At 40.3% G+C, this 69,278-nt stretch overlaps 7 protein-coding genes across 13 annotated transcripts in view; 3 read left to right on the top strand and 4 right to left on the bottom strand.

Annotated features, from left to right (window-relative positions):
* The window catches only part of lyrm4b (LYR motif containing 4), a 31,562-nt gene extending 24,573 nt beyond the window's left edge, over nt 1–6,989 (top strand). For both annotated transcript variants that reach the window (XR_014116812.1, XM_027013296.3), the window contains one exon: nt 6,550–6,989. Coding sequence is in view for 1 of the 2 variants with exons in the window: in XM_027013296.3 (XP_026869097.1) it covers nt 6,550–6,618 (69 nt within the window). In the remaining variant the exon portion in view is untranslated. The remainder of the gene's footprint in view (nt 1–6,549) is intronic.
* Nucleotides 6,990–8,882: 1,893 nt separating this feature from the next.
* On the bottom strand, nt 8,883–12,310 carry ppp1r3g (protein phosphatase 1 regulatory subunit 3G). Its single transcript, XM_081695721.1, has one exon. It carries the CDS (start codon nt 10,358–10,360, stop codon nt 9,578–9,580), a length of 783 nt encoding a protein of 260 aa, XP_081551847.1. The 5' UTR covers nt 10,361–12,310; the 3' UTR covers nt 8,883–9,577.
* A 492-nt stretch (nt 12,311–12,802) lies between these two features.
* On the bottom strand, nt 12,803–16,364 carry cyb5a (cytochrome b5 type A (microsomal)). 2 transcript variants are annotated; one of them, XM_027013308.3, is made up of 5 exons: nt 16,119–16,362; nt 14,915–15,043; nt 14,537–14,566; nt 14,371–14,405; nt 12,803–14,080 (listed from the first exon to the last, which is right to left on the bottom strand). In XM_027013308.3, exons 1-5 carry the CDS (start codon nt 16,251–16,253, stop codon nt 13,996–13,998), a joined length of 414 nt encoding a protein of 137 aa, XP_026869109.3. In that variant the 5' UTR covers nt 16,254–16,362; the 3' UTR covers nt 12,803–13,995. The 2 variants fall into 2 exon arrangements, with proteins under 2 accessions (XP_026869109.3, XP_081551848.1); XM_081695722.1 differs by lacking the exon at nt 14,537–14,566 and having other exon boundaries at nt 16,119–16,364.
* A 1,733-nt stretch (nt 16,365–18,097) lies between these two features.
* c14h18orf63 (chromosome 14 C18orf63 homolog) lies at nt 18,098–34,000 on the top strand. The gene is made up of 15 exons (XM_081695651.1): nt 18,098–18,261; nt 18,727–18,867; nt 19,099–19,177; nt 20,066–20,122; nt 20,797–20,908; nt 21,904–21,945; nt 22,486–22,562; nt 23,313–23,419; nt 23,621–23,717; nt 25,270–25,355; nt 25,993–26,176; nt 27,901–28,566; nt 28,850–28,933; nt 30,521–30,682; nt 32,110–34,000. The coding sequence occupies exons 2-14, from the start codon at nt 18,728–18,730 to the stop codon at nt 30,641–30,643; spliced, it is 1,854 nt and encodes a 617-aa protein (XP_081551777.1). The 5' UTR covers nt 18,098–18,261; nt 18,727; the 3' UTR covers nt 30,644–30,682; nt 32,110–34,000.
* Nucleotides 34,001–40,764: 6,764 nt separating this feature from the next.
* dipk1c (divergent protein kinase domain 1C) lies at nt 40,765–52,047 on the bottom strand. The gene is made up of 4 exons (XM_027013289.3): nt 51,321–52,047; nt 43,861–44,595; nt 42,306–42,470; nt 40,765–41,273 (listed from the first exon to the last, which is right to left on the bottom strand). Exons 1-4 carry the CDS (start codon nt 51,531–51,533, stop codon nt 41,010–41,012), a joined length of 1,377 nt encoding a protein of 458 aa, XP_026869090.2. The 5' UTR covers nt 51,534–52,047; the 3' UTR covers nt 40,765–41,009.
* A 3,377-nt stretch (nt 52,048–55,424) lies between these two features.
* Nucleotides 55,425–59,844, bottom strand: tubb6 (tubulin, beta 6 class V). Of its 2 annotated transcripts, none has more exons than XM_027013283.3 (4): nt 59,640–59,844; nt 59,127–59,235; nt 58,649–58,759; nt 55,425–56,657 (listed from the first exon to the last, which is right to left on the bottom strand). In XM_027013283.3, the coding sequence occupies exons 1-4, from the start codon at nt 59,694–59,696 to the stop codon at nt 55,594–55,596; spliced, it is 1,341 nt and encodes a 446-aa protein (XP_026869084.1). In that variant the 5' UTR covers nt 59,697–59,844; the 3' UTR covers nt 55,425–55,593. The 2 variants fall into 2 exon arrangements, with proteins under 2 accessions (XP_026869084.1, XP_081552708.1); XM_081696582.1 differs by having other exon boundaries at nt 59,578–59,836.
* Nucleotides 59,845–62,584: 2,740 nt separating this feature from the next.
* On the top strand, nt 62,585–67,976 carry eci2 (enoyl-CoA delta isomerase 2). Of its 4 annotated transcripts, none has more exons than XM_027013293.3 (10): nt 62,585–62,855; nt 64,581–64,743; nt 64,968–65,066; nt 65,288–65,470; nt 65,649–65,718; nt 65,812–65,914; nt 65,998–66,118; nt 66,456–66,545; nt 66,718–66,861; nt 67,489–67,976. In XM_027013293.3, exons 1-10 carry the CDS (start codon nt 62,809–62,811, stop codon nt 67,642–67,644), a joined length of 1,176 nt encoding a protein of 391 aa, XP_026869094.2. In that variant the 5' UTR covers nt 62,585–62,808; the 3' UTR covers nt 67,645–67,976. The 4 variants fall into 4 exon arrangements, with proteins under 4 accessions (XP_026869094.2, XP_026869093.2, XP_081552863.1 ...); XM_027013292.3 differs by having other exon boundaries at nt 62,590–62,864; XM_081696737.1 differs by lacking the exon at nt 62,585–62,855 and adding an exon at nt 62,886–63,956.
* Nucleotides 67,977–69,278: the final 1,302 nt, after the last annotated feature.

Below are 69,278 nucleotides of genomic sequence, written 5' to 3'. Positions count from 1 at the left end.
TCAAGTGGCCTGGTTTGTTTTATGTCTATTCTAAAGGAGTAGCGACTCCAGCTGAGCTGATTTCAGCAGACACCACTCTTCTGTCTGTCTGCTCCAACTCCGAAACGGTTCCAGTGTTCCGGCCCAGGAACGTGAAGGTACCCTCTCTTGGAAGAAAGGTACAGAACATCCAAAAAGAAACACAAATGTCTTTTGTTTTTCTCTCCTCTTCAAGCCCCGCCCACCCCAGCTACACCCACTCTCGGCTTCCGGCTTTTACAGTCTGTTTCAGGCCTCAGAAAATTTCAGCAGGGGGCAAAATGCTGATTTTAATTGCCTCGAGTACCTTGATTTCCTCGACGCCCGATGCCCTCCCCTCATCCTCTGCCATGTGGTAATTTTCTCTCCCTCATCATGCACGAGGCAGGGCTTTCATTAATTGCTAATGTTGCATAAGGCGCGTGCCAGCGAGTCACGGCTGACGGGGAAAGCCCCACAGCTCTGTGCGACACCTGGGATCTGCACGTTTTGCACGGTTTGTCCTGCCGTTATCCATGCCGTTATCGACCCGTCTGCGAGTCAGGAAACCACCCCTCTCACCTGGTGGTAAATGGTATTATCTGGTTTAAAATAGCAGCTCCTTGGAGAGATGGAGAACGCGGGCCGTCGTGGTGTATGCACGCTGGGCCCCACCCCCCTGCTTCGGGAAACCCAAGGAACCTGGTGCTTCCCGCTCCTTGGTGCTCTGGCTGAGGGCTGCGCACGGTAATTAGAAAACCCCAATACACGCGAGGCTCCCAGCCGCCCAGCTCCACGTGGCAAAGTGCCTTTCAATCTGCCGTTATTACTTAGTGTCAGGACGCATGCTCTCACCCCCCCCCCCCCTTTTCATCTCGGCACGCTGACTGCGATGCATATTAAAAGCCTATTCTGCCTCCCGGGAGAAAGAGGACACAAACCAAGAAGGTTTGCAAATGAGCGGTCGCTTCGGTTCCTGCCTGGCTCCCGAGCCTTTGCCGCGCGCCCTCCTCTGTGAGGCCTGGAGTTCGTTTGGCTTTCATGCCAGCTCTAAAGGGCACGCACAGTGTGTCTTAAGCTTTGCTGCAAAACGCTCCCCATCAGAAATCTTTTTTTTTTTTTTTTTCTTCCCTTCTGCTTCCGCCCCCCCAGAGGTGGAAGGCATAAGGTGAGCGCCGGGCCTGATTTTGTCTCCGGCGCTGTCTGGAGCCTGTTTTAGCCTTGTGCCTTCGCTGTGGGACTCTCCCCACCCCTCCATGTCTGTGCTCTCCTATCTTAGGTGTAAACATGGTATTCTAGTCACATTCACCCACAGTAGTCACCCACATGTCTGCGTCCTCTCTGCAGTGAGAAGTGTGTGTGTGTGTGTGTGTGTGTGTGTGTGTGGTTTGTATGTGTCATAACCAGCACATAAGGACAGGTTTTTCTGCAGTCTGCAGATGTCTCTGTAAAAAAGAGCTGTAACACTTTTGTGATCTTGATTTGTCTGAGCACAAACGTGTGTGGGTGTGTGGGAGTGTGGGTGTCAGGGGGATCTGCAGTGTGAGTCGAGGTGCCTGCTGCAACCGCAACAATTAACATGAGTGCACCTATTGCATACCGATTGGTTGAGAAAGGTGCCACCTCCCGTTTCTGCCCGCCTGCTGGGCCCCACCCCCTTCACCAGTGGAGCATGCTCATTAGCTGCACCCACCATCTCTAGCTCGCGAAATGTGTGTGTGGGACAGAATGAGAGACTGCTGCCCTCTAGTGAAGTCATAATACAAGCCAAGTCACAAACACAAACCCTTAGTTCAGTACCACCTTCTCTCTCCTCTCAGACCTGCGTCTTCATGCGGCGTCTCATCATACTTACTTATTTAGGCCTTGTTAACATGGTAACATGCACATTTCCAAATGAAAGTCAAATTTGTTTACATAGTGCTTTTATATACAGGAGCCGCTGTCGCTAAGCAGCTTTACGCGTGTCCGAGCCCTGAGGCGGTCTTTCTGAGGAGCGCAGGTCACGGTGGTAAGCGGGACAGAGAAACTGCTGCTTTACAGCAAAAATGAGAGACAGATGGAGAGGTAGAGGGTGGGACAGGGAGACGGGAGAGGGAGACGAGAGAGGAAGGCAAGACTGCAGGTGAGAACAGAGAAAGCGGACTTGGAGTGCTGAGAAGTGAGTCAGATCAGATCCACGCCTGTGTCGTGCCTCCTTCATTTGGAAAATTCCGGTCCTGGCTGCTGACACTGTGGCAATGCCGGCAAACCCCCACCCCTCGGTTCCGCCTCAGCCGGGTCAGACGTGGGCCCGGCTGCTGAGCTGGGCTTACCGCAGCCGCATAAACCTCCGTCCCCTGCGCCAGCCGCGAGCGTGAATACGTGTCCCGGCCTCTCTCCAGGGAGGCCATTGCCTCGCGTTTTAGCATTATGGGATGGTGTTTCAACAAGAGAGTTGGGAGCAGGCTGCTCCCTCTAGAAGTCGTTACAATGTTAGAGGGGATTACTAGGCTGTCTGCGCTTGCTTCAAGACTGAAAATGTATAGCCTTTGTTAACAAAGATAGGATAGTTAATTTATTATCTCTCATAGGTACATCCTTGTTTAGGTTCAGAAATTGAAAACTTCCTGAGGATTTAGTTCCGTCCACCTGGCTTTACCCAAAACCAGTAGGTAGAATTCATTAGTGAAATTGTCTAGGTGCCAGAAAAGCAGCATTCACTCAGTTACTGAACTGAGCTTTTCCACCTCTATTTAGTGCTCTGTAATCTCATGATTTATCCTTAATGGAGCCTACGGAGCTGGCACTTTTTTGTTTGTTTTTTCCTCTAGCTGGCTCATGATCGCCCTCTGCAGGGAGCTTACCGCCGGCGCCGTTTCAGGCAGAGGTGATCTGTAGGACTTGAAGCGCAGCGTTGACTGATCCCGGAGCAGGAGCCGGAAGTGGGCATAGTCCACTCCCTGGGGTGTCGTGTGACTGCTGATAGCAAGCAGAAAAAGGGCTACATTGGCACTGCCAATGGGTCAAAATGACATACCTTGTTCTTACTCTGGTGACACTGTGGCTGCTGTCGTGAGCAGCTGAAGCCCAGGCGAGGTGGAGGGTTTGGTGTAGGAGCAGTGCTGTGGAAATGCACCCTGTACGGCAGTGGAGCAGTTCGTGAGGCTCTCTGAGTCCTTCAATGGCAGGGGGCCACATTATGTGATTGCATAAGTCTACCCTGTCCAAAAAAAAAGATGCCTTTCTCCTTACTGCTTCAACTCTAGTTATCAGACCTCAGCCTTTTTAATAGGCCTGTCAAACCACACCGTGTGTGTGTGTGTGTGTGTGTGTGTGTGTGTGTGTGTGTGTGAGAGGGAGAGAAGGTCTTGGCTGTGAACAGAGCTAGGGGAGTGCAGGGTAAGCCGAGTCCTGTTTACTTGCCTCCAGGCTAATGGAGCGAGGTTAGGTTTTTAGTACAGTAAGGAGGGGGTGTTTTGTGTTTGAATGTGTGATGGTGAGAGAAATAGCAAGAGGGTTTCCTCTACATACTTGATGCAAGCAACACAGCAAAGTGACATCCTGCTGGTGAAGGAAAAGCTTTTTAGAAACTTGGATTATTTAGTAAGAACACAGCACCAGCTTTCTTGTGCATTGTTACTAACATCCAAATGCATTAGGCTTAATTTCATGACCATTAGCGTGAGTGTAAGCTTTGTGACCTCTCCTCTGGAGGAGATCTCCTGGATTTCCCGGAATCCTCCTGGCTGCGTCTCTCCTGCCCCTGGGTGTGTCTTTGCTGGCCTCCCCCGGCCCTCTGCATTGCGTGTCTGCACATGGCTTGCCCTCGCCCATGCCCCGCGCTGCGTAGCGGCCGACCCAGCCTAGCGCCTTTGTTCATGGAGGCAGGTGTCACTTTGAAAAATGAAAGGGCGCACCACCGTGGCCGACCTCGCGAGAACCAACTCAGGAAACACACCCCCCCCGACCCCCCCCCCCCCCCCCCCCCCGCGCGCGCTTCCTTTTACCACGCCTGACCCCATCCGCACACCCTCCTGGGGGCAGAAATTTGCTGCACGTTATGGAGCATCTTCATAACAGATGGGCTCCTTGACTCTTTCTGGGGCGTCTTTTAATAGAGTGGCCATGTGTTGTGTTTGGCCAGTGCATCAGTCAAGAACAAAATTGAGTTTTTCAAGTGCTGCAAATGCTCAAGTTGTGTTTATCCAGCAGATCAGGCAGAGTCGGGGGGCTCTGCTGTGCTTTCACCACACGGCTTATTCTGACTCAACAGGGTTTGCACAGAGAACAAGGAGGACAACCCCAGCAAATTGTGTGTGTGTGTGTGTGTGTGTGTGTGTGTGTGTGTGTGTGTGTGTGTGAGCGCGAGAGACCTGCACAGCTACTGCCGACAATTAAGCGGTTTAAATTTTACCTGCATCATTTTCAGTAACACCTATTTCAAGAGGTTTTTTTAATAGAATGCAGTACTTTTATAGTAGCAATTACACAGGCAGGAACAACAAATGTTTTAGCCCCACTACCAATTTAGTGAAGCACTGAGGTAAAGAATTGAGGGCATGTGGTTCATTTATTTGGGCATTTTATGCAATTATACAGACTGTAACTTGGTTTTTAATGTGTAACTATTTGAAATGTTCTCCTCATAACAGTGTTAACACACGTTATTGACAAGGTAGTGGGTGCTATGCTACTATGTGTCATATACACACTAACTTTCTTACATGCTCTAATTTTTATTCCTTACGTGTATGTTATCATTGCTGAGCTGAGAGGATTCCTGTGGTCAGAAACTGATGAGGATAGCCAACACACATTGTGTATGGCAACCAGCTATAATCTCTAACTGTACACTTAAAAGGGGTTTCTAATAAGACTATTGATTAATATATATTTGGATTAAAAAACTCTACCTTTTTAGCTCTCCATGTTTTAGCTTATTGTCCCATAAAATAGTTGTATGAGACAAAAATGCCAAGCCATTAGAATTAATACAGATATGCAATAATTAAGTAAATGACACAAGACACAATGTTGATTTGTGCCTTTGCTTCAGTGCAAGTATCTGTGTGCTTGAAGTGTACATTTTTGTTTACGCGTGTGTGTGTATACACGGGCATGTTTGCATGCCAGAATGTGTGTGTGTGTGTGTGTGTGTGTGTGTTCTGGAGTGTGCCTGTTTCTGTGTACTCTGCTATGTTTGTGTTGGTGTTCTTCCATCCCTGCTGTCAGCACAGTTTCAGACCTCAGTGTGTTCTAGTCTTACACTCCTTTGCACTGAGTCTTCAGCTGATTGTGTGTTTATTTGCCCATGTTTGTCCCTTTGCACAGACGTGTGGAACACAGCGTTGTCCTGCTGCTCTCCAGCATTTTTGTTCTGCACGTCACAGAGGCCTAACCTGTTTGGCCTGGACGCTGGTTTACTATGGATTTAGCCTGCTGCCTGCCTCTCGCAGAGCTTAACCTCAGAAGTTTAAACGCCTGAACCCTTATGAGCAAACAGATTACAACACATCCCTGGACTTGCTGCACCATGTTCCCTATAAGCGCAGATGTTCATAGTGCTCTGTGATCTGCAGGGAGGCACATGTATATGGTTCGTTTACTCAGACTCATAAAGACTTATGAAACTGGGGGAAAAGGCTTGGGAAAGCCGCAAGCTCAAATATTTACATGCTGCAAAGTAAAAGGATCATAAATAGGTTTAAAAGACAAGGTTTCAAAATTACTCCAAGGTCCATGTTGATTTAACCTTTATTGAATATCTATATAGAGTAGATGGCAAGAATATCATGTGTGATTCAAGCCACCATGGCTGGCTTTGGAGGATTTTTTGAGAATGTGGACAAGGAGTATTAAGGTTGGGTCCAAATGAGGCATCAGGTACAATAAATGTCCATTCAGCCTCAGTAAAATTATATCTATATATTCAGCATTCGCCCTCCTGCTGGTAGTCTTTTTCCTTCAAGCTTGGGTCTACCAGAGGCCTGGGAGCTTGAGGGTCCTGTGTAGTATCTTTGCTGTTCCCAGGACTGCACTCTTCTGGATGGAGATCTCGAATGTTGTTCCCAGGATCTGTGTGAGCCATTCTCCCCTTTGGGGCTCATAGCCCCTAGTGCTTCAATTACCATGGGAACCACTGTTGCCTTCACCTTCCAAATCCTTCCAATGGGTGGAAAGATGGCACAGAGGCACTAATCATGAGATCAGTAGAGGCTGGTTTCTACCACACCGGGCAGGACCCCAGATGCAGGTGGTGCTAAGTTGACCCTGAGACAATCCGAGTGATGGCAACATCAGGAAAAAGAGACACAAAAACCTTGAGTTAGTTATTTATTTATTTATTTATTACCAGCTAATAAAGTGTGGAGCATTTAGAGTTTTTTTGCAATGTGTTTCATTTTATCACTATTGTTACATTTCCTGAATAATGTGGTTTCTGGTTTTGTCGCTCCATATATGACTGTTTCCTTCTTTGCTGTGCTGTGTGATTATTTTAGCTTGTGTGTGTTTGCGAACACCAGCTGGAATGCACCACAGTGTTCACCTCATTCTCTCCCTCATCTGCAGGTGTCCATAGGAAAAATGTATGCGGCTCAGCGGACGGTCGTGGAGTCCACGCAGAAGAAGTTCGTCTGACAGGGTGTGGGGGACGCTCACAGAGCGACGTGTGGCGATGGTTCCACAGCTCGGGGGAGCCAGGGAGGAACCAGCTTGTCTGCATTTCCCCTGATTTTCACACTGCCTACACCAGGATGTAGGCTGGGTGACTGCGATGGGGTGTAGGTTTGGTGTCCTTGATGACTCATTGTCATGATTTGTAGACTTCCTGTCCCCAGATTACCCCTCACCTCTACAGCCTCCTAACGTTCACATTGTAATGTGCGGACATGCATCCCTTCACTGAACCGATTTATCCCACAGCCTACTTTTGTAACCCACTCTTACAAACCCGTTTAAAATTATTTTTGTGTGTGCTTGTGTGTTTCAATAAAGGTATGTGCACTTCAGCCACTGCATGCAAAACAATTCTTGATGGGGTACAATTAAACAGCTACTCATAATTCAGAAGCATGTAACAACTAATCTGTGCTGAAGGTCCAAATGGGTAAAGATATCCCACAAGGCTAGGGAGTTATAAATAGATTACTCTGTTAGTTTTTAAGTAGGGATGACCTAGTGAGTAGAAGGTGTAGGTATAAAGATCATATTACCCAATGTCTGAGGGGCTGCACACAGGTTCAGAGGAGAGGTAGCTTTGGTCATGTTCTAGTCCTGTCCCCTTCATTTGAGTGCACAACGTAAACCAATCTTAAAAAGCATGGAAATATTTTGATGTGACACTTCAGTTCGTTTGATCTTGACTCCGAAAAAGTATTTAAAAAGCAGGACAGAAAGGAGGGATGTACAACATCAGTGAGGTATTACTCTTAGAGTTGAGACTGAGACTGATGTCAAATGGCAGATGTAATACTGCCTGTGAAAAGCAAGATTCAGGTGTACACAATATTTTGAAAAGATGTCCTTCGTGGGTTTTTTTTTTTAACATTGACAAAGACTACACAAAGCTTCCAAATATTAAATGAGTCATAGTAATGTGAATGATGGCTTATGAGTCATAGCAATGTGAATGATTGATTGCTTATGAGTCATGGTAATCTAAATGATGTTTTATGAAAATCTATTCCTAATTCATGTCTTGTTTCGGTTAGAAACAGATTTTTGTCTGCCAACTTCCTACAGATAGAGAGAAGAAATAATGAGTCATATGGAAGGAAATCTGCACCCAGTAGTTCACTCATACCTTTTCAAATCACATTTTTAATTTTCAAAATTATATGGTGGTGAAACATCAAATGCATAAAATACAAGTGAAACAACTGAGAAAAGTGAAGCTTTTGAAACAGCTTATGAAATGAGGAGTTGAAACATTGTCTTCTATATAGTTCTACAACTCCTGAGCAATAAAGCAAAAAAAAATCAATTTTCTTAACTTTGAGTAAGCCCTAAAATACTTTTGTTTTGCCTTAAGGTTGAGATATTTTAGGCGCTTCTCATACACTATAGGTAACAGCCTTTTTTTAATCAGACTTGTTCATTTTCCGCATATATAAACATACCGTATCCGTGAAACCAACTTACTCTGGATGTGTTCACATGGGCTTTCCCCCAAAACATTTTTGTAGATATTGCACTGTGATGGAGACCTTCACTTAGCAAGGTTAACAGTGCTCTGGCTGCTATGCCGGGGAGCTGGCTCTTAGGTCTGGTGGTCAGAGCTCACGTTTACCTCCTGTCAGCCCTGGGTTTCAAGTCCCAGGTAGGGCGGCTACCTTCAGGCTTTGTTACATGCACCATAATTTGTTTCTCCTTTTTGGAATATGTGTCGTTGCACATTTGAGGGTAAAAAGGTCACTTTAAGTTGCATCGTATATGTTTTTATCTACCTGACATCAGAATGGTTGGGACTTTTGAACAGAGGTCCTGTTTATGACTAGCCCTTGGCATTGGTTCCAACTGCCAGGTGTGCTGCATAGCACTGAAAATCAGCGTTTAAGCAGGAAGTTTGTTCTGCTAATGGACTTTCATGCCTTAACACTTCCACATTATAGCTGTTTATTTTTGGCACCTTTTTTATGATGATAAGAAGAATTACATGGTCGTTACAAACCAGTGGGAAGTTACATTAGAATCACTGTTATTTTTTACTGTCTCACTGATGTGCCTCCAATGACAGATAAAGCACACAGCAAGCAACAAACAACCAGTAACATGACCAGAAATCTATAATACTTATGTGTTATTTGGAAAGCTTTCCTACCCTTTAAACCTTTAACAATTCTTAGAGAATTATCTAATTATACTTTGTCAGATGTGATAGTCATCCAAAATAAAACAAATTACTTTGTGGTTGTTAAACTGCTGTTTGGTCTCAGTGGTTCATAGTGTTATTCTTGAGACTGACCTTTGACAATCCATTTTGCTAAAAGAGTGTCAGGCTATGTATAATGGCACATATGACAATCCATGATTTAATCACTATTAAATGCTGACTTTGTGGAATGAAAATGTGTCATTGGCTTATGGTTTCACAGAGATGCTTGAGACAGGTAGGATAAATCCACTGTACTAGTCTGTCTGGGAAAAGAGCACCTAACGTGTATCAACAAGGTAGCGCATGTGTTTACATTACACAGAGGCACTGCTGTGATGTCTGTGGGCCAGAGTCCATAACGGTATGAACTCTACTATGTGCTTGACAGCAAGTGAAGACTGTGTACTTTGAGTTGTCAAGTGGTCATGTCATTTACAAACCTGTGGTTTGCGAAAGCATGAAACTGCAGTTGCGCTAATGTAGCATTTTTAACAGTTGTTCACTGCTAAGGCAAGCACCATTTGTTTAAGACGAAACAACCAGCAACATCCTGATCCTCACCAGCTGATGATATTATTATAATTATTCAAAATCTGATATAACAGTCAGTTCTAAAATGATTTCTGTCCCACAGGTTTACGAAGATCTTTGGTACACAACCGGAGGGAAAAGATCTGCGCGCATTCGTGTTCCATTTGCGTAAAAGCGCCCGTCAGGTTCCGTTCATGTCTTGTGGAAAGCTGGTGTCTCGTACGGAGGCACACAGCGATACAGCAGCGTGTAGTTTCGTCCGTCATTGTTATCCCAAGATTCGCCATGGTCGGCCCTTAGGTACACAGCAAAATGGACAGATGAACTCGGTTCTAGAAATGGAGGCGTGTACATTGTGAAGGAGAACCTCTCGCCAGCGATGTCCTCCGCTGACACCGGAATCGCTTGCGCATCTACAAAAGACAGCCAGTCGTTGAATGTGTATCTCACTCCTACTTCTTTCTTCCGACTGTCCGCAGACATCACGCGTATCAGTCCACGCACATCAAAATGAGTGACTGTAACTTTCTCCAAAGCAACCTGACAGCGTTTTACGCGCGCTTCGAAGTCGGCGGAATCCACGGGCGTCTTGAACGTGGGCACGAAGCGGTCCGTTGTCAGAGTGGATTTAAAGTTGACGCACAGCTCGCCGAAAAGTTCGCGGTCCGGTTGCGGTGGGAAGCTTTGTAGCCTGGTGAACACCTTCGAGGGAATCTCAGGATCTTCGTTGGTGCTGAAGTGCTTTACGCTCGCCAGGTTTAAGCCGAGTGCATCGGCAAACTTCACTCGTTTTCTGCAGCTCTGAGAGATCTCGTTTAACAGGCTCGCCTGCTCCGGGTAAGCTGGTAAAGATTTAGCCCTTCGCCTGTCTCGCAGATAAACATCCTCGGGGGCGAAGTCGTAATCTTTGGGGTCCACGCCGTTTTCCTGAGCGTCTGACACTGGTTGTGGATCACGCAAAACAGATAACGACATATTGGTTGGTTTACGCCGTCGCCTCCGGAATCAGCTAATTGAGCTGACTTAGGAGTTTAGTTTTCTAGTGGAAAGTCTGACATTGGCTTTGGTCACGCCCACGTTCCTGAGCCAGGGGGCCACAGGGCCCCTGTTGTTTATCTGCATCGCTGCGCGTCACGGAAACGAAATCGATCTCCTGAAATCGATCAGAACTAATGGATCATATGCCACATCCTGTCACTGAAAATTAATACCAGCAATAAACATCCTCTGTAAACCATTAAATGGATTCCGCAAACGTTAGGCTTCGCTAAGTGCCGATGTGTGGCTTTTGTTAGAATAGAACGTATGCGAAATCACATATGATCAATACAGAGGTTCAAAATCAATCACAAAGACAAGATTTTGAATTTATCCGGCAACGTCCTTCTGGTTGTCTGTGTAATTATGGAGGAAGTAAAACTTTTAAATAGCCTACAGATACTAAACATCTATCTTGCTGTAGGCTTATGTGTAGTGTCGTTTAATGTAAAAATAAATGTAGGTGGCAATCTTATAATAAAACCTTTATCTAGTCAACCAAAATATTAAACATGCAAAACGACTGTTTTAACAATCATCATCAGATATTGTGAAATAAGCCATCAGACTCAGATACTATACCTGCCGCCCGTGTTGTTCACGTGTTCTGTAAGCATCAGAATTGAGCGACCTTTCAGGGACTGCAGTTAAAAGACATTACCAGGCATTATCTGTTCGAGTAACTTATATTTAGCTAGCGTTAGCTGTCCAGGTCATTTAAGAGATGTCAACTCCGCTCTTGGGGCCCAACTGCCCTGCACAGGCTCAGGTTTTCCCTGCTATGGTACAACTTAGAAAGGATTCGAGAATTAGCGCTTTAGTTAGCCAATCAGTGCATGGAGAATCTGAAACAGGGCAGGTCGGAGTGACCCCAGCCCTGAACTTGAAAATCTCTGCCTAAGACATTTTAAAGATTATCAGTTCGCAAAAGGCAGTTCACATATGTTTTACTTCATCTTGGCATTGTTTTATAGCCATGTTTTCACTTTCTTGCATTATTTTTTGCATTATAGTCAGAGAATGGAAAAATCTTTTCTTTTTTTTCCCCAGTGGTTTTCAGGACTTTTGTGAATAGCATTTGAGGGATTATAAAGCGTCGGCCATTTTTTCAGGTCATTTTAACAATACCCGAAAAGGGGATTTTAAGGTTGTCAGAAGGCAGAAATGAGAAGCTGTATTAGAAAAATGTCAGTTTGTAACTGGGTAGAAAGCAGATTTATAGGCATTAAAAACCTATATTAACTAAGTAAGGCTAAACAAAGGGAAATATTTAATCAGAAACATCAAAGTTCTCTTAAACTCAAGTCATGAAATCCAATTTAAGCCCATTTGTAATTAAATAAATATAACATAGGTAGTTAGCTCACTCAGTGATTCAGAGTCAAGCATGGCATCACAGCACAAATGAAGTGGTTGTTGGAACAATCCCAACATCCATGAGTCGGTTACTAATGATGTCCTTCTTCTGTTATTTTTGGACTTGAATTTCAGGTATGTCTATTCACTTAGCATCTACAAAGCTTTCTGGCTAAAGACCACCTATTGATATAAAAGGTACTTTTGTGATGATAGAAGATGGCATATTATTTTGAAATAAGAGCTACAGTGGTATTTCAGTAACTGGACAGGGTGATTGTTTTTTCTACCATGAATGTTCATGTGCTTTTACACATACAGTCGTATTATTTAACGCTGGTAAATATGAGCTGGGTGACCTGCCAGTGTTCTTTACAGCCTGCTCGTGGAATACGTGTTCTGTGTTATGCAAGTTTTTTTTTTTTTTTTTTCACTTCCTCCCTGGATCAGTGCCATATGTAATGAGAATAATTACAGTAATACACTGATAGGGTGTGTGTATTGATTGCTGACATATATTTGGTAGGCTTTTTTTTTTTTTTGTCTCTTCCTAAGGAGGAAGCCGCAGGAATCCAAGTCTTTGTTCACCTTTTGCATATGAGCAATAAAAGTCAAGGGTGCTCAACTCTGGTCCAGGAGGGCAACAACTCAGCAGGTTGGTGGTTTCCTGCTCTAACACAACCACTAAATTTGGTAATGACTTAAATCAGGTTGGATTTGGTAGAGAAATCATACACTGGGCTCAAGCCCTCCAGGACTGGAGCCAGGCACCCCTTATTACAGCAATGAATGCCAAGATCATTTAGCAGCCACAAGATGGCAGTATTATCACAGGTTTGGTGCACATAGACATCGAATTTTAATTACTCAAGAGTTGCTCAAAGCTCTACACTTGGTAAATCTATTAGCATGTAGGTCAACTATTATGGGGAAAAGGCACAGGTGAGCATCTAACATTTGCATCACTATTTTACAAAATGTTTGTTAAACACCGAAATTGTCAAAGAACATGTGACTACACAGTTTCACGTAATCTGTTTATTAATAGTACATAATCCATTATGTAACGTGATTAATCCAAGATGTGTAACTAATAGACTGCATTTACCTCAGTCAAGGAACTCTGTTAATTTTTAAAAGAATTTCAGATATTAGGCCTCCAATCTCAAATGACAACACCCTCAACAAGGTGCACACCCCAGCCAAAGAACTTGTATGATTTGTACATCAACCATGGGTGAGCCTAGGGACTCCATGGTGTTGCTTTTGATTGAAGTTTTAATATTGCAACAGTAGCCATGTGCAAGCATGTACTGCATGTATGATGCTCACTTTTTTAAAGAATAACTCAGATCATCTTGCTTATTATGATGTACTAGTCATGTCCTCCTCTTGTCAGATCCTCTGAACAGGTAACAGCAAATGACTTGACTTGCATTCAGTGGATTAGCATGGAATGTTTGAGCACCTTGTAGAATTGTAAACCCACACGGTTATTCACATCAGACCTGATTCGAATCAGTAGGTTATGTGAAGGACCAGGAAAGACAAGAATACGAAATGAATCAGGTTTCCAGGTCTGAACTAACAAAAACTGCAGCATGCATTGCAGTGCCACATCAAAAAAAACTGTCCAGTTCCTGCAATGGTATTTCAGTGCCAATTGCTGTATATCAGAACGCATGTGTATGTGCGTGTATGTTTGAAGGTTTTTCTCTCATGAATGGCAGTGTAAGCCTATGTCTGAAATCAAAGCCTAGGGCATGTGAGATTCTTGACCAATGGTGCTTTTCCAAATGGATTTGCATGATTCACACCCTCCAGAATCAGAGATCCACTTTTTGTAAGAACTGGTATCTGTTGAGTCTGCAATAACTACTACATTATTTTTGCACAATGACAAATTCATACAGTAATGAAACATTTTTATACATTTATGTTTTGTGTACATTCAAAATACACTTTGCAGGTGCATATATCAACATATTTGTGAGAGGTTTAAAATATCAATATTCAGATTCTGTGGGTTAGATGGGAGACATACATCATGACAAATTAAAACACAAACTCAAAAAACCTTCATTAATCATAATATTTTTGACCAGTGAAAACAAACCCTGAAATGATTTATGAGTGTTATAGTTCAGCATGTTCAGAAAATTCTGGTATATATGGGTCAGACCAAGAGCCAACAGTTCAGAGAGTTGGAATGTCAGTCACGCCTCTTCAGCTGTATATATACGGTACATCAATGTGACGATTGCCGCAGCAAGGACCGGGATCAACCAGTTGGACCATGAGCTTTACCAAGAGGCCAAACAGAAACACAGAACTGTGATTGTGGACTTACAATGGTAATGGAAGAAATATAATCTTTTCAAGGCATGACTACCAGTTTCTTTAGGAAACTGAGACACATGCCCTACTGAGGTTTACAGTCAGCAGCTCAGAAACATATATATAGAGAGACAATGAATAGGTGTAATTTGTCGCATAAGAGGAAAATCACAGAGTGAGTTTTAGTAGAGGGTATTTAAAGTATTCAGAAGTTCTCTATCAAAAGCTCAAAAGGACAATACTTTTTGGCTTACCTTGAGGATTCTTGAACAGTTGTGACAAGTGCTTCCTAAAAAGTTGAAAAAAAATATTATATTAGAGAAGACTGTAACAGCAAAAATACACTTTAATGGTTTAGTAAGACCAATCTGAACAATGTTTGTACAATATGGAAAAAAGGGAATAAAATAAGCCACGTACCGGTGGTTTGGCAATCTTATGCCTGTCTTCCTAAAAAGAGACAGTGAGCGAGTGAGTGAGAAAGTGTGTGCATGTAGGAGAGTGCCACTGACAGATATAGTCAATGCCATTTGTCAGAAAGTGTCATTGTCTGCCTTACAGATGATGTAGTATGTGTTCCAAATAAGTGCTCTTAAAAGAGAACCATCTGCATGACGTTGTGTATATATAACCCTTAGATCTGTGATAATTCTGTTGCCATTTATTCAGCCCAATTAAAACCTTATATCTATTCATCTATAAGCCCATGCGGTATTTGCACATTTACTTTGGACCACATGATTCAGTCTCCCACCAGTATCATCTTATTGTGATACTAACAAAACAAGAGTCACTTACTGGGTGGAGCTCTCCTATGAGGAAGCTTTTGGACATATCCCTTGCATCTGTAGAGTGGCCTACGTCCTCAAAGCTCTCTGTAGCATCACCGCCTGCCTGTTCTCTGAGCACCTCCTCTCCACCTGGGTGCTGGAGAGCCAATCATTCACTCATTTCAGATTCCCACTGCCTACCAATAGGGTATAACAAGTTCTGGATGCCCTGGTGATATTATGATCATCATCATCATCATCATCATCACCACCACCACCATCATCATTATAATAATATTAATAATAATCATAAAAAGATTATTACTACTACCCCCCCCAAATGTTTATTCCTTTTACAAATAGTATTTATAGAAGGGGGGGACGAAAAAAAACGAAAAAAAGACACCACCACACACACTCTCACAAAGTGTTGCCAAAAACTTAACTGGAACCAGGAACTATGATATTACAGTCAGTCTTATTTTGCACTCAAGTTCTAAAAAAAAAAAAAAAACCTGCTGAATCATTGTGCATCAGGTATTTAACGCTTCAGCAGATTTAAACATGGCATCTTGCTGTCTTATTACGGTAATATGTCTCATATTTAAAAATGACGAATTTAGTACGTGAACTTTTAAACTGTTACACTTGCACAGGACTTTGCTTTATCCTAACTGGAGTCGAACAGACTGTCCTGTTACCAGCCAACACGCAGTTAAAAGGAGAAGTGCTCTGGCTTGGTTAATACGTACTCTAACGCACGCAGAAGCGACCATCCTGAACAAACGCCGGCATGAACTGAAATAACTTTGCCACTAAAGGGACATCTGGAGTTCTTGCGGTTTACTAATTAACAAAATCCCTAGAGCTTAAGAGCTCACTACTATCCTAAGGACTGTCTCCTATCAAATATCTTGGAATCTGAAGTAAAGCGCAGTTAGCGATACAAGACTTACACATTTTATCGGCGAGTCTAACTTGTAGGTGTGCCAGCGAGAGCTGAGATATCCATTCCCATTGAAACAGGATCCGAAGCTAACCTACATTATTAAAACAGGGCCCGGTACTGCACCACTGCCCTTACGGCCTACTGCCGTACACAGCAGGGAGTTCCGACATGCGACATTGGTTTGTTTTCATTTGGTGTATGCTTCAAAAAATGTGATAACCAAGTGGGAGACAAGCCAAAAGCACCAAGGCAAGAAACGTCCACAACACGTAAGCTAACCCACCTCCTCGAGAAACTTTGTCACGTCGTAGACTTTGTGGTTGATTATTATCCACGTCGACTTGGAAGAGTTACGTTCCTCAACTTCCGACAGTCGATAGTACTTCATCGGCTTTCCGTCTGATCCCTGTTTGTCCATTGTTCGTTCCGTCTGCCACTCGTAAGGATTCAAAGTTTGCACAAAGTCACAAACTCCAACTGCACAACTGTAGCTGCTGGCACGGCCGAGGTCGTCCTACACGCGTCTTATCCCCCTCATTGGGTAACAGCGTGTCACGGGCTTCCGTGGTTGGGCTCTAATTGGACTCTTGTCACATCAGTCACACTAGCGAAGGCTCCCAAACCACTGGACTAAAGTTCAGAAACATGTCTCAGAGCATCCAGATTCAAATAGTCTCCTACTGTGGCTACATACATGCAAAACGTAAATCTAGTTCATTTATTTTTTCATTTTTATTTTTTGATTATTAAATTATTAAAACGATTAATCTATGTATGTTACGTATTGTTATTATATTCACCACAAACATTTCATGCATTTGATTAATACAAAACCTCATCTAAACCTCATCATCTAATTAGCCCGTGCTGTGTGTAATTTTGGTGGGTCTTTATTCACATTTTGTAATTCCAGATGCATAATTTGCATATTTATGATTTCATCTTTGGTTAGCCTGTTAGATTCCAAACTTTGTAAATGACATCGTATGATTCATAGTTTTTATGGTGACTACTCTGTCTTTATGTGGCCTGTAAGTTAGTTATATTTATTCATCCCGTTTACACATTTTCAAAGTATAATAATTTTGCTGCCTAATATTGCTGAATTGTGAACAGTGTTGCAAGTAGAGCAGTCCCATTTGGGGCAATGAGGGTTAAGTGCCTTGCCCTACAGCATAATGACAGAATCTTCGAATTTAGCATCCTAGCACTAACAACCTTCTGGTTCAGTTCATCCCCAAACCTAGCCATTCTATGCTCTGCTGCCCAGTACATTACTTTCTGGAGGCCCAGTTGTTCCACTCAATTATCAATTGATTAGTTAATTAGTAATCAATCAAGCAGTGTACAAGTTAATGGAAAGGTAAAGCAGATGAGTGCACAATTTGATAATTTTTTTTAAAAGTACAAAAGAGATGAAAAAATAACACTAATCATTTGTGAAATTAAAATGATAAATGGCAAATATATGGATCACATGAAAACCAAGTGATTGACAATTACATTTTTATTTGTTCATTGCTTTCTCTATACCACTCTTATTATCAATATATTGAATGTATTAACAGCACCAGCAGCTAGCTATATAGCAAACACCAGCCAGATGTCAAAAATTCAATTGTCTTATTTTTTGTACCTGTCTTCAGAACGGTCTGACTTAGATAACTAATCTTTATGTTGTATCCATGCAGCCAGCCAGCTTTCATATGGTTTTTCTCAAAAACAATTCCACCCCACCCTCTACCCCATACAGAGCCACTTTTACAAAACATACACTGCAATATCACATTTTGAAATGTTTGGTTCTTGCCTTTTAAGTTTGCCCTGTAAATGAGGCCTGCATTAAATTCAAAGGAGAAAAGGAAGGGGGACAGGGGATTATTAAATTGGTGATTCATTAATATGCTGCTTTATCTATTATCAATTGGAATACTTATGAATTGATGAGTGATATGCAAACTTAAAGTCAGTTGATTACTGGACGAAAGCAGCAGGTCTCCAAACTCAACTGTTAGGTAGACATTTGTGAGCAATATTAAAGATGAGAGAGAGAGAGAGAGAGAGAGAGAGAGAGAGAGAGAGAGAGAGAGAGAGAGAGAGAGAGAGAGAGAGAGAGAGAGAGAGAGAGAGAGAGAGAGAGAGAGAGAGAGAGAGAGAGAGAGAGAGAGAGAGAGAGAGAGAGAGAGAGAGAGAGAGAGAGAGAGAGACCAAACAACCGCACGCGATCTGTAAACCATTCGCGCGTGTCATTGTCTCAGGGTATCTGCTTGCATATTACGTAGTTTGCTAACGGTCTCAGTTCCTTGAATAAGCGAGCGTTATCTACGTTAATTGTGTACTTCGTGGCCCTTTAAGCAATATCTGCTTTGTCACAGTTTACACAAAATATCAGTACACAACTAAGCCATTTTCATTGTGACCGTTAGGTAAGATAACCTAGCTAGTTAACGCTAGCAACATTTGATCTCCTAAGTGCTACAACTGTAGCTAGCTAGCCTTTTGCAACCTAACTTTCTAGCTAGCTACTAGCTAATTAGTAAGGTGGTAGTATTACATAATGTTAATAAGTTGTAATATAGGTGTCTGTTTTGTTTGTGAACTTGCTACTCGCCACATTATAGCAAGCGTAAGCCTGTTTTGCCAGGAGAGCTCTGTGGTCTCAAAATCATTAGCCGGCTGGCTAACCTAGCTGGCAAAATTAACTAAGCTAGCTAGGATTTCCAACTATATTTGGCTAGTTAGTTATCTAGTCCTAGGTAATATTTTTCGAAGATCACCGCTGAGCAATTTAACGTTAGCTTTAAACATAAAGAGAATATTTAAAATTTTAAATATCTATAAAAATTGGTAACAAGTTTGTAAGAGTCAGTCTCTTTGACTTCTACCTGCAGTATGACCGGACGAAGTGAGCAGTCTTTGTTTTTCGTCACTGTACCAGACCTGAGGAGGCTATGTGGTGTATTTCTGTCCTGTCAGAGTTGCTTTGATGGAGACGAAGGATACCTAAGAAACATGCAAGTGAAAACGTGCAGGTGAGGCCTCCAGCTTCACACCAAGTATGCACTTGAAGTGGAGCTATAAGTAAACTCAGAGACTATAAAAATATCATATAGATTCCAATCCCATGTCTACAACTAAATATTTATTTATTATAGATATAAATAAGTTCAGTGATTCAGGTTATTTGGCACTTGTCAACAAATTTTTTGTCAACAAATTATGTGGATCTGAAATTTTGTGTAACTGATGTTTCACTCTTTCAGAGAACTTTTGTATCTGTATTCAGAGATTATTGCATCACCTTTGTTGGGCTCTCGAGGGGGGATCATTGTTGTAATGGCTGTAAGTATGACATTAAGTATGACATTTGTCTTCAGGCTTGATTGTTTATGTTTTTGCAGCATAGTCACCAAAAATGATATGATAAGCCCCTCTTACACAGGAAACAGTACTGCTTCTTTGCACGTATCTTTTTGTGATCACTCATGTTAAAGTGAATTATAATGACTATAATGCCATGCTGAGCATTATCATTCCATTGTTTCTGGTTTGTGTGTTTTTTTTCTCTGTGACATTCTTATCCTTATTGTGTGTGTGTGTGCATGAATTCGTGCATGCATGTATGAGTCCATTTGTACCGTGCTGGTAGATATGCCTGTGCGTGAGAGAGTGTGCATGTGTATGTGAATACATGCATGCGAGTGTGTGCGTGCCGGCACTGTCCGTGCAGAAGCATGCTCCATGAGAAGCCAAATAGCTGGTGCACATTCCAGACATTCTGTCAACCCTCTTCCTTTTCTGGATTTAGGCCAACATAAAGAAACAACGCAGAACGGAAGTCTTAAACATGGCTAATGAGCTGCCCACCTATTAACTCTGCTGTGGGGCCCTTGATGTGAATCTGATTAATGCCACAAAGACATTCAGTTCATTTTGTGAATATGTTGTCAGTCTATACAGTAAGACTTCAGTAGAATTTTGCAATGTTGGTAAATCATTGACAGTTTTGTCCTTATGTAATGTTGTACAGCCAAATGAGATAAAGGCACCGCGTCTTTTGGAAGTTGTAAAAAAGATAGTTGATGGATTTATGTTTTTTTATCTTCAAAAAGGTATTACTAAGTTGTATCATGTAGTTATTGGTTTCACAACATAAAGACTTTAACCTTTACCTAGCTCCAATATTATTAACTTTCTTCTCTTTTTGTTTTTGTCACTTTGAACTCTTAGATAACATTTTTCAAGAGAGGCATGATACAGGCATATGTGCAGAGCCACAGTCTGCAGGTTTGGATTTAAAGAGACTATTGGCAAGCAATTCCCTAAATCCAATTGTTAATTAAATCAATTTAAAACACGTTTTGTTTTGTTTTGTTTTTTGTGTGGAAGCTGATAGTAACATTCACTTAAAATAATTCTAAATGTAGAAAAAAAAAACCATAATGGATTCAGCATATAAACACTACAATTGCAGCCAAGTATTTATTGGAAGACACAATTGTGTTAATGAATTCTTCTGATTTGGATGAGCAGGATGAAAAGGTTTAATTGCTTAAAATGAGAAGTCATTTGTCTCATTGACCCATCTGTTTAAGGTCCATTTGTGTACTTTTTTACTTATGAATAATGAGTAAGCGTAAAGCTATACATTGAACATTAAGTGATAAAGAATGCCAGCAACACTGCTGTCACTACACATTTTTGCAAAACAACCTCTAGTTTATCTCTGTTAACTATGCAAACTCTAGTTTAACTCTAAGATATATAAAATTCAGTGATATACCTGGGGAAATCAATAGATGGGTGTTCTATAACAACGTAGAAATAATACATAAAACCAGCTTCACTCCCACCACAAGTTGGTTCATTTGTAGTTGTTGTGTACAAGTTAAAATTTAGTTTCTACAGACTTTTAAAATCTGTTACCAATGCTTTTTTTTTTTTTTTTTTTTGAAATTCAGTTAAGTCCTCCGCAGAGGGTTCTGCCTAGCACAGTGCAGATGTGTCTGTCTTACTCCATCACTGCTAGGCTGGCCCCCAACTGGAACAGAGCAGGCCAGTACCTGATTGCAGGTATGATGGGTACAATGAAAAGGAAAAAGGTCTGTTATGTAAAGCACAAATAGCATTAATATAATTTTCCCAGCAAAACCCTGCCCTCTGTTGTAAGATGATATTTAGGCACTTGGCCTACATATAAAGTTTACATGTTGGAATGTTATAATTGTAGTTCTAGAGGTTAATGAATGTCAGTGAGGTTTTTTTAAATTTTATTTTAGTGTATTGACAGAAGCTTTTCTTGTGCTTGTTCCTTTGGAATATCACACAAAAGGCTATGACATTCAATATCACTAATAATAATTGATAATTAATGATTCATCAATAGTTGACTGCCAAAATTAACAGTATGGATAACATTGCAGTGATACTTGGTTCTGATATGGTATTGCATGCATTATTACATATTACATATGTGAATATTATCATTAATATTATCATTATTAATACTATCAATCAGATATCGGTACAGGCATTACCACTGACAGTGTAACAGAAATATTAATTGACACATAAACATGAAATATTGATAATGGGATTTTTAATGTATCTGTAATGATTACTGACAATTGTGATGCTATATTTTGCTATATAGATTTTCCTGTTCACTCCATACAAACATTAGTGAATATGCATTGCAAAGATGTGCTATGTGGAAAAATGTGCCATTGCTTTGTTATGCCCTTGTGCTGGAGGTCATTTTGTGGTGGAAGTGCCTCATTGTGGCCTTGAGCTTAGGTGAAACAAGTTCCACCCACAACTTTCATGGCTTCACAGATAGCATTATTTTGTGGGCAGAGGTTGACAGTCAAGGTATATGAAGTAATTAGTTATAAGATGATAATTTTACAAATGGTAGCAAAATGCATGTTTAATTTCAGTAAGAGACATTCCTTATTTTATTTTATAAGTATAAAATTATATTTGAAACCTCATTATGTTATGTCATCAGTTCAAACTAAGGGCTAACTGACCATTTCCCTTGCACTTATACATTCTGTGTTCTGCAGGAAAGGACTTCCTGTCTGAGGCTGGAAAACTGATAGCTGTTGGTAGGTGGAAGCTAAATATCTTGACCTTAGAATCCAAAACAGTGCTTTGACTCTTAGCTCCTCTTAGGAGCTGCTGTTCTTTGTAAGTGAGTCACTAAGTATTGAAATTCTAGTAACACAATAATGAATAACTGCTTTAGAAAACTCGATTTTTCCCTTTTGGGTAGCTTTTTACCAGTTGATTTAAATAACTAAGTGTTCCATCAAACTCAAAACTTATTTAGCATACTACTCAACTGTACATGTAAAAATAAACCTGTTGTAACATGAGTATTAACCACAGAATTTTTTTTTTAATGATAAAATTTGATAATAAAACAATATTTATGCAGAATTAACACTGACCATAAATAGGCTTTACTAAACTAAGCTTTTTAAACTTTAGTGAAATTTTAGTAAACTTTCCTGAATGAGATCTGAACGAGCTCTCTCTCTCTCTCTCTCTCTCTCTCTCTCTCTCTCTCTCTCTTATGCTCTCACGCACATGCATTCTTTAGTGTTTGGTGCTTTTGATGGTAGTGTCTTTTTTTTCCCTCACAGTCTTGGAGCTGAGTGCAAATGAGACTCAGCTGTGTGTTAGTGTGGAAGTCAGCACTGTAAGGCTTCCCCCTGCTGTGGTAAGAAACAACTTTCAAGTACAAGAAGTGCTATTAATTCTACCCCTATGGAAGCTTTTCAGTTATTTGATGAGCAAGATAGATTTCTGAACAACATACTGTTCTTTGTTCCATTAAGACACGATGTTCTATCCTAATTTTAAGTTTTTACTCACACCAATAAGAATTATCCACATGCCTGGCAGATTTACGTTTTTCTACTTGACAAGTCTCTTTACTAAACTAAGTCTAAACTATTCTGAACCTTGTGTCAGTTCACTGTGAAGCTAGAATGTTCAGATACAAAAACGCAAAGTCCACCATAGTGCATATCAGCCCATAACATTTGGGGTGAGAATATTTCAGTAAAATTTTGAAAAAAGTGCTGAACTTTACCTTCTAACACCTTTGACCTACATATCGATATAACCTTAGTCCCAGTCATATCGCACCTGCTTCAGCTCAACCTGTGCCATACATTACTGAAAGTCTCTCATATTCAGTCTGAGTTGAATAGATAAACCAAGCTTCAGGCTCCCTCCAGTGTAACGGGTTTATACTGCATTATGGCCTCGTTCTCTACACAGATGCATGAGTAAAATTACATGAGCTGTATTTTCTTATATTTTCATTTAAATTTGCATTTCATTCACAACTTACATTTAAAACTTCTCTGTCTTTTTAACTGGGTCAATCTTTCAGTTAAGAGTGCAATGGTTTTGTCAGGTCTTTGGAAAATCATGCTTTTTTTATTTTGTTCTCTGTCACAAGCTGGAAGACTTTGATGTCCCTCCTCTTGTGGTGAAAAAGTTTCTCAGCAACAAAGAGGCAGTTCTCCACAACACAGTGCAAAATAACTGGTGCTATATTCTCCCAAGGTGCGCTGTCTGTCAGTAAAACTGTTCATAGTTGCTCAAATAATATATTTGCTAAATAATGATTTTGAATGCTAGTAATCTCACTATTATATCACATTATAATATATATCATATTACTGATATATCACACTGCTAAATTTATGCTCTGTGTTGCTTTGTGTGTGTGTTTGTGTCTGTGTGCGTGCGTGTACACATAAGTAGCATGAAGAGGGGTCAGATCATTAGCATCAGTCGAAAGATGCCTCAAGAGTGTCCATTTAGATCTTACACTGAGCTTCAAAATCACTGGATGACCATGGTGTGTGTGTGTGTGTGTGTGTGTGTGTGTGTGTGTGTGTGTGTGTGTGTGTGTGTGTGTGTGTGTGTGTGTGTGTGTGTGTGTGTGTGTGTGTGTGTGTGTGTGTGTGAGAGTGAGAATGAGAAGCTATAAAACTCCAAGGTTATTACTTGGGGCTGTGAACACCCAGATCCCAGGAATGACATCATCGATCTCAGTCCAGAAGAGTGCTATCCTAGGAACAGCAAAAATACCACCCTCTCTCTCTCTCTCTCTCTTTTTATTTATATATATATATATATATATATATATATATATATATATATATATATATATATATATATATATATATATATATATATATATATATAAAAAATCAAATTTAGAATTCATATTTTAGAGTTATTTTGGGTTAGAAGAGTTTACATTTCTGTAAATGTTTAACCAGTTATTAAGTTAATTTACTGATATAAGTAGCAAGGTTCATTCATTCATATATTCTTTGGACTTTTACTGCTTCAACAAAAAAAACTTTAAAGCGCATTCTCATATGAAGACATTTTGGAATTTGGCTCCACTATGCCCTGGGTCTAAGGAAACGATGCACAGTGGTGCTGTAAAATGACATCATTATCTTTCCATCATCATTATCCATTTATGGCTATCGCACAAAAGTGAAATTTCTTCAAATGTGACCTTATCAGTTTACAGCACATCATTATTTTGAAATTAGTTTCTCCAAGTCTCATTGAGTTAAATGAGGATTGTGTTTCTCTCCTTATACCGGAAGGAGGGGGGTTGTAAGTATATGTATGTGTGCATGTAGGGGGGTGTGTGTGTGTGTGTGTGTGTGTGTGTGTGTGTGTGTGTGTGTGTGTGTGTGTGTGTGTGTGTGAGATTGTTTGTTTAGGGTGTAAATATGTGGCTGTGTGCTAAACCATTTTGTATATAGTTGATCTAACCTTTGATCACAAACAAATCCTGCTGTATGCTGATAGGGGCATGTTGTATGCAATTTTTTTATTCCCCAGTAGTCTACATTAGTTGAAATCTACATGTTTAATTTTGTGCATTACTGTTTGCTTACAAACGCATAAAAACCTACACAAAGCTGTACTTAATTTGAAATTCCATTGCATTTTTAAGACACCTATGATATTATGTTAATGTCTAGGGATTTTTAATGGAGTGCTCCCTTTCACTGCTTGTATTTATTGATTGAGATGAAATGAGATGTGGAAGAATTTGTAAATCTAATTCACTTCCTGATTCACTTCTCGGTTCACTTCTCATACTCTGGCCATTGAAATAAAAGTTACTTGAGTGCTGCCTGTAAAAAAACCACAAAACATTAATTAGATAATAGTAAATGAGGGCACTAAACTTTAGCTAGAGCCACTTGAGTGTGACAGGGAATTATTTAATGTTTGACATGTACCATTCTTGGAAGTAAAATTTTAAACTTTAAAGTCTGGCTAAACAGGGATTGCAAATGCTGATAATGAATTTTCGGGATCCGCTATCGAGAATTCATCTATGGACCTCTCTCTCTTTCTCTTTCACTCACTCGCAGTATGGGTATCATTTGCCCTTGCTGAATGAAGATGAGGTGGTGTACTGCAGTGTGTATTTCAAACTGCTTGGTGAGAAGCTTTTCACGTATCCTTCATATTTTAGCTGTGCCTTCTGCAACCAAATAGCATCTTGTTTTTCACACTTAGCTCTACAATGAATGTATGGAACATTTATACGGTTTCAACTCTAGACTAGAAATGAATTCACAACATCCACTAAAAAAAAATGTTAACACCTTAGTGTAATGTTTGGGCAACAGACACTGAATTATCATTAACATGTTTGCAGGCATTGAAACAAAGATTAACTCTGTGTTGTTTCAGTAATTATTTGTGTTTTAGTAATAATAAAATGTAACATCTGTTGTACTTGTCAGTGAAAAAAGTTTGGCTGCTCATGATTTGTCTGTGTCTTCAGTATTCAGTATTTATGTTAAAAAATATGATGATCCAGTCATCTTCCAGTTATGTTTCTTATTGTGTGATTCTCTGGCACCACAGTCCCTGATAAAATGTGATTATATCTAGTGAAAGTTTCGTCTTACTTCCATGAACATAAGCTCACAATACAAGACTCGACATGTATATTATTATACATAATATTCAGCATGTTTGCATAGAAAAGTTAGTCTCACTGTTTATTGTATTATTGTTTTGTTTCAGCTGTTGTCATTTGGTACTATTTGATTTAGATCTGTGTCTTTAACAGCTTAATTGCCCAGATATCCCTTGAGTTGTATCCGCACACAGCCAGTGCAATGCTTTCCGCGAGTGGACCTGCAGGGGGCACTTGGATCCTTTATGTCAGACCTGCGATGCCAGTTTGAGAATATTTGTGGCTTCCCTGCACAAATGACCAGCAAACCTTGCTACCATACTATCAAACTGACCATAGCTCCCTCTCAGGTATGAGACAGCCACAAATGTTTTGAGCAAAGTGGCATGTATTTATTTACTTAAGTGATTTAATTATTATTTATATCTATTCATGTGAAATACACCCTCTGTATTCCATTTGAAATAGATCTACTCTTTTATATTTAATTGGTTTCTGATGTGTGTGTAACCATTTAAATCACAAAGAAATGAAATTAGAAAACTCAAAAGCAGAACTGAAGAATTATGGGTAGAATAGTATGAATGTGCTATTCCTTCTGAAAGCTATGTTTTTACATAATCATTAGGTGTGCTCTTCTTTTTTTTATATATATATATATATATATATATATATATATATATATAGAGAGAGAGAGAGAGAGAGAGAGAGAGAGAGAGAGAGAGAAAATGAAGATGTAAAGACATTAAAAATTGTTAAGGGTTGTTTGTTTTAGAGGGTATGCAACAGTTTGAAAGCTAATACAAGATAGCGTATGTTTCCCGTGTGTACATAATTAAATTATTTGGTGAATGTCAGTCCCTTTTATAAACAGATTGGCAGCATGGGAAAATGAAAACTAAAGCTCAAAGCAGTTTAGCACATGCCTATTTATTATTTGAAAATATAGCTTTCAGTAAGAACAGTAGCTCATTCATACCATTTCAAGAGGTTTCTCCATGTAAAACCCATAATTAAGTCTTTAAGTGAGTTTTTTTTCTAGAGATTTCTTTGTATTTTTTTCTGCAGGTAATAATTAGCTGTGCAAATGGTTCTTTTGTCCATTTCAAATATGCTAGCTAAATTGTGTGTGTTTTGTCATACTGTGAAAATGTGGCAAACACACTGGTCATTTTATATAGTACCTGACCCTGTGTTGCAAGAATATTTAATCAAGCTGCCCTAGGTTACTACTCTAAAATTTAACAGAAAAACATCTTTCAGCTCATGTATGATAAATTACTGATCGCACACAGAACGTGCATATAGTGAGATACTAGGGAGAAGGTTTTCTTTGTCTCTGTTACACACACACACACACACACACACACACACACACACACACACAAAGAGAGAGTGAGTCTGTGTGTATGCAGCAGTCAGCTCTGTCTGATATAAGTACTCCTAAAAAATTTTCAAGACTGTTTGAAAAGTATAAGGTGACCATAGAACATAACATTCCCATTGCAGGGAAGGTCACTGTTTCCAGGCAGAGCAACAGCTGACCCTCCATTAGGTCATTTCCTCTCGCCTGGTTCCCACTCCACAGATGGAGGGGAAAGCTAGCTATGTCGACTAGGCAAATAGACTTTATTTACACTGGGACTGGTTCACTGTTGTGTTATTCAACTATAACAAATGAAGTGGAATATGATGGAACAGCACTTTGTCAGTTCCTGGGAGTTAGTGGTGGTGGGTAGAGACGGTGGGCGTTTTAATCTTTCTGAGCACAGATGATTGATAACAACAGGGTTGTACCAACCTTTATGAACTGATCGTGATAAGATCTTGGTTCTTATACAGCAGGCTGCCATGAGCTACAGTAATAATATTAAAATGTAGTACTTTCAGGATTTGTTAAAATATATTTATCTATGGCTTTTGCTGCTGTAAATATGCTTTGAACTGCAGCTGTGTTCTGTATTTTATATCTTGTAAATTCTGAAGCAAATGTTTAGTGTCACAATAAAAATGAATATAAATGCACTGGTGATTACTTTATGTTTACTTTATCTACCCTTGGCCTTGTTTTTAGGGCTTTGGTGCTCTGCCTGCTAACTTGACATCCAAAATCACCAGCAGGCTTGTACTGTCCCAACTCCCAGGAGGCTGCCCCCTGGGCATGGTGCATCATTCTCAACTGCCACTTAGTCAGCCAGGAGGTCTGAGCAGCCTCAGCCAGACAATCCCAACCAGAAGACAGGGGTACGTTCAAATCCCCAGCCCCAATTTAGAGTTCTCTCACCAGCATGGCATAGACACACGCCAGCTGCCTTCAGCAGGCGCCTCACTCATGCCGTGCTCCTCTCCTGCTGCTCTCACCTCCATCAACCCTTCACAAGGCTTGAGCCAGCCTACTCCTTCTGTACCCAAACTGGTGCCCATCTTCAAAAACAAATCTCTCAGTCGCCATGTTAATGTCACTAAGATCCTGGCAGAGAAACAGCAGAAGAAAGGAAACATGCAGGGCCAGCATGCATCCAGACCAGGGGTTAAAAGACCTTCCTCCTTTTCTACTTCTTCATCCTCCTCTGCTCCAGCCACCAATCCACCACCATTCAGTGGGTCAGGTCTCGACAGGGTGTCTCTGCCCTTCGTTAAGGGCCATAAGGGAGACAGTGGTGTCGGGATATCATTTCCACAGCAGCCACTCTCTCAAACTCTACCACAGGCTATGCCTGAGATCCCCAGCAACAGGGGGGTAAGCAACTGCATTCTACACAGTGCACTCTACACTATACAGCACAGTCCCACATGTTAAATTAACTGGGAAGAGTCAAACCTTTGTGATTGCCTTCGTTAGTGCCTGGTTTACAAAACAGGTGATGATTGAACACTGGCTAGTTTACAGTATATATAACTTCAGGTAACTCAATGCTAGACAAAATGTGTGCATGTCTGTGATAAGAACCATCTAGTCCACTATCCCATCTGTTGCACAGACATGCACACTAAAACATTTTCCTAACATGGTCTTGCCTCAGGGAGACGTGTTCATATCACACCCAAAGAGGCCCAAAGTCACCATACAGGATGTGGATGTAATAAAGTATGCAAAAAGCAACCAGGTAATCTAGCACTCCTTTCTTCTGCTGCCTCTCATCTCTGTCGGCAATATGTACACACTCAGCATTAACTGTATTAGCTAATTTATTAGCTATTTTACCTATTTGTTAACGTGTTATATAACAAAATATAAGTGCAATATACTAATACATCACGAAAACAGATCCCTGTTTTCATGGAAAGAATAAAGATTTAAACATAAAGAATATAAAGCATAGTTTTTAAATCTTAATTTAATCTTAATTTTGTTCCTATTTATTCCTATGTTTAGGCAGTGGTAGCCTAGTGGTTGAGGTACTTGACTAGTGAACAGAAAGTTGCCAGTTCAAGCCCCACTACTGCCAAGTTACCACTGTTAGGCACTTAACTCTCAGTTGCTCAAGTTGTATTAAGTCAGTCTTGTAAGTTGCTTTGGATAAAAGTGTCAGCTAAATCCTATAAATGAAAATGTATTTATAAGGCAGTGTGTGTATGTTAGTGAACTGCTTTGATTTAGTGTCCATTAGACTCCTGCCCATAAACCAAATGAATTGTCTGGTGTCATCTGTAAAGAAAATCCATTATAAGCGGGGCGTGTGTTCATTACCTGGATTAGATGCCATAAGCCAGTGCATCATTGTGATGGTTCATGGTAGGAAAGAGGTGCTCACAGAGCACCTATTGATTTGAAGTATTGCTCATTTGATTCAGACAGTTGTTCTATATATTAGATACCTTGAATACTTTAGTAATTCATGAATAATAATTACACTCAATTCTAAATAAAGGATGGTTAGCTCATGTGCTGCTATCTATAACTTTTGCCCCAGGAAGTTTTCAAAAAGTGGTTTCTATTATTATGACGGTCTTTAAAGAAATGGTTTGGCAAAAACACCCTTTATGCAATTTTCCCCAACCCTTAAATGTAGTAAATCAGCTGAGGCCTGCTTGTTATCTTATGTTTGATAAAAAGTAATGAAAGTCTATTTTGCCAAGCATCTCTTCTGTAAACATATGTCCAAGTCTTCACTCATTTGCCTCCAACCACTTATAATTCTTATGTTATATAACACAGTCTTGCCGATGTGGTGTAGGACACAGTATGATTTACAGTTATCTGTAATAAATAAAACTTCAGTGCATAGCTGAAAACTGTAACTTTATGGGGTGTAGCCATCTTGGACAACGGGAATCAGTTTTTTCTTATCATATAATTTAATATTATTCAGCACTACCGATTCCCTGTTGAGGGTGAAAATGTACTGAAGAACGGGGAGTTGAAAATCATAGTAGTTCCACTTTGAATGTTTACAGTGTTTAAGGCATGTTGTTTAAGATTTTAGAATATATATACAGAAAGGTTTCCTGGCTATGTAGACTTAATTGTTTAATTATTAATTGCTTCAACCTTATCTCATGTGCAAAATGGCAGAATACAACGCTGAATACATGTACTGGCTGATTGAGTACCTTTAGGATAAGGGGAGAATTAAATTATTATATTTTTCACTGAGCTATTCTTTTAAGATTAATTCTAAAATCCTCGATGAGATTAAAGTAAAAGCTGGTGTTTTGACTTGCAGACTGAGGGTGTATTTTTTTGCCCCCAGCTGGCTAAGATCAACGTGGCTACTCTGCAGGCCTGGCTGAGAGGTCAAGGGGTTACTGTGCGCTCAAAGGACAAGAAGGAGGATTTAATGTCAAAGGTTATGCAGTGCTTGTGTGAACCATGAGGCAGTACAGCTGCAGTTCAGACAGGATTCCTCAATCAGGTAATCCACACCGTAGTGGAAACCCAACCTGCAGAGCTTTTAGTCATAGCACTCAGTCTGAGGAGAGCTTTGCCCTATTCATATGGGCTGCCGATGAGCTCTGTTTTGCTCTTTTTCTTTTTCTTCACTTCTTTCACTTTTTCTTCTACTGGGGACGATTTAGTGTCATTTTAGAGATCTCTCATTTTGTTTCATGCAGATAGGACTAGATTTTACAGATGTGACATCAGCTATCTAACACAGAAATGTATAAAATCATATCTGCTGATAATTCTTTAGTGTTATTTATTGTTTTAATTTGCTTACATTGGTTGTTTAAAGTACCCTCTAAGAGTTTTGTGTCAAGCAATGTCTGGCTTCTTACAAAGTTAAAAACAAAAAAAAAAATATATATATATATATATATATATAGAGAGAGAGAGAGAGAGAGAGAGAGAGAATATAAAATTAGGCCATTAGATTTGGCTTTGTGTTTATTATTGGTATGTGAAATGTTTGTCACAGTGCTAGTGGTAGTTTTTAAAATCATTTATATTTAATGTCTTCAAATAAAACTATAAAAACAAACTTCCCTCACTAGAATGTCTTTTGGTATTATAAGACTAGATTCACAGAGAGCATTTCAGACAACAGTGTGCGTTAGGAGCTGGTTTTCTTCCAGCGCCACGGAGCAGTGCGATACGAGTGTAAAGGAAAGCTCTGATCAAGACTAACACTGGCCGTAATGAAACTTGTAATGACAGTGAGCAGGGGGAGCCAGACGGTTTTGACTGAAGTGCAAATTGACCCAGGCCACTTTTTTGACTAATGAAGGAGCTGAGACTCTGGAGCTTTCAGTCCTTCAAAAGCACAGTTATGGCCTTTTTATCGCTTCTTATGTACAAAAGACTAGTGACCTGTACAAATCTGACTCAGAGCAGTGCAGTGAGACAAGTTTGTGCAAATTTGAAGGTTTTTAAGTATATTATTTTTTCAAGCTGTTTTGAAAGTTGTTTACATTTTATACATCAAAGATTTTAAATTGAAACAGGCTTCCTTCTTGTTTTGTGTTCTAGGACAACTGTTTGTGATTATCTTAAATCCCTCATATATTATGACAGTTTATTGATATGTTGTTGGAGACAGGAGAAATAATTTTTGCAATTAAGTGAACCATTTTGGTGTTAGCATTAAACACACATTAAAATTGTCCTGTTGTGTGAGAAATGTTTTTAGATCTGCATAAATTGGCTGTGTGTTAGGTTGCATTAAGCACATTTATGCATGATCATCTTAAGACATAAGACTATCAAAGACTTTATTCCTGCCAAAACATTTTGAAATGTCCTGGTGTATTTTCAGTTTGTCAGTAATTTATCATTGTTCTTGATATAGGTGTGCACAAACTCTTTCTTTTCAGATTTCTAATTTGCTTTCATTTTGTCTAGAATTTATCACAGTTTTGTCATAAAGACTCAAGCGGGAACAAAGGCTCTTGTTCAAGTGCCTGGAGGACAATGTGTCGACCCAGCTGGAACTTCCTGCTCTTTCAGGCTGTTGGTTCTTCAAAACACCCTGCATTTAAAAGGCAGTTGCCACAGGGCAAGAATACACATTCCACAATCGGAAACGTGCTGAGTCATGCTCCAGGTTTACAATTCTGGCCTGCAGGTTAGCCACTGTTTAACTGCCCTTTGACCTGGCAGACATTGGTTGAAAATGTCCCACCAATTTTGGGATAATGGATGTTGCAAGTGTTAATGGTTCGGTTTATGATGGTTATAAAGAATAATGAGATGTAGTCCTGGAGGAAGGTGCATGTAGTCCATTTCTATCCTGAGAGAACCTATTGCCAGCAAAACAGCATCTTGCATCTAGAGTGAATTTTTGAAACATAAAAAGTTTAGTGTGGAGAATGTTGGAGATTCTCACTGGTGTTGGTAGTTCAACTTTAAATAAGAAATTAAATTAATAATTTTTTTTCCATAAAATATAATTTGTTAAAGCTCATGCTTGATTGACATTCTTGTGAAGAAGGTGGGTTGAATTGGTCTGTTTACTGCTCTCTTTAACTATTTTATAAACTAAGGCAACTGAAATGAATAACCTCTGTTAACAGCATTTTAATTTTATACTAGACATACTTAAATAAGACTATGGTCTGTTCTCCTGCTATGGCTTAAGCCTTGGCCACATATGTCCAAAATGGAGCACCCATAGTGCAGTGGTGTTTGGTCATGGTGTAGATTCTTCTGTAATTTGTATCCCGCTGAGATGCTGAAAAGAGAGATGGGTATTTGTGGTAAACCCTTCACATTAGGGCAAAAAGTGAGTATTTCTGTCTACTTTTTCACATCAGGGGAAAAAGTGAGTATTTCTGTGTACTTTTTCACATCAGGGGAAAAAGTGAGCATTTCTGCCTACCTTTCTCTTAAAGTAACACATTATCTTATTGCGATCATTGTGCCTTTGTCACATGAAAGGAACATAAATGAACAGAGCAATCCCAAGTTGCCATTTTGAATAATCAAAAAGACGCATAAGAATATACTCCCCTCTTCAGTCCACTCTCATTGCTACTGACTGAACAAGTGTTTTCTATCTCAAACAGATTTTTGAAGATTGTTCAACAGACTGTTGAAGACTTAATTTTCTTTAAATGTGCATCAACATGGTCTCAACTCTTCCTGTTCACATGCTGATACATTTCCTTTTGAAAAACACAATTTGACTTAAACGACATGTAAGTATAGCAGGGTGTTGTGCCAGTGGCAACATAAATGACCTCAGCAGGCTGCGCATTAACGTGTGTAATACCAAAGAGAGCAGCCTTAACATAGTGCAGCTGGAAGCTGGCTGACCTCATCCTTCTCCGAGAGGTCCAGTTAACCATTTATATCCTCAGCTCACTGTGCCAGTGTGTCAGTTCTCCACTATGATCAAAGTGTTTAGTGCAAATTAGTCCTGACAGTGCCAGCTGTCTTTGTAAGATCCTCTGTCACATGGGTATGGGTTTGACACAACTTGCAGGTTGCAAATTCTGTCTCATCATGGTCACTGAAAAATACTCAATTTTCTCAAATGGGAATGCTGATCCTGTTGCTGTTCCTTTATATGCCCAAGTGATGACATAACCTGTAAATCAGTGTGGTGTTTTTTAAATTTTATTTAATTTAAGATGTAATTGTTTTAAGAATTTTTGAGTATTGACTTCATTATGAACTGCTTCTAAATCTGTGCAGTTGTAACCATGCAGTTACTTTTAAAGATACTCCTATACTAAGGACAAATGAAGTTAGTTATGTTGGCTTGTCATGTTATAATTCCACATACCATATGTCAGTGGGCCTTTATTCAGCCTTTATTAACTTGCACAGCTCCTCAAGCTGTAAATATGCTAAGGAAAGAAAGCAGAATTGTACGTGCATAATATAACTGTCTGAATTGGTTGGGGTGGAGAAAGTCATGCTGGCAATGGGACAATGGTAAGGTTGTATTCAGATAGCACTGGAGCGGAAAGAGTAGGTGGATATGGGGTGACTGCATAAAGGAGTCAAGTGTATTGAAATGGGTCTCTCTGGCATTCATTCAGGCAGTGTCAAGGCTTGGACTTTGGCATCATCCAGCATTTCTTTAAACAGATCTCCAGGAAGCAGTTAGCACATGGAGACAAAGCTTGAGATGGAGACAGTGAATGTTGTTTTAGCTGGGTCATTTTGTGTTGGTTGGATGCTACATTGTATCTTTTATCCGTTTGGAACTTCAAAGTTGTCTGCCTCATTTGCAAAATAATAACCTCTTCTTGACAAAATCAATTTATGAGAGAATAATGCTGTAATGTAATCTATAATGTCCTATATTCATAGCCATGCAGTTCCTAATACAACATTATTTAGTTCATTTACCAAAAGATTTGCACAAAGCAAAACTGCTGCAGAAGAAAAACAATATAAATTTTCTTTCTTTCTTTAAAGCAGAGAATAAATTATGTGAAATGCATTCATGACCTTGTGGTTTCGGGGGCTCTGTAAGATTTCCGCCAGAGACATCTGCTCATTATCATAGATTTTGCTTTCCATTTTCAGCAAGGAGTTCTGATAGCTGTTGGTTAATCTCACAGACTAAATGTGAAGTGAAGTGGGGGTATCTGTGGTAGTGCTGGCCATGTCCACTAAGCACACATTACCCTGGCTTGTGAAATATTACAAATGTCCCCTCTTATAATGCCAGCTTTCTTGGGTAGGTTGTGTATTTATGGTGGTCAGTGGTAAGCATAAAAATGGTCCATTGTGCTTTTCAACTCCGTGAACTCTGGCACAGATGTACGAATGGCCGCTGTTGAGCCAGAGTGCTTCAAGAAAAAGAAATGTTATCTGGAGCATTTCATGGCCATTACTTTAATGGGGCAACATGGATAAATACGTGGTTATTTTTTTTGACATTCCACTGGATCAGTGTCAATACATCTGCTTGTTATTATGAATATGCATGGATTGTTTTACATGTTACATGATCAGCATGGAACCTGCTGAGGTACTGATGTTATTTAGAAAATATTTTCCCTTTATTTCCATTTCCATTTGTAAGTTAAATGATCCTGTACATGTCTTGGACTGTTGTTTTTGGTGTCAGACAGAGATGATGTGGCCAGAGGGAGAAGCACCGAAGCCAAGCCAGTGTTTTTGTAATCCAGACCCCTGTGAAACATTACCAGCTTTCTCATCATGTCATTCCACACTAGGAATGTATAGCACTTCTGATACATGACAGGATAGGGATGTGAATGTGTGTGAAGTTGAGCAATAGTCACTCAGACAGGGTTGCGGAGCATGTCTGTTCCCGATAAAACACTACTGCTAGGATGCTTCATGAATGTCTTCTCCCACTGTGAGGTTTGTGTCCTTAAAGCAGCTTGACCTTCACTATACACCACTGGAAAAATTGTTTACACTGTGCCATATTTTAGCCTGATCTAAGATAAAACAAAATATATGGCTTTCATAAATATGTGCTATCGTTCTTTATTGATATGTGGAAGGTCACAACTAGAAGGCATCTAAAAGTTACATGGTTTACTCATCAGTATTTGTTTATGCATAGTAATTTATTTGCTGTCGCTTTTCATGCTGATTCAGTGGTAATGTATTTTGTGAGCCCTTCAGAATGAACAAACGGAATTGACCACAAATTACTTTTCAGGTTCTTGCAGTTTTCATTTTTCTGTGGAGAGATAGCATTGCTGATAACATCTGGACTCAGTGTGATGTCTGTTTGTTTACATCTTTACTGGCTATTCTTGTCAAGTAAACACACACATTAGTGAATGGTATTGCTGGGAAGTCAGTGAATTTAACGATACTTGTAATTGGGTAATGATTATTTGAATGGATATTAAAATAAATGATGTCTCTGCAAGGAAATATGGTTTACAAGGCTTGCTCCATTTTGGCCTGGAGCCTTTCCCCGAAAATACATGAAAATTTGGTCAAGTCCAAATCTCATTGTGTATTGATTATCAAACACCACCCTAAGAGGCTTTCTGGCCTACATGCTCTCCCCTCAGGCCTTTATTCAGACAGGGGAGGGGGAGACTAATTTTGGCACCTAGATAGCTACATACTTCTAGATAGCTACATACTTCTTGTGTAGAATTAAAGCACTCCTTCACAGAGCAACTGCCTAATACCAAAAGCATTAGAAAAATTCCCACTTCGATTGTCTAAAAAATGCTGGCAATTTCTAGTGAATTCGGAAGCACTTGACACTGAGAAATGGGATCCACAAAGCTAGCTTTGTTCTTGCATGATCCTGAGAAATATTAATAAAAATATCCTTGTAAGCCTCTGAATGCCTCTACAGAGGAAGTCTTGTCTCCACTTTCAGTGCAACGGATTAGGTGAAAATCTGTAAATGGGAGCTGCTCGTGTCATTATTGCCCAGGTGACAGGAAAGGGGGGAACAGGAATTACAGAGAGGCTAATCCCTTTTGGTATGGCTTGGAGCTCCTGACAGACCCGAACAAAACAACATCTTAGCCTCAGATTGAAGCACTTACATCAGCAACAGACTGGAAATTGCCAGTGCATCAATTTTATATGTGGTGTATATAAAAGCCTGGAAAATGGAAGGCTGAATATGTGGTGCATGGTGGATGTCATAGTATAGCTGTGTTTAATAACTGACTGCCAAAAAGGGTCAGTTTATGCATCTCTGGAATGAGGTGGAAAGGGCTGTTCACAGCAACCTTTGGCTTTCACCTATTTTGCAAATGATTTTTTACATACCTGCACAGTACGTCGAATCTATTCACAGATGATTTCATGCTGTTGACACAAGCAACTGCATAGGTGTACTTAAAAATATTGCAACTTTATAACAATAATCTGCATAATCCTATAGATATTTGCATCATCACTTGTTGACCTTGCTTGTTTCTAAAATAACTGGTTACATGAAGGTCTGTTCTCTTCCTGCCTCATCTTAGCAGGTTTACAAAGAGTATCACAAGCCTTCACTTGACATGAAAAAGTCTGAGGCATAAGGAAATAAAGGTTCTTTTAAACTCTTCTATTTTTTTTAATCCAAACCTAGTGTTGCCTAAAGGTTCATTACTCTGTTAGAGCGGTGGCAGGCAGCCAGAGAAGTTATGAATTCAACCGCTTCTCATGAAGTTGTTTATGAATTTCTCAGCATTTGCCAGCATGTAGCTGTGAGCCAGGTGATTCCCCTGACAACAGCTAACTGAACTTTCCAGATCTGTTTAAGCGTTAACAGCACAGATAAACCATCCGTTGCACTTTTTTTCATCTGTTGCACATTTTTTGCATGAATAAGAGGCTGTTTAAATGGTTTTGGATAAGATCCAGGTGATCAATAAATGGTCACTCAGGCTTTATTTGGAATATCACACAACACAGTCCTTGAAAAATTGAGAAATAACCTTATAGTTTGCTGTGACCAATTACTTATCATGATCCCAGTAGTCTGTATAGCCTGTGCTATAAAAATGCTGTGGTGTTTTCGGCAATTTTGCGGAGCTCTCCACAGACAGCTGCTACAGCAGATTTTCCTGTGAAAGGTAAGGGGTAGCGATGGATGTGTGCTTGTGGCTGGGAACATGAGATGATTTATCATCTGCTCTTGCAATGCAGCAAAGAGGGCTTTAAGTTGCATGCTCTACCCACTCAAGAATGCACTCTGTCTTGTCCCATTACCCAGCTCAGGCCTGTTATAGGGAATGACAGAGTTTCACTCTGATGATAAACTGCCTGTGTCTGTCCTGTACTGCATTCTGGTACTACTCACCTAATGTGAGTTTCAAAAGAATCGAGAACATTCATTTGTTCTCTGTAGTTGGACAGAGATTAATGCACTTATTAATTAAATTAGGTTTTTTTTTGCCTGTTTGTTTTTTAAAGTTAGGTTAAAGTTTAAAAATGGACTGGTAAAGCTGGAACGGATAGCCCTTGCACCTGATTTTACTAATCTGTACTATTCTCATTTGATGCAGAATTTGCAAAATCTGTCTGTACTGTTACATTTGGATCAATAGACAGAGAGTCCCTTCTGAACAAGAACTGACTCTTCTTCACACCAGGCGTGAGTCAATGCTGGCAGTGGAAACTTATGCTGGATGCATTGTTTGCAGCCTACTTGTTGGGACATAACTGCCAGGGAGGGAGACTGTTTACTTATCTTCTGATCTGTCAGAGTCTCAGTGAAACAGCTATTTGGCTCTCTGTACACACGAAAGTCAAAACATTATATGTAACCACCGTGTGCTTGTGTTGGATTTGTACCACAAATGACTACTGGTCCATGTGTTGGCATATGATAAGACATGTTACTTGGAGTTATATTTTATTGAATTTTATTCAATCTGAAAATGTATCTTAGAGATATATATTAATGACGTGATTTCCTCCTTTTTATACATTTCTTCTTATGCCCTGGGCACAACTCTGTACAAGACCAGACAAATTTATCTTTTGGCTCATTTTGTGCATTAGTGGGGAATTTAAATCCTTTATTCATTAGAGGATACTTTTTCATGCCTGAAGACTCTCAATTGGAGCCATGCTGTAATTTCTATTCATTTTTCAGTTTTTGTTGTTGTTTTGCTTTTTGAAAAGAAAACTGTAAAATGTTTTACTGTGTATATCATTTAATTTAGTCAGATTTAGAACAATGCAAGATGAGTATTAGAAGTCAGTAACAACATTAAAAAATAAATAAATAAACATGAATGAAATAAAAAAAAATAGGAGCAGTACGTGGCATGAAAAGGAATATGACTGGTCTGTGTGCTCCCAGTTAAGGTAACACTATCTTTGCTGTTTTTTTAACCTTATGACCCTTCACTCACAAGTCCAGAGCAATCATGGCTCATCAGGGCAGCAGTGCTCTGAATGTCCTGCAGCATTCTCAGACATGTCAACACATCACCCAAACACTATGCACAGCTCTGAGACGCTTGGCCACAAAAGCAGTTAAGTTGTTCCAGAGCTCTGTGTCTAAAATTACCCAGATGACTGAGGCTCAGTGAAAGACATCTGACACAGTTGGTTTTTTTTTCGTTTTGTTTTTTTTTTTTGCTTCCGCTAAGTCTAGAGTTTTAGGGCCTGCAGAAAAGCTTTGGATAAGATTTAAGATGCATTCATACAAGCTTGATTTTTCCAGTCAGTTGACTGCACATTCAGGCATCCTGTCCTCTCTGAATAAAGTTTGTCAATAGTTTCTGTACATTATGTGCTTTACAGGAGCAGTCTCTGCACTAAAACTCACTTGATATGGATATTCCACTCCACTTTAATCCCAGGAGTCCTGTCATGACACCACCCGGCCTAGTGTACACCAGTTTGCATTTCCTGTTTTGCAGCTGGTGCTGAGAATTGTTCTCTGGGTTTTGGTAGAATACTGCAAGTATGTGAAAGGTTTACAAACATCTGCTTCCAATTTGAATGGCTTAGATTTGTAGTTGAGGACAAATCTTTCGATGACGGCATGAGTAAGAAACTTCCAAAATTTCAGCGTTGGAACTCTTTAAAAATCACAAAAATAAGTTCAGAGTCCCCATTCATGGATTTTTAGGAGACCATCTATTGTAATCTTAGTTAACATAAGAAAGCTCCAGATTCTTAGAGGCATTACCAACATAAGCACACATACTGAACTGTTGCTTTATAGATTCTCTCCATGAAGAATAACAGCAAAAAAACCTCAGAATACCAGAATTAGTTTGTGTACTAAGAAGGTGGAATAGACGTGTTTCAAACATGTACCTGAACATCGACTAAGCCTGCCTTTGCATAACTAACCAGTGCATCAGTCAGCACAACCTTGTGTATGTACAATGGTTTGCCTCCCTCCTTTTTTGTACTGTATCTTCATTGCTGAAGCATATATATAAATATAAGTAACATAACTATATAAGTAACATGAATCTTGAGCTCTGATTTAGCTAAATCTGAAATCTGATCTGCCTCACTCAGCTCACCATTTTAATTATAACTTAATATTTTTGTTGCTCCAACGCAAGCCAGCCAAATTATTGTTGACCCTTGCTCTCTGAAAGGAATGTCATATAGATTGTAAACTACCAATCTATAACCTTAGGTTAACTTAGGTGCAGATCAAAACCAGAACCCTGCTGTTGCCTTGGAAGCATAGTACATGATGACATTCATAAGTCATGCTGGGGTAGTATCAGATTTGGAGCAACATTAAGTTGCAAAGTTCACTTGCACACAAGATATTAGCAGGCCTTACTGAGACACTGTCCGCTCCATTCTGCAAGGCGTTTTCTCCTTCATTTTGTGACCTGGGGTTGTGTTTAGTCTCTCCCACTATGCTCTTATTGAGAGGACAGCTGGAGGCCAACTGCAGCCCTGTCTCCTGCAAGGAGGGAACTATTCCTAAAAGATGGCGAGATGGTGCAGACTACTGTATACTTTCTCTTGACCGATGGGGAACAAATGTTGGTTTGATCTCTAAACTTCACATCTGTCTCGCTGTAAGGTGTTGATGTGAAGCCATTAAGCTCCAAACACATACAGAATAGAGAAAGCTGCTGGTGTGTATTGCTTATACACTTAGGAACATGATGATGAGGAATTGGTTTATTGGCATTTTTGTGAATTCACTGATATACCTTTTCTATACAAAATTATTATGTACATTAGAAGTTAGATAATCCAGTATTTAATTGAATAAACTTTTAATTCTAATGAATAAAATTAAATGTTGCCGTATTAACCATAATTATGTAACTGTTATTAAATGTAAAACTAAACGGTTCTAGCACAGTTGAAAAGTAAACCAGCTACACAAAATGTCAACCATTGTTAACTCAAAAGTTGAGTGCTGTATGCACATGATGGGGCCCGCGTGCTTGTTTTTGACTCTGCTGATTGGCAGACTCTTCCTGGATGAGCTGAGTGAGAAGGCCTTGAAGCCGTAACCACGTTGCCTGGCTGTGCTCTGTGTCCTCCCCGTTCTCGGTCTCTGCGCAATCCTGCACTGCCTGCTGGAGCTCTACCTGGAGGGGGCATCCTGCCTTATCCCCCAGCAGTGTGGGAGAGAACCAGGAGCGGAAGATCTTTTCACAGATCACCTGTATAGGGAGGGAGAGAAAGAAGAATGAATGTGTGACAGTCTGAGATGCCAAATGGAACGCTGCAAGAGAAAGAAGGGAAACAGCCATTGTGATCGTGACCTCTCGGTCTTATGATCGGGACTGCCGTCATCGGTCATATTCTTATTACATCTCGTTTGAAGGGGACAGGAGCTATGAGATATGCTCGTCTCCTTGCCGTAGCATTCTCAACGGCACAAAGGCCCTATTGTCCTGAGTGGCAGGCAGGACAATAGGAAGGTAGAGGTCATCTGGTGTCGTGATAAGTGATCAGGGATGGAGAGATGGACTCTGTCTCAGCCAGCCGCGGCCCAGAGATGGACTTGGTTTCATCCCACTCCCTCATCTCTTGGCCTGACACATTAAATGGCACTGGCATTGACAACAGGCGCTGATTTTGGGCCACATAGTAAAAAGATCAAAGCAATGATGCGATAATGCTAAAATCAGTCCGACATGGGTCTTGGTTAAATCAAACCAAATCACAAATAAAATTATATTTTTGTATTATCTAAATGTTTACTAATTATTTTAACTAACAAAAACTGCTTTTAAACAATCAGTGTACAAAAGTTCTTGGAAATAAGATTTGAATTCTTGTGAGCTTCTTCTCTTCTTAAAGGAAGCCACAACGAGTTTCTTTTTCACCCTGCATTTCTAACTTCCCTCATGTTTGGAATCGGTCATGATGGTAGACTCCTATCTGATGCTTTCCAGTGTTATCATGAACTATTAACATTCCACATGTTGTTCCCGGTATTGCTTATGGTTGAGGAATTGTTTCCTCATGACCGTTACAATTCTTCCATTGAACTGTCACATTTTGCAGCTTAATAAAAACAAAGTCCAGTGATAACATCGGACTTAGCATTAAACTATGGAATTCTAGAGGGTAGGCATGCACCCACCCAAATTTACTTTTTAAAATCTTTTGGTTAAGTAAATTGAATTTACTTACCCCACTAAGTAATTAAAGTAGGAGTAAAGTAATAGTTTTTTCTTGAAACGTACCTGAAGGTTGCTATTTATACGTTTTGATCCACACTTGTTTCTCCTTGTGTCACATTTGGAGATGCAGTCAAAGAAGTTGCAGTCATTATCATTGGTGCAGTTCTGTTCAAGAATGTCCTGCATTTTGGGCTCAAAAAAAGCCATGTCCACATCTATAGCTGCCACCTGCCCAAGGAAAAACACCAATAGGTATTTTAGAGGAAGGCTACAGTACATTTGTACTTTGTTGCATTTAAAGAGAAATCATATATTAACCAAAAATAATAAAAAATACTCAAGCATATATGAGAACATAAAAACATGAAGTACTGACATGTGGATAACAATCAAGGTGCTGCTTTGTGAAATAAGTTGGACCATTGTTGAAGCAACTGAACAGTGCTGATTTCGATATGTAAAAATGTATTACATAGATTCAGTCTGTTTAAACATGACCTAAAAATGTCTAGTCATGGCACCACATTACCATATAAATAACACATGTCTCTGACAAACCTTACATTAAGTTCAAGTGATGAGTGATGTTATGACTGAACATTGCCATTGCCGCAGGCAATCTGGAGTGTTCCAAAAGGTGAGTGCTGTACTTAAAACAAAGTTGGATATTTTTATCCATGTATATCTTCAGTCACGTGAACCTACTGTAGTTGCCCAGTTTATTAGATTTCCATCTGCTGTTGTTATGACAATAGAAAATATTCATATCTAATAATATACATAATGGTTATACAAATATCTCATATACTAACAGGAAATTTAGTATATTAAATTCTTTCCAGTATAGATAAAAATGGGATTTATAGATCTATTATTTATATAAAATATATACATTTGAATTGAAACTTATTGTTTATTTTTATTATTACATCCTGTAATTTTGGAAAAGTACAATTAATTGATTAATTGTGAATACATTAATGCTTTCTTTTTTCACCCCTTCTGACTGTCCTTCAGCTATTTATTGATTTAACTGTGCTATTTAGTTAATGAGAATTCTGAGCTAAAATATTAACATTTTTTAGGGAATAACAGGGTTTAGCCTTTAAATAAACTTTCCTGTCGCACTAAAATCCTGTTTCTTTTCAAAGACACATTTGTAAGTGCTAAAGTAAAAAAACAAAACAAATTTACACATTACAAACACATGAATTTAAATTTATTTTTAATTTCCTTTAAATTAACATGTTCCTGCTTTTTTCATAATAAATAAGTGCATTAGCTTCTTAGTAAGTACACAAAGGAATCAGTCATATAAATAGAATTAATTATATGGGTGCATCAAAACAATTTTTGTTTGTGTTTGGCGTTGTTAGAAACATTTGGTGAGGGCCAGGGCTGTGGGTGATTTTGAATTCTGCGACCTTGTTTTGTTTATATAAGGCTTTTATTGTTATGCAGAGAAAAAGCAACTTACCAGAATGCATGCTGGCTCTGAGCACATCTTAATGACAACTTTTACCTGACTTTTCCAGACAAACCACTTATTCTTTCCGCCGCGTAAACAAACACAGATCTAGAGATACCACAGCAGGTGTATGCGCAGGATAGTACCCACCGTTAAGTCCTTCCTGACGGCAAAATTCTCAGGCTTGATATCGCAGAGGTGTAAGTGGTGAGAAAAGTCATTCTCAAAGTGCCCCACCATGTCTAAGAAGCTAAGAGCAACTCGGTGCACCATGTCCATCTCTGTCAGCGTCCGTTCCGGCTTGCCCCGAGGGCTTTGAGACAGGCTCACTGAGAGCTCCTCCAGTGGGAAGATGTTCTGGTCCCAGGCATGGCCGGCCGCCAGGTATTCGACAGCATAAAAGTGGCCACAGGAACCCAGCACTTTGGCCACATGGTCCGTCAGGTCCTGCATTACACGGAGGAAGGTGTATTCCTCCTGCTGCAGCAGGGCCCACAGCGAGGCCAGTTCAGCCCGTGAGTATGCCTGCTCTCTTTCCCTTAGACTCTCACTCCAGAACTGAGGGAGGGTCAAGTTAGTCCCTGCCTCCAGACCCAGAGAGTTCTTAATCTCTAGGGTGGCATAGAAGACCACATCTAGGGGTGAGAGCTCCTCCTCGATCCCGGCGCCACCCACAGTGTCTTGATATTCCAGCAGAGCCAAGGCCTCGTAGGAGGAGAAGTTCTCTAGCTTGGACTTGAGGACGATGGGCACGCCTCGCCAGCTGGCCGCCATGACCTTTTTGCCGTTTTCGTAGTAGAGGCAGCGCTTGTACTCCACATGGCCACCCACGCAGAGGTCTTCACACAGGTCACCTGTTAGAACACCCTGCTGGTATTCATCACACTGCAACACAGACAACAATATATCCCTTCACTTATGATTATCCGTTATCCGTTCACTTATGATTATCCGTTATCCGTTCACTTATGATTATCCGTTATCCGTTCACTTACAACAGGCCAAACTTCAGCCATATTTTAATGAAAGTGGAACTCTTTAGGAAGACAACCGAATTCCAAATTCTCAGAATCACTACATTAGTTTCCCAGTAAATACACAAAGGAATGACAGAGTCATATAAATAGAATTAATTCTGTGCATGCATTAAAACAATTTTTGTTTTTGTTTGTCTTTGTTGGATTGCATGCATATATAGTCAGTATTATACCCTGTTTTCATATCTAATCATATGGACAATTGCCTCCCTTCATACCTAATTACATTAGGCTTAAGAGTCCCGTACCACATTGTTTTGTGCATTTTTAATTTATTCTTGCTATTTGGATCTTGTAGCACCAGGTAACGATGGAAACTAACAATGGATTTTAAGCATAAAATAGTTTGGGGAGAAAAAGCGATGTCCTTGTATGAGTGCCTGGATCCTCATGAGGTTATCATTTTTTTTCAGGATACACTTATTTAGCCATGAGTCGAGATAAAAATGTTGTCATGGAAACAGACAGTACGTTCTTACAAACACTAAACCTGAGGAAGCGATCTTATTAGCTATTCTGTGTGATAGTAGACTTTCCACTCAGAAACCCCTCGAGCCTTAGACACACATTCTGCAGTTCACTCAGAAGTTCCTGATGTAAGTGTTTTGTGGTTGTGGTTGAGGTTCTTTCTGCAGGATCATTCTTCTTTTGTGTCGGGTTCTAAACACAAGCACTAAGAAGTAGTTCTACTGTGATCACTGTACCCTTGAAGTTTCTTCAATAACAAGTCTTTATTGATTTAAATATTACTAAATGGCTTCTCACACTATGTGTTATGTGACCAGTTATGTGAAAATTAAAGTACACTATTTTGCGTCCACAGCTCCCACCTATCCAAATTTGGACAAATGATTTGAGTCCATTTCTGTATAGCATGACGAGCCTTAAAGCTGATTACTAAAAGCCACTTTAGGTTCAGGCATTTGTCTGGCATTGCCCTCAGACTTAAACGTTTGTGCGTCATAGGTTTAGAGAGAGACTTAATAAACTCTCCTTTCCAAGACTATTGGAAACTATTTTAACAGGCAGATTCAATGGTACAGCAGAAAGACCAGGGATAATAGAACCTTAGAGCTTCTCACAATAACTGCTTTGGCTTGTGAGGCATTTTACTATTGCACTTACACTTATAGATTATAGTGTTATTTGGTACTTCAGACTGCAGATTACCTTCAGTCTTTGTGTGTAGTACACAATAACCTGAACAAAAACATTTATTTTCTTGCATTGTATAGATGGGCTTGTGATCAACCTGCACTATCTAAGCCCTTCTGACACAGTACCTCTTTTATCAGTGCAGTACATTTTTCATCTCATCTCACACTTATTGAACATGTGCCATGTGTGATCTTTAGGACCAATGCACATTTTAAAGTACACCCAAAATCCTGCTCTTTAATCTTACTGTTACAAAGCAATACATTACGCCAAGTGTAAAAAACGATTTAGCGCACTCCCCCTTTTGCGTGGCCCCACTTCTCCGTACTCATCTCCGTCCTCCTCCACTTGAGCTGAAGCATGATCTAATCTGCAGCTGACTCTACACACTCTGCCATCTCCATTTGCAGAGTAAAAGCATGACGAGGTGTTCACAGAGATTAGCTGCAAATCCTCTACTGCCACATTCCAAAGTAAACAGCTGTCATGTCAGTTCAGCCAGGGGTTGGGCCAGCCAGCTAATGGTCCTGACTTCTAATGTTAGAACAGTATAGATAGTGGTGTGTTTTCCTTATCATCATCCATCAAAATGGTTTATTGGGTGTCTTTCTGGACATACATTCATTATTTCTGTGCTCAAGGTCCAGATAGCTCAAATATCTTTACAAAAGGTCAGGGATAATGCAAGATATGGACTTGGACATTTGTAAAGCTCCTTTGTGACAACGGCTGTTGTTAAAAGCGTTATATAAATACATTTTGATTTGATTTTAAGATGTGCATTACCCAGTATCTCCTGTATTCGATTCAGGAATGCTTTGTAATCTCTGCATTGCCAAGTTCCATAACCTTGCATATTTTTACAGGGCAAGCTTGCCTAGCTCTAATATTCAGTATTAAAAAAAGAAAAACAAGGCTCTATCCAACAACAACACATCAACAAAATCTCTGTCATATGTGCTAAGATCCCACACATAAACATAACTGTAAAAGGCCAAACTAAAAATCTTGTATACTAATATGCTGGTTATGCTTGAGGCTTTGTAAGCAGAGAAGTGTTCGTCCTGTTGTATAAGATGTGTCTTGTCCGTGGTGGTCCCTGGATTAGAGGCATCTGGCCGGGACCGTTACTGTTTATTTTTATATTTATTTATTTATTTTTCGACATGTTCTGGACATATGCCAAGTACCACACAGCCGTTAAAATATCCTGGATTTCTAGGCCTTGCATCATATTTGACAGCCACTGTTTTTAGCTTCTGTTTCGGCATGTAAACTTTCCCACCACAGGGTTGGATGCGGGTCAGTTAAATTCTGTAATGACAAACACCGTATGTTTGCTGATTAAAAATTAATTAATAGAGTACGAACTCCTAGCTTCCCAATACAATTCATAACAATAATGAACGATTCGTGTACCATTCATGTCTGCTGTGCTGTCAGTTAGCGATGTTTATTTTCTACTCAGAAAACAATGACAGACCATTCACCTGTTATAGAGCAAACACAAGAACGGACATTTGAAGAGTATTTGGTTTAGCTGAGGTCAGAGAAATTCTTTTATATTTCTCTTCCTGAACTTAGTTGGCAGTGCTCACAAGCCAATTATTATATTTGGGTATGGCAAGTAATTAATTAGTAACTTGGCATCTTTAGTAGTATGAAAAATAATACAATCGCATAGCACATATTAGCCATTACTTTGTTGTTTGAACTGCTTTTTGTCTAAGACCAAGAGATTTGGCCATTTGTCTCAGGAACAAGTGTCTGAATGAAGCAAAGCTTCAAATTTACTTGAGTGGACTTGGAGTAGTGTCTTTCTCCATTCATAAAATTGCTTCTCTGTTATATTGCTCAGCATCTGTATAAACAAGATCCCAAAGGAGCCTATTTCTAAAGAAATATATGTATATACATGCTAAAAACACCTTAAGTTTTTTAAAATTCTTACAAATATACATAAATATGTAAACGATTATTAATAACATTTTAGAAATATTTATTCACCAAAATGCCATCTGCAAACTGATATTTGCTACACCAAATGATTCCTTTTGGCACAGTACTGGTGAAGAGCCTCTTCAGCTCACTATGCCAGAAATATCTGCATGCTCCAGCCAGCGCTGCTTCATCAGGCTCACTGCAGCACATCCATATGCATATGCATATCTATGGTCAAGCAGTTCCCATATCTCAGTGTACGTTCCATTTGCCAAGTGCACACAAGAGAGGACTTGTCCATGAAAGCCCATACTGGACATATAGAGGAAATGGATATTTGACATTTAGATGAGACTTTGTAATGTTTACTTCATGCATTTCTCAAATTAAACAATAAGTCCTTTTTCCAGTAAACTTTTAGAATGGCTATGGTATGTGATTGTGGGTAGCTGACTTCAGGAGAAGTGCTAAAGCCATTAATACTATACAATAATTGACAGTTTAATCAATAGCTTTTCATTTTGATCATCTACTATACAATGATAAGACTGCAGCAAAACGACCTGACAAGTTTAATTCCTAAATACAAATCATTGCTGATGAACTTACAAATAAACTATACATTTTAATGGTAACAATTTTAATATTTCTGTTACAAAAACATTTTGCGTACGCTGCCACCAAACATTCTGTGACTAAATAATGCATGATGGATATTATGGAACCTTTTGTATGAGTTTGCACTGACCTCCAACATCTGATCTAATAATGTCCTTTTTCACCAGTGCTCCTAAGAGTAATATACAGCATCCAATAAAAGCCTTCACTTAGCACAGAATAACATAACATGCGGCGTACAGATCCAAGCGAATTATGCATAAGCCGCAGAGCTGCTTTTAGGATGTGTCTTCATATGTGTGTCGATCAAATTCATGCACTCTAATATATTATACTGTGGGCATGATCATCTGTGCAGTGGCTGGTATATCCAGGACATAGCACAGGATCCCTGCAGTACAGAGCCATTAACGGCACAGCAAGGCTGTTCTGGCTACTTCATTAACGCTCACTAAGAATTGACCTGTAGCTCATGTGACAGGTGCTGCTGCTAATTTCAAAGGGACCTGTGTGGATAAACAATGAATGAAAAGCACAACCAAATATGGATCATTCATGGTGCATAATACGCAATGCTTTATTAAGATCTATAATTTGTGATGTTTTGTATTTTTGATGCCTTCATTCAAGACGTTTTGGAATGATGTATGTCAAAATTGTATGAAAAACCAATTAATAAAATAAGTTTAAATTGTTTTAAGGCACTCTGAAATCTTTCAGTGATAAATCTATCTGTCTTCAGCTTGACATTGTATTATGAAGCTGAAGCCCCCAAATATTAACATGCTGAAACAAGCCAGGCTTGGTTTGCACCAGGTACTCTCGGTAGATCTTCCCAGAGGAAGTCATGCTTGAGTTCATTTCAATGAACTCTGTCAGGATTTTGACAAAGCCTTTACTGTGTCACTGATAATATATTGCTTATTTCCCCATTCTCTCAACTCTGTGTGTGGTCTTTGTAATTTGCAAGCTTGTGTTTTATTCAAAGGATGCATCGAATATTGTTTTTCTTGATTGATTGTCTTTTTTCTTTAATCCAAATTCTGCATTGGAACAGACTAAAAAAGCTGTTAAAGGTGTGCAAAGGATCCTGCAGAAAATCCCAAGTTCAGCAGAACATAGAAAATGTTGGAGTGGTACGCTATGTGCTTAAATCAGTTCAACACTATGACTCATACAGACCTTATGGGTGTTCGTGTTTTTCATGATTCTAGGAACTGTCACTGAGTCAGTAATTTATAGCTGTTTTAACCTGTGTGCCTTTTATACTCATGTTTTATATTCACAGTAGTCATTGTCTACTGCACAGGAGCATTTCTTTTAGTTTATTTGTTCCTTTTAATTTTTCTTCCTCTAGAAAATACAGGAATCACCACAAAAAGTTACTTCAACTGAACACTCTTGATTTGAATTTACTTAAAACAATATTGCAAAATATATAAATCAGTACATTGTCTTAGTGTTACCCTTTTTGTTACCCCTGAACATAATAAATGCCTCTTGCTTAATTTCTCTACCCAGTCATTAATTTAGATGATGTTTGGCACAGTGCAAAATTCCTTTGCTGTGCACCTATTGGGCCACACTAAGACTCTGCTCTCGGGTAGACTGGCTGCTAAATGATGTGGTTTTCAAAATACTCTCAGGAGAGAAAAAGTGAGCCTCTTTCCTCCATGTTTAAATTCCTTCTCATTCAGCTCTAAACTTTCATGTATTTACATATCCAGAGAGAGGCTGATTCATATTTGTTTGTCAGACTCATCGTAGACTCATTGTAAATCATTTATTCTTAATTTTATTGAAAAGCCTCTGTAAGGCGTGCTGCATCTCAGATAATCTAGTGTCCATAAAGCATCAATGGTTATTTCAGTATATAAAACGGCATAAGACGATAGCAAATTATCTGTTCTCTATCTGAAAATGATCACCCTGCAGTACTGACGCTAATTTTCTAAGTGCATTAAAAGCAGTCTTAGTCCTTGCTACGGTGGTCTTCATTTCTGAAACTGTATTAGTATATTTTAAAACTGTCCTTTTTAAGATTTCTCAGTGGGAACTCCGAATTAGATTCTGGGCTCTCTGCATGACCCCTTCCTTTGGAGGCTGTCTTTGCAAAAATGCGGCTTCATCATTCACTTGCTGCTGACCAGTATGGCAGTGCGATTAAGATGTAGGGTTTCTCTCAGGAACAGAGCATAATCCCTTAACAGAAGCCTTGTTGGGACTGTGACTCATGAATCACAGGCTGACAGATGAAACCTATGCAGTGCCTCATTTACCATTCAGTTGAACATTTATCAGAACTTCCAGACTGCATGCTGCCTGTGAACCCCCAATTAAAATCAATATGATTCATGTTGTGTGCACAGGGCATAAACAGCCAATCTGCATGGCTGGGTTCGCTGTTGAGACAGTGCCATTTACTGATTACTGCATGCAAACCAGTGCAGAATTACTCCCATTAATCCAAGTACAGAATTGGACACATGAACTCTAGCAGTAACTGTTAAAGTTTGAAACAGAGTGGAAGCATATGTTATTTTGTTTTGTTAACTAAAAATATCTTTGCCACCTTTGAACAGATTTGATGGCCTGTTAGTTTTCTTTTTGAACCACAAACAGCCTCTGTTTTTGGACACCCTGCTTTGATACGTGGACTTTGCTCTCTACAAACATGTGTCCTGCCCCTCCTGCCTAAACATAAACATGGGTCAGGGCCCTACATTAGCGACTCCAAACCCTGCGACTTTGCTGTCCGTGTGTGCCGCCGGCTCGTATTCGAACTATAAAAATAAAACTTCACAGTCATGCAGTTACGGGCAAGCTATAAATGAATGAGCCAAAGTCACATCCTACCACTCTCTGGAGGATCTTTCTGCTCTTGTCGTCTGTGCAAAAGTCAGAGAACATGCTCCTGTGCACGAAGAGCAGGCCACTGAGGAAGAGCCAGGTGAGGAGCCAGAGCAGGGCGACGAGCAGGGCACCCCGCCTGCACGCCCGTGCCCTCAGCCACCGCAGAGCCCAGCCAGCCTGGCCCAGCCCCGGGGCCCTCCGTCCCACCTGCCGCATCGGCCAGAACCCCAGCCTCCTTCCGGGGGTGTGGCGGTGTCCCGTCTAACCCGGGGACGTGGAGAAGCTGCGTTAGAGCTGTTAGAGCTCCTCCCGTGGACATCTGTGGTTGTCCCGGCTGCGTGGTGAGGGGGTTTGTGACCTGCCTCGGCTGTCTCCTCCACTGCTCCAGCAGCGGGTTCGTCTCAGTGGGTACTCCCCTGCTCCTCCTCTCACCGGGTGGACCCCCATGCCCGGCTCGCTCTGGACACTTCCTCCCTGCCTGTGGAGGGAGGCTCAAACCTCAGCACATCTCTGTTGCAGCTTTCTCCACTTCTTTGTCGGCTGTTATTCTGTGAATGAAAGCAGCCGTGCAGTGCAAAGACCTCTCAGTCACACAGCTCCTTTGTCAAAGTGGAATTGGACTTTCTCTCTGTTATTTTCTGTTCCACTTCTTCTCCTGCTCTGTGTTCCTTCTGCTTTGAGCCTCTGCTTTCACGGTCTGCCTTACTCCCTCCTTTTCTCCTTGTTTTTCAATTTCCTCTTTCCCTCCCTCTCTCCTTCTTTATCTCTCTCTTTCAATCTCTCCCTCTTATTACACCCCACCTTTCTCTCTCTCTCTCTCTCTCTCTCTCTCTCTCTCGCTCTCTCTTTCTCTCTGAGATGCCCGCCCCCTTCTCGAGGGTTTGCCTCCTTTTGGTCGGCTTCTTCTCGTTTCCACGGCAGCCAGGCCTTTCCTGCAGACACATTCAGCCTCTGAGCAGTGACTGCAGTATTCTGCATGTCCTGCCAAAGCTTCCCCTGCTATGCCCGCAAGACGCTGTTTTCAGCATTCCTTAGTGCTTCATAAAAACTCTACTCGTTTAACTGGGTTATGAAACAAAACACCAACACATGGGCAGAGAATTCTTAACAGCACCTGCTTTCTTAAACATTGCACCAAGTTGCTTGATATTTGAGTGTGGGAGATTTTTTTTTACTCTGTCAGTGATGGAGAAAGCTTTTTGTGTTCGATTTTCAGTGTCTAGATGAGGAGCGTGTGAATGAAAGGTTTTCTGTCGTGTTCCTCTGATGAGACGAGTGCTCAGTGCCTCTGTGGCTATCTTGTTGGAGAGAGAGCAAGTGCTCAGAATTCCTAATCACCCCCTCACAAAAGAGGAAGCTGTTCATCCATAGGCCTGCACATTTTCCTCTGAGCTGTCTAAAGTGTCTCACGTTATGGTAATTACCAGCCGTTCCCCGTCTTTTCTGTGACACACCCTGGGTTCCAGGGTCATTTCTGTCATTTTTTCTGCAAATCAGAGATCCTCTTGAGATCTTGCTTGCCTTACTCTTCTTAAAGATTGTCTGACTGCACATATTGAATATCCAATGGAAAGAAACCTTCACAAAAAGTAGGAAAAATAAAAGCTTGCCTTCATCATGGGCATTCTGACAAGTTACAATTTGTCCATCTACACAGCACAGATTTACTTGGACTGTAGAGCGATTGATCATCCAGTCTTTACAACCCCACAGAGGTGTATGATTTTTAGAAGAGTTTTGAAAATACTGCCACCTTCTGGTCACATAGCACCATTACATGCCATGTTTAAACATGAGTAACGTACTCTACAATATGGTGGATCGTTGCATATATGTAAATGCATTGCTGCTTTATTTACAGCCCATCCAGCTGCAGTGTTTTGGTTGGGTATTTTATTCGATTATATTAGAGTTGAGCCTTTATATTTAGCTTTTTAATTTCTTTTAATTCTTAACTTACTCAACACTTTGTTTCATTTTATTCATTTGTATTATTTTAAAAATATATTTTATTAATCATTTCATTTTAATCCATCTTTTATTTCCATAATCTTTAATTGCATTTCAAATTAACGAGTTCATTTATAGATTTTAGTAGTTCATATTTAGATTTAAATAAAAAAATACATTTAAAAAAAACATTATTTTAATACATTTTATTTGTAACATTTTCATTTTAGTTTTGGAAAAGACCTTCCCAAGGTGTTTATTCTCAGGATGTAATAAACTTTCTTATGTATTGCAATCCATATTACATTTATAGCATTTAGCTGATGCTTTTATCCAAAGCAACTTACAATTATATGACTGAATACAATTTGAGCAATTGTGGGTTAAGGGTCTTGCTCAGGGACCCGACAGTGGCAACTTGGCAGCCACTGAGTGGCTTGAACCAGCAACCTTTTGATTACTAGTCAAGTACCTTAACTGATTATACCAAACAAGATGCTACTATTTTATTAGTATCTTGGTTGAACCTTTTAATTTAAGCCAGTTTACACAAACAGTTAATGGCTAATTACCTAAACTGGTTTGGCATTTAATTAATTTGGTTTACGTACCTTCTAAGATTTAAATAACACTGTCCAGCAGAGGGCATCAAGTCACAAGCTATTCTATTTTGATGTCCCATTACAATTGGCGTAACATTGATATTCCTGTCCCTTATTAGGTAATATTTTCCTAACTGTAGTTCGAAGCCAGTGCTACGTCCCATAGTAGGCAGGGTGGTGTTTAAGCACGTTCTGCTGAGCCAATAGGAAATGCTTTCAACTCAGCTTCTCTGAATTCACTCAGGAACTGAGAGACTGTTGCTCTTCTCTGTAATTTTATTCATTTAAGTCTAGTTTCTATATTCTCTATCTTGAATTTTTTTTAACTCTACAATTTTTATGCATTATATTAGTACATTGTCATAGTGATACTGTCTACAAAGACAGCACTTTCATAGTGTGTTAATTCCCAGATTTTTTAAAAACAAATTTGACAAATGTGAAAAAGACTAACTTTTCCACTTGATGCTTCATTTAGGCACATATACAATCATAAAATGTTTTGATTGTTCACAAAGCAAAATGGCAAAATGTAAATTATTTAATAGGCTATCACAAAAAAAAAAAGTTCTCTCAGGTCTAGTAAATAACACCCTGCATAATTCACTCCAAAACTAAAATGTATTCTGAAGGTTAAAAGGTGTAAAAAAAAGAATAACCTATTATTAACATTTCAGCTGAAATTCTAATAACACTAGTCCACTTGCTTGTTCAACCTTGTATGACTTCAGTCTGCAGTATTTCACAAGGTTGCTAAATGCCCGCTGACATCTGCTGAAGTACGACTCAGAGGAGCCAACACTGTTCAGCTTTGCTATGATTTAAACAGTCCTGGTGAAACTGTGAACACATCATATGGGGAGAATTGTGCTCCGGAGGAATGGTGAAGTCCTGCCTACATACCATCTTACTTTCTGCTCATTGTCATTTCCTACAGAATTGGTGTGCTAGTAAATATCTTACATAAGTGTAGGGAAAAATGGGAGTGATGATAATTTGAGAAAAGTAGTTAGTGCTGCTACTGGAATTGAAATTAATCCGCAATCCATGTGGATCGCCTTGGAAGGCTGCCACCCGGTTGAACGCCGTTGCTACAAATAGCCCTGAACGTCCTCTGTTGTTTATCATGGGGTACTAACTATTGAACACATGCTCGGCAGCTGCAGAGGATAACGGGATGTCAACCGTGAGCAGGATTTGTGTCTCCCGGCTAGGCCTGCCAGCTATAGGACACGAGTAGAAATGAACAAAGCATTTAGCTTTCAAAATGGCTGACTTGGTCTTCCCCTCCTCAGCGGATTCCTAAACGAAGCTGAACTTGAACCCATCAAAGTCATATTATATGGCCATTACATTTCTAAACAGAATAATTTCTGTTCACCTCATGTAGGCATGGAGTAATTAGTGATTAAATTAACTGTTGCTCTGCTCATATGTGATTGCAATAGTAATGGTAATCAGGACTACTTAATGAAATGTAATCACTAACTCTTTGATGATGTTTAATTCATATTATTTCACCACCGTTATAAGAAAAAAATAAATAAAAGACATATTAGCTCTTCCAATAATATTTATTGCAATCACTCCTCTCCTAGTCTAGACTAGGATTGCAATCAAAAAATAAAAATAATAAAAATAAAAAAACAAGAAAAATCACAGTTTAAGGAAATACATCATTCATAATGGGTGTATGCAGGGCTACAAACAGCACCTTGCATTGTTCAATCATTGTCTTCCTCTTCATCCTCCTCAAATGCATCTTCTCCATCATTGGCTGTGGCCTCCTGGTACTGCTGGTACTCAGACACCAGGTCGTTCATGTTACTCTCGGCCTCGGTGAACTCCATCTCATCCATGCCCTCACCCGTGAACCAGTGCAGGAAGGCTTTGCGGCGGAACATGGCAGAGAACTGCTCCGAGATCCGCTTAAACAACTCCTGGATCGCTGTGCTGTTGCCGATGAAGGTGGAGGCCATCTTGAGTCCCCTCGGTGGGATGTCACAGACGGCCACCTTGACGTTGTTGGGGATCCACTCTACAAAGTAGCTGCTATTCTTGTTCTGGATGGCCAGCATCTGCTCATCCACCTCCTTCATGGACATGGGCCCGCGGAACACTGTCGCCACGGTGAGGTAGCGGCCGTGGCGTGGGTCACACGCTGCCATCATGTTCTTTGCATCGAACATCTGCTGCGTGAGCTCGGGCACTGTGAGGGCGCGGTACTGCTGACTACCTCGTGCTGTCAGCGGGGCAAAGCCTGGCATAAAGAAATGCAGGCGGGGGAAGGGCACCATGTTGACGGCCAGCTTGCGCAGGTCAGCGTTTAGCTGCCCGGGAAAGCGCAAGGAGGTGGTGACCCCGCTCATGGTGGCAGACACCAGGTGGTTGAGGTCGCCGTAGGTGGGCGTGGCCAGCTTGAGCGTGCGGAAGCAGATGTCGTAGAGCGCCTCGTTGTCGATGCAGTAGGTCTCGTCCGTGTTCTCCACCAGCTGGTGCACAGACAGCGTGGCGTTGTAGGGCTCCACCACCGTGTCGGACACCTTGGGCGAGGGCATCACGCTGAAGGTGTTCATGATGCGGTCGGGGTACTCCTCGCGGACCTTGCTGATGAGCAGGGTGCCCATGCCCGAGCCTGTGCCGCCGCCCAGCGAGTGCGTGAGCTGGAAGCCCTGCAGACAGTCACAGTGCTCGCACTCTTTCCTCACCACATCCAGCACAGAGTCCACTAGCTCCGCTCCCTCTGTGTAGTGGCCCTTCGCCCAGTTATTCCCTGCACCTGTCTGCCCTGTGCCAGAAACGAACAGCAGACAGCGGAGAAGAGTCAGGCAGCAAAAATGAAACCCAATCTCCGCCCACCCCCTCCCCCTGCTAGCGCTTAGCGAGAGCCAGGCGCCAATTGTTCCCCATTAATCACGCAGAGTAGAGCGGATGTGAAATTTGTGTTTGGGATGCATGGCTGTGTGGTAGAGTTCCAGACATCTGTGCACTTTTGAAGAAAAATCTGATAAACATGGCTGTGTATGCAGCTTATGGCTGATCCGGATATCAAGGCGAGAGTTCATGCTGAACTCCTGCACTGAACTCACCGTTGTGTTCAATGACTCTGAAAAGAGCATGTTCAATGTAAAGTCTGCCACTTTGGGTAGTTAAAAAATGTGCAAATGTATACTATGCACGCTCATCTGTTAGATTCAAATGGATACTACAAGTGGCAGAGGCTAAGGGTCTATGGCATTATAGTTTTCCCATTCATTTATATCTGCATTGTAGAAAATCCAGTTGGATACCTCACAGAAACATGTAGACAGTGGCCCAGGCCTATGAAAAGTATTCAAGTATAAAGGCAAATAAATAATGGACAGCCTGGCTACTCTTAAAACATTTCAACTTGAATCGACAACACAACCTTCACAACATATACATAATAATATATAATAATATATAAGAGAAGTTGGTACCAGTCCTTGGTCACTGTTTTAATGGGTTCTTCTTGGCATTCTAAGCATATGAGCGCTTTTTTTTTTCTTTTTTTTTTTCAAAAATCAGTATTAAACCAAGCTGTATTTTAAATTACAGCACATGCTAATGTGGGATTTGGTACAGTAATGAACAGAGCATGGATCCTTGATTACGTTTAAAAATATGGAAACGTTACCACTAGAATTTGGGTGGATGCTGAATATGGACTATTATCATCCCCAAACCAGAGGTCATCCAGTCTCTAGGGACTTTTTACCAGTCCACGTGTTCAATTTAATTCTGCTTCCAACTTACATTAGCATAGTAATCAGGTTCTGGAGCAAAGAGCACAAATGTGGACAAGCCCTGAGGAGTGGGTTTCACTGTGAAAATCCCAACTCTTTCTGAGGGCACGCCGGGTGAAATACTAGGATTTTACAGAGCATTGATTTTGCCTGTTAATAAATAACCGTGATGCTGTCTCTAATGATGTGGCTTATGGAACTTGCAAATACCTTTTGTTTTTTTCTACTTTTGTTAGTCATCAGAGCTGAGTGTAAGGGACTCTAAAATCCATTATAAAGAAGCAATAAAAGAGACAATGCTTCTGTCAAGAACTCTTTCAGCATGGTGATTTATACAAATTTAGTTGAGTTTTTTTTTACTTCTTGATATAAGCCCTTGGCAATACTGAGGGTATCCTATACACATCTCACAATCACAATGTACAATGTTTTTCATCCTGCCAATCACTGATGCAGTTTGTTTTTTGTATAATTAAAAAGGCTGGAGTAGCTATAGGTTTACAGCTGTCTTAAATGCTGATGGACAGGTTATCTCTGGAGTGCTGCACACACTTTTATGCATCACCTTGAATCACTGAATCACCACAACTAGATCCATTTGTCAGGGTAAAAACAAAAACAAAAACAAGAGTAAAAAAAATCTGACTACACTGTACCTGGAATTCCAAAGTGATTGCTTTCAGATATCTATTATGTGTTTGCTCCTTCCTGAACAGAAAAAAAAAAGAATCCATCTGGATTTCAGCAAATGACATGTTGCTCAATATGTCTACACAATTTTAATCTATAAGCAAACCTTTATGTCTAATAAAACTTTAATAATAAACCTTTAGGTCTAAACGTTTAACTATAACTAACTGCATTTAAAAAGGAAATGGGCCACTGGATTAATGAAGAACATAAAAATAAAAAAAAACAAAAAAAAAACAAATATAAGAGCCAGGTCAGACATCACAAAGCAAATATCTGAGAACAAGGACAGTGGACTGCCTCCTATAGAAGGAAACCTCACCAAAGATGAAGTTGTCTGGCCTAAAAAGCTCTCCAAATGCACCGGAGCGAACGCTGTCCATAGTTCCTGGCTCCAGGTCCAGCAGCACTGCTCGAGGAACAAACTTATGGGCTGAAAACAGTGCACACACAACCAAGCCACGTTATTCCATTCAGTAGGCTATATGAAGTTTAAACCGTTTATTTTCATACACGAACAGAATATATCAGAAACAGAGTATACAGGATATTCTCATGATATCTATATGGTTGTTCAGTGTTGAAACTTAAGGCCACATTCAACTGTTTTGAAAACATCTTAAAATAAAGTTGAAGCATCCAAACAAATTCCTTTAGAATGACACCAAGCTTGTGGTCAGTCTTTGTGTGAGGGTTGGAGGTGCAGTGGTATGTGGTGAAAGGGAAGTTCACCAAGAACGCTGATTCATACGTACACACACACACACACACACACACACACACACACACACACTACTCACATGACGCCTCGTTGTAGTATACATTAATTCTTTCAAGTTGAAGGCTTGAGTCACCGACATAGTTTCCAGCTGGATCAATTCCGTGCTCATCGCTTATAACTTCCCAGAACTAAATGTACCACCAGCACAACAAAGATCAACCACACTTACACCGCGGGAAAGAAAATCCACACGAAACAATTTATGAATTCTGCATTCATATGAGTTACTTTGGCTACAGAGGCACAGAAGTTCTTCAGAAAGTCTAGCACAGAAGACCACTTCTCGCCACACCCTTGAAGCAGCTGATCATCCCATTACACAAGCGTGACTAGATAAAGACATTAAATCAAATCTTGTTTCACCAATTCATTAAGAATTAAGAATGTTTGTGATTAAAAAAAAGGCGATTCAAACCTTAGGCGATCAGCTTAGGGTGAATCTGACTAAAACGTCTTACCGGTCTACAGACCTTTTTTAGAAGTCTATGGCGCTGTTTAGAAGACGTGAGATACATGAGCTCATCGCGCCTACCTTTGTCCCTATCTGGTTGCCGCACTGCCCGGCTTGTACGTGAACTATTTCTCTCATTCTGTCTTGGTGAACGAATTCGACTCGTTACGCTGTAACTGTGCGAACAGTTGAGCTCGAGCGCACTTTTACAAGGTCGTTCTCCGAGAATCCTTCAGCACGCGCTATCCCGTTCTCAGTTTTCAGCTCGTGCTCCCCGCCCACAGCGACCACAGTACTTTGCATGCCATTGCAGAAATGCAATCACCTTTTTTTTTTTTTTTTTTTTTGTGTGTGTGGGGGGGGGGGGGGGGGGTTTGGTTGGGTTGGGTTTTTTTCTGTGTTGCTTTTATCAGTTAATGCTGTGTGTGTAAGGCTGTTCTCTCTGGAGCAGCAGGTTGTCCGTGAGCAGGCGGTAACGGTCTCATTTTCGGAGCTTTCAGAGTTTTGCCCGGTACCTTGGAAGGGCATTTTCTCAACGCTTCTTGATTGGTTATTATAAAAACGTAAAAATGTTTTCATCTGATATTATGAAATGGTTGGTACAATGAAGTAAGTAGGCTTTAATTTAGAACATTATGGGGAAAACGGCACGTCTTGTGAATCAAGTTATTTGCAGGACAGACCTCTGAGAGATGCTCAGAGCAGCTTTAATCAAGTGGTTCTGGTAGTTCAAGCAAAACAAAATTTAAAAAGTACTTTAAACATTAGTATATACATTGGTATAGAAATGTGAAATGTCGCTAGCAAAGCATAAAGTTCACTTCATTAACATTTTAAAAATGGCATATAATTAGATAAATCGTGGTATTTCAGTATGGGAAATTAATTTTGGTAGTTTCAACACATCAAACAGATGCTGAGGTGCTCCTAAAGATGGTCCAGCCGGCCCATTCCTATCTGACTACTGGGATTATTCGCTGAGACAACGAGAAGCATTTTGAAATGTTTGTCGGCTCTGTTCCATCAGGGAATGTTGTCTTGAGGGATGCCGTGATGTCACTGAGCCTCTACCCGTCTCAGCTGCCACGGCTACTCCCACCACCCCCTGATGTCCCCTGCTGTAGCCTACCACACCTCCACCCCAGCCAACTACTTCTCCGTTGCCCTTAATGGACATTCTCTTGCAGGGTGGGTCTCGGACACGTACACACCTCAGGACAAGACTAAGACCTAGAAAGTTGGACTAGACAATTCCAATTTGAAGGTTTATTGTTGATTTTTTCATTTTTTTTAATTGATTTTTCTCTTTAAACTGTTGTTATATTCATTATGTCTAGCATCTTATTAAATCACTGAAAAGGAAGTGAAAAGTTAGCAGTTGTGTTGGTGAGATACTTTCTCTCTCCCCCCCACCCCCCGAAGTGAAACATGGAATCAAACGGGTACAACTTGCCCTCTACAATCTGCCCACTATTGGCAGAGGTGCAACACATTTTCAGTTAGTTTTACTGCCACCTACTGGTACCATTTCTCTCTGGAGGAAAGGAAGAGTATGTCAAGCTGAGATTTGAGAACAATTTAAACACTAAGTTTACATTTTAAACAGCACGCATTTGACTCTTAAGGACTTAAAACTTTACTGCTGTGAAGATATTTAAATTGATATTTAAATAGCTAAATCACAAGTAAACCATGCATGCCAAATTGGTCTTTGCTGCTGTAAATGAAACAAGAAGGACAGATATGCGCTCCAGAGGGTGCTGCATTCAATAGAGCACATCACTCATATGGAACTTCCTGACCTGCATACCATACATTATAATCAGTGCCGTACCAAGGTTAGGAGGATTGTGAAGGACCCCACCCATCCCAACAATAGGCTCTTCTCCCTGTTGAGGTCAAGGAAGCACTTTCACTCCCTGAAGACCAACACAGAGAGACTGAGAAGCTGCTTCTTCCTGCAGGCCATCCAGGCTCTGAATCAGGGAAACCAATGGAACTGATGGGAATAATCAGTATATGTCCACAATAACATCATAAAAACTGGAAATTTTACATTGTATATATGCATATTATACATTCCTTCTTCATGACATTTATTTATTCATTAATCCACATCCATTTCCCTGTATCAGCCACAGACAGAGCAGTTACAAAAGGCATTTCACTGCCAGTTATACTATGTATGACTGACCAAAAAACAAACAAAAAAACAAACTTTGAACTTTAAAAGAAGTGCCATAGCTAGCATTCAGAAGGAACAGGGGAGTTCAGAGAGTACAAAAGGCACTGGTTTTCCCTGCACCAACATCAGCATCCAGGATGCTGAATGTGCCAATATGGATGTTTTGTGTGAACATTCTTTATAACCATGAGGAGTGTTGGTGGGTAGAGAATGGCAGTAGCTCCGAGTCCACCAATATCCCATTCTCCAGACATATCAGAAGAAAAACATACAGCCTGCCAGATGAGAGCATCACTTCTCCCCAAAGATATAACAAAGGATTTGAAACCTGTTTGAACTAGGATGATAATCTATGCTAAGAATGGCATCAATGCCCATTTTGAATGCTCATATTATTCATATATTTTAATTCTGCTGCACTGTAATCCATTGTCATGACATTGGGTACATACAGGAAATGCAAAAGAAAGATGGAGACATTAAGATACATCTAGAAATCTTAGATCCAGAGAGAGTGAAAGTCTCCTAACAAACATCAGCAAGCTATGTACACCTGAAAATAAGAGTACATCCAGAGTTTCCCAATCAGCCTTCCAAACAGTGTATCCAAGTCTTAAACTGGAATGAACAGGAGAGGTCTCCCCAGGAGTGAGTTTGCCCCCAACTCCCAGCTATGTAGTAAGCTGAGACTGCCCTAACCTTTTCTAGCAGATCCTTTAGAAAAGGAATCTTCAACCAGAAGAAACCCAGTAGCATCGTTCTTCCTTAAACTTAAGTATTCTCCTATGGTGTCTTCTCTAGACTTACACGATTTTAGGCTTAGACAGCAACACCTGCTGCTCTCATTAGAAGCAGGTGTTGTCCATATGAGAAAACCATAGAACAAATAGGATGGCGTTTCCCAACGTGATAACACGTAACGGGTGAATGATTTAAAAAAAAAAAAAAGAAAGAAACTCACGTCACGCTTTAGATAGGCGAATAAAGAAAGTGTAGTTAGGTTGTGTGTGGCTGACCGGAATAGCACTCCGAGCAGAAGGTCTTTGGGCTTTGGATTGAGTTCTTATGGCTGCAAGCGGTATAAAGGTTATTTCGCCGTGGCGACTTTTCAGGTTTGTCAGGTAGGAAATTAAAATTTTGAGGAATACTTCACTTCGGTGTCATGTTTATAAGCTAGATGTCTAGCATTCCTAGAGTTTTAGGTGAGAGAGGGTCAGTGCGTCCGCTAAAATGGCTATCTACCAAGCTGGCCTTAGTTAGCCTAGTTTTCTTAACATGTTAGCTAGGTAAATTACTCAGCTAAACACTTCCTAGGTTAGCTAGCTAGTTGACAGAAAGCGCTTCAGCTAAACGTTTTGTTACTCTTTGTAAGTCGGATATTAATATCTAGCAACCTACTCATAACGGAAAACGGCAAAGCGTAGTTCTGCTTCAACACTTTCGTTTCCTAAAGCGGATAGATAGCTTTAACTATTTGTCTAGATAATCTTTAGCTTTGCACTTGACCCCACATTTAGTTGCCTTAAGGGCTAGCTAGTTAGCTACCTACTGCTAACGCTTTCTTGTAGCGTTTCTATATTTATCGAACATGTATTTTGTGTTACAAGTTCGAGTCTGGTTATTTTCGGATTTAATGCTCAGCAATACTGGCCTCAGTGTAGTGGCTAACCTAGATGATTGTTAAGATTATTATTTATAGGTTTTCATTAACATGTTGGCAATCTTAAAACCATATCCTTAATATCGTGTGGGTCCCACTCATGCTACCAAAACAGCTGCCCTGTCGAGGCATAGATTCCACCTTGCTCCAGAGGTGTGCTGAGGTATCTCGCATAAAGTAGCTGGTAGCAAGACCTTTTTAAGTCCTGGAAGTTGACGTCGGGCCTTCATGGATCGGGCGCCTTTTGCCAGCACGTTGCACAGATACTTTATCAGATTGAGATCTGGGGAATTTGGAGTCAACACCTTGAGTACCTTGCTCTTCTATCCTGCCACACTGCCAAAACAGTTCAGAAATGGTTTGATCAGTTGAAGGAGGCCCCTGGCCTTAGGGAACATCATTGTCAGCAATGTTTATGTAGGTGGTGTCATGGTAACATCCACATGAATGCTAGGACTTAAGGTTTCCCAGCAGAACATTGCCCAGCACATCCCTCAGCCTCTGTCAGTTTGCTTTCTTCCCGTAGTGCATCCTGGTTCCATCTGTTGCCCGGGTAAGTGATTCCCACACACCTGGCTGAGTACAAGGAAATGTCATCAGGCCACATTCCATTACTCCATGTTGTAGTTCTAAGGCTGCTGTGCCCATCGTAAGTGCATTTAGAGGTGGACGGGTGTCGTCATGGCCACTGCGACTGGTCTGTGTTCTGATACCTTTTGGCCTAGCCAGCAATAACGTTTTCAGGAATCTGAGCTGCAGTAGCTCATCTGTGGTATTGTACCAGAAGGCTAGCTTTCACTTTCCGCATGCATTAATGAGCCTAGGGCTCCCAGGACCCTGTTGCCAGTTCACCAATTGTCCTTCCTTGGTCCACTAGGTGCTAACTGCAGCGCACCAGGAACACCCTGCTCTGACCCAGTTGTCTAATCGTTACAGTCTGACCTTTTGTCAACGTTTCTCAGGTCCTTATGCTTGCCTATTTTGCATGCCTTAGACATCAAGTTCAAGAACTCTGTTCTTGTGATGGCCAATATATCCCACCCCTCGACGGGTGCCTCGTATATTGACAATCGTCACCTGTCTGGTTTTTAATGTGGCTGATCACTGTATAATCCATGGCTGTATTCTAATAGATTTGAGTGTGACCCAATATTCTGTACTGCTTGTTCATTTATAGAGCTTCTCAGGTGTTTAGGATCCCTGGTGTTCAGCTTCACACCACTGGTGCATTGATGGGGGCATCAGTGGAGGACTTCAATAATGCCAAGGCTCAACTTGGCACACTAAAGAAGGATCCTGGCAATCATGTCAAACTCAAGATTTATGCCCTCTTTAAACAGGTGAGACCAGGCTGAGCACTATCATTACAGCAACTAATGGCAAAGAGATCTGATGGACGATGTGTTTGCCATGTCACTTTTAGACATGTCTTGTGACAAATGGCAGCAATAATTGTAGTATTTAATACTTTAATCTTTGAGATCCAATTTTTATTTATTTTTTTAAAAATCAGTCAGTTTCTTGCTCTGTGCTGACCCATTTGCATTCTTGTGTATGTGAGCAGGCCACACAGGGACCCTGTAACACACCTAAACCAGGAATGTTAGATTTTGTGAACAAGGCAAAGTGGGATGCCTGGAAGTCACTGGAGTCTGTGTCACAGGTGAGGGTAGAGTACTTGAAGAAACGCGTTAGTTTTCTTGAATGTCCATACATTCTAATGGACAAACATTTAGGCTTAATTGTCAAGGCTTGTCTTTATGCCTTACTATTCAGTGTGCTAAAGATTTTGCATGTTTGTTAAAATCGGATGGGTGTTAATGTGGGGGTGGGGCTTTAGAATAAACTTGATTGGCTGCTTGTTTACCTCATTTGAGCCATTAGGAGGAGGCCAGGCAGCAGTATGTGGACCTCATTAAGTCCCTGGTGAGTGCAGAAGGACCAGCTGTGGCGACACCACCCCCAGAAAGTGCACAGGCCTTTCAGTCCTTATTGGTCACCACAGAAGATGGCATCACCACCATCCGATTCAACAGACCAGAAAAGAAGAATGCTATCACCTTGGATGTATGATTAGAACTTGGGCAATCCTTTTCTCTGCTGTTGCATTCTTTTTATAAGCTATAAATTAACTGTTGAAATGCATGTGATTTGAGCAATTTTTTTCTCCCCCTGCTGTTTTTTCATGCTTCATTATGCATATTGCAGAGAACATTTTGACTTCATCTTTCACAACCTCTTTTAGATGTATAAAGAACTGATTGATGCTCTACATCATGCTGGAAAAGACGATTCTGTTATTACAGTCATGACTGGTACTGCAAACCTACACATAATTAACATGAGCATTGTTGAATCGTTTGTACTCTAGACAACTTGCATTTTTTTTTTTTATGCTTTCTCTGTAGGCAGTGGTGACTTCTACTGCAGTGGTAATGACCTGAACAACTTCACTGGCATCCCACAAGGGGGCATTGAAAAGATGGCTAAGGATTCTGGGGAGTTACTCAAGTAAAGCTCCCCCTGATTCCAGACACTTTCTTTCCCACCTCCAGATGTAAAGTTATTTGCAATTCTTGTTCTTATATTTGCAGGCATTATGTGAAGGCCTACATTGATTTCCCCAAACCTTTGATCGCTGTTGTAAATGGACCAGCTTTGGGAGTGTCAGTCACAGTACTTGGCCTTTTTGATGTTGTCTATGCCACAGAAAGTGTGAGCAGTTTGATCCAGCCTCACTATTTTCACTATTGTGACACCTAGCCACCAATTAGATTTTTGCATCCAATCACATGGTATACTTTCATATTTTAAAAATGAACACATTTTAAGCAGTTTTATTTGAAGACAGCTTAAAATGCAACTCTTCAATTGCTTCTCATCACTTTGTCATGTTAAGTTATAGAGTATCACCCATTGCCTTTCATTTAACACTTTATCTGATTATGCTAACTGTGTCCTGATCATATTGGTATATTTGGAGGGAACTAAACCTTTTGTGTAGTTTGGTTCTCTGCTGTATTGATTTGACTTCATTCTGGTCTAACCTTAGGCAACATTCCACACCCCCTTTAGCCAGCTGGGGCAGAGTCCTGAGGGCTGCTCTTCTTACACCTTCCCTAAAATTATGGGTAACGCAAAGGTGCACACCTTTTGTCTTGACTTATAGTGGCTGCAGGTACATTTTTGCTGTTAACATGATTGCAATTTTGATGCTCCCATGTCATGCTAATGCAATAAAATTAGTCACAGGTGCTTTGCACAGTTCAATAATTAGCAGATCAACCGTGCACTGTGGTGTTTGTTGCATTCAGGCCAGCGAGATGCTGCTCTTTAATAAGAAGGTGACTGCCACCGAGGCATGTAACCTGGGACTGGTGACGGAAGTCTTTCCTGATGGCAGCTTTCAGTCAGAGGTGTGGACCAGGCTTAAGGCGTATGCCAAATTACCCCCAAAGGTAAGTGGATTTTTCTCTAGACATCTGTATTTGTCTTTAGTGTAAATGAAGTGCTTACACTTTTTGCTTTTGTTTAGCCTTGTATCCATTCTATATAGTTTCTTTTGGCATTTAAGTTCTTTCCAACAATTAATGGAAGCTGATTCTTGTGAGCCTCAACCCATGAGTGAACAGTCTAATCTCTCTCCACTTCTGCCTGCACCGTTAACGATAGCCCAAATGGGTTTTTGGTCCTGTAGACCTCCAAGTAAAAGGCAGATGCTGACGGGGGGTGTCAGTGGTCAGGCCGAAACGGGACAGTCAGCCATGTTTCCAGCCATTGGGGTCAGATCACTTAAATAATTTGTGTAAATGAAGGTTTGGTTGAGTGTTCTCCATTTAAGTCACACCTGTTGGATCATGTTGGAAGTGAAACTGAAAATGCTCTTCAGCCAGGTTGCTAGGGGCTTATGATTACGTGGCCTGAGTGCATTAGTAAATGAAATGCAAAAAAAAAATAGTGGGCTGTATGGGTCCCTGAACACCGGGCTAGACATTTTGTTCAGTTGTCCCATTAGCTGTGAATTCTCACTTGCACACTTTGTGAACATCTCAAGTGTTCCTTCACTGTCCTTCTCCCTCACTCAGTCTCTGGCCCTGTCGAAGCAGCTGATCCGCAGCAAGGAGAAGGAGAAACTCCATGCTGTGAATGACGCCGAGGTGGAGAGGCTGATAGAGCGATGGCTCTCTGACGAGTGCATGCAGGCCATTATGAACTTCTTCCAGGCCAAGCCCAAACTGTGAAGACCCTGCATTGAGAAATGTAGTAAATTTAATATACTTCAATAAGGGAGAATATGATGTCTTCAGAGTGGTAGTATGACCAGTTTGCCCACAGGAAAGATAACTTTTTTTTCTGCTGAGAGCAATTTAAATTGTTCACTAAAAATGCCTTCCTAGACTGTCTTGATTGTTTTTGTACATCTATAACCAGTCTGTGTGCCTTACAGAAGAACTCTATATATTTCTCCCCCCCCACACACTTTTCTGCAAAAATGTCAATTGAAGAGCAGTGTTATTCATAGAGGTGATCTTTTACTGACTGTATGTATGGAATTAAAAGGAGTGAAAACCAACTTTGTCTAGTGGTGTTGAGCAGGTGTTTTAAATAAAGCTGTTCTTACAGTACAGGTGGGCTTGTCAATGCAACCTGTAAATGGGTGGGAGGAGTCTAAGGTCTGGGGCATCATATGAAGGAAGCTGGCTAATTGCATCATGGACACTTCATCCACAAAAAAAGGGTTTAATTGATCACACAAGCTGGCTTGACGATGGTAGTTTTCACTTGGTCTTTTAACGGGAGAGGTTGCTAATCTTAAGATCACTCCATGTTCAGTAGTGGTGTGTGTGGTTTTTTTTTTGTTTTGTTTTTTTAAGTTTGTATGAGACTTATGAACTTTTTAATGTTAGACTGGATCCAGTAAAGGAAGTGGAGGGGGGATTACATAGGAATACAAAATGTATCAGGTTGGGGTGGGGTTGTGGGGGTTGTTTTAGAAAGGTTTTGCCCCACCCTACCTTTTTAAGATGGGTACCTTTTATAAGGGTATGACACCAACAACAGTATGATGAAACAACTTCAGGATTCTATACATGTCACTTATTACAAGAAAAATCATTTTAAGATGGGAAGAATATTTTTTTTCTCAGTGGCCCTTCAACTAGCCACATGTAGCATTTGTCTATCCAGTCTCTTTAGAAGTATGAATTTCTGTAGCCAGTGTGTTTTAAAGTATGACCAGCAGGTGGGGAGCTATACCACACAAAGGGCACCATGGAAAATTGCCTCCAGAACTGGCTGTGAGATCCTGTTTTTCATCACTATAAAATGTTCAATAGTGTGTTCTCATTTACGGTTTGGTTCCAGCCATATTACTATGATTTTCTCAATATAGCCTTAAGACCTTTAATAGTAAGAGAAACAAATACCCATGCCATACTCAGTCCCTCAGTTAGCTTTTTTAATAATGGCTTTTCTAATGCCCAAAGGAATTCAAAGTTAACTACAATAATGAGAATAAGAGAAATGCAAGCAGACTCACAAGTAACATTTGTTAAAGGAATAAATTGAAACCAATAAACAAAATGAATGAAAGGAAAAATGACTTGCTAAGCATCTAAAAGCCATATGAAATCAGAGCAACTAGAACACAAGCAAAACGTTAACTATATTAAAGAATATAACAAGTAAATTAAAATACAGAATACAATTAAGTGTTACCACAGTACAGATAATTAAATTGCAAAATCAATAGAATCACAAAACATTACAAGAAATGTATATAAATGAATAAATATCACAGTCTGGTTTGGGAACAGCACCAAGCAGGACAGACAAGCACTCGAAAGGGTGGTGCGTTCAGCTGAGAGCATCACTT

The sequence above is a fragment of the Electrophorus electricus genome, chromosome 14, assembly GCF_041902795.1.
Source record: "Electrophorus electricus isolate QZ-2024a chromosome 14, ASM4190279v1, whole genome shotgun sequence".
NCBI classification, from domain to species: domain Eukaryota; kingdom Metazoa; phylum Chordata; class Actinopteri; order Gymnotiformes; family Gymnotidae; genus Electrophorus; species Electrophorus electricus.
Note: the sequence above shows the minus strand (reverse complement) of the source record. Positions and strands in the feature narration are given on the sequence as shown.

What these genes read in the sequence shown, in the direction of transcription:
- ppp1r3g (XM_081695721.1), bottom strand. Translation starts at nt 10,360, where the DNA reads ATGTCGTTATCTGTTTTGCGTGATCCACAACCAGTGTCAGACGCTCAG.
- dipk1c (XM_027013289.3), bottom strand. Translation starts at nt 51,533, where the DNA reads ATGCGGCAGGTGGGACGGAGGGCCCCGGGGCTGGGCCAGGCTGGCTGG. An exon ending in GAAAGATCCTCCAGAGAGTG is followed by an intron (nt 44,596 to 51,320) that starts GTAGGATGTGAC and finishes TCTGTGTTGCAG; the next exon opens with TGTGATGAATACCAGCAGGG. An exon ending in CCGTCAGGAAGGACTTAACG is followed by an intron (nt 42,471 to 43,860) that starts GTGGGTACTATC and finishes TTCCTTGGGCAG; the next exon opens with GTGGCAGCTATAGATGTGGA.
- cyb5a (XM_027013308.3), bottom strand. Translation starts at nt 16,253, where the DNA reads ATGGACAAACAGGGATCAGACGGAAAGCCGATGAAGTACTATCGACTG. An exon ending in TCATAGGAGAGCTCCACCCA is followed by an intron (nt 14,567 to 14,914) that starts GTAAGTGACTCT and finishes GTCTCTTTTTAG; the next exon opens with GAAGACAGGCATAAGATTGC. An exon ending in ACTGTTCAAGAATCCTCAAG is followed by an intron (nt 14,081 to 14,370) that starts GTAAGCCAAAAA and finishes CTCTTGGTAAAG; the next exon opens with CTCATGGTCCAACTGGTTGA.
- tubb6 (XM_027013283.3), bottom strand. Translation starts at nt 59,696, where the DNA reads ATGAGAGAAATAGTTCACGTACAAGCCGGGCAGTGCGGCAACCAGATA. An exon ending in GCAACCAGATAGGGACAAAG is followed by an intron (nt 59,236 to 59,639) that starts GTAGGCGCGATG and finishes TGGTACATTTAG; the next exon opens with TTCTGGGAAGTTATAAGCGA. An exon ending in GCCAGACAACTTCATCTTTG is followed by an intron (nt 56,658 to 58,648) that starts GTGAGGTTTCCT and finishes TTTCTGGCACAG; the next exon opens with GGCAGACAGGTGCAGGGAAT.
- c14h18orf63 (XM_081695651.1), top strand. Translation starts at nt 18,728, where the DNA reads ATGACCGGACGAAGTGAGCAGTCTTTGTTTTTCGTCACTGTACCAGAC. An exon ending in TAAGGCTTCCCCCTGCTGTG is followed by an intron (nt 22,563 to 23,312) that starts GTAAGAAACAAC and finishes CTCTGTCACAAG; the next exon opens with CTGGAAGACTTTGATGTCCC. An exon ending in TGACCATAGCTCCCTCTCAG is followed by an intron (nt 26,177 to 27,900) that starts GTATGAGACAGC and finishes CCTTGTTTTTAG; the next exon opens with GGCTTTGGTGCTCTGCCTGC.
- eci2 (XM_027013292.3), top strand. Translation starts at nt 62,809, where the DNA reads ATGGCTGCAAGCGGTATAAAGGTTATTTCGCCGTGGCGACTTTTCAGG. An exon ending in TTTATGCCCTCTTTAAACAG is followed by an intron (nt 64,744 to 64,967) that starts GTGAGACCAGGC and finishes GTATGTGAGCAG; the next exon opens with GCCACACAGGGACCCTGTAA. An exon ending in AAATTATGGGTAACGCAAAG is followed by an intron (nt 66,546 to 66,717) that starts GTGCACACCTTT and finishes TGTTGCATTCAG; the next exon opens with GCCAGCGAGATGCTGCTCTT.